The 72,089-nt window shown below is 40.6% G+C and overlaps 2 protein-coding genes, 1 long non-coding RNA gene and 1 other non-coding gene across 4 annotated transcripts; 3 read left to right on the top strand and 1 right to left on the bottom strand.

The window, feature by feature from the left end:
* Positions 1-27,136: 27,136 nt before the first annotated feature.
* On the top strand, positions 27,137-27,243 carry LOC141588962 (small nucleolar RNA R71). Its single transcript, XR_012519927.1, has one exon. It is a non-coding gene; the product is annotated as a small nucleolar RNA R71 (small nucleolar RNA).
* A 4,840-nt stretch (positions 27,244-32,083) lies between these two features.
* LOC141658768 (uncharacterized) lies at positions 32,084-33,446 on the top strand. Its single transcript, XR_012549409.1, has 3 exons — positions 32,084-32,699; positions 32,793-33,012; positions 33,124-33,446. It is a non-coding gene; the product is annotated as an uncharacterized LOC141658768 (long non-coding RNA).
* A 6,905-nt stretch (positions 33,447-40,351) lies between these two features.
* Positions 40,352-41,251, top strand: LOC141588161 (uncharacterized). The gene is made up of 2 exons (XM_074409615.1): positions 40,352-40,486; positions 40,952-41,251. Exons 1-2 carry the CDS (start codon positions 40,352-40,354, stop codon positions 41,249-41,251), a joined length of 435 nt encoding a protein of 144 aa, XP_074265716.1.
* A 2,559-nt stretch (positions 41,252-43,810) lies between these two features.
* On the bottom strand, positions 43,811-48,889 carry LOC141588160 (uncharacterized). The gene is made up of 4 exons (XM_074409614.1): positions 48,692-48,889; positions 47,943-48,539; positions 44,083-44,161; positions 43,811-43,950 (listed from the first exon to the last, which is right to left on the bottom strand). The coding sequence occupies exons 1-4, from the start codon at positions 48,887-48,889 to the stop codon at positions 43,811-43,813; spliced, it is 1,014 nt and encodes a 337-aa protein (XP_074265715.1).
* Between the last annotated feature and the right edge of the window lie 23,200 nt (positions 48,890-72,089).

Here is a 72,089-nt window from a genome sequence, read left to right as displayed (position 1 = left end):
AATAAAAGTAACTTTAGCCACATTTAATATCTTGAACCCACATCATTGTGTAACCTTTTACATATTTTCTATTTTTTTCCGTGAATTACTTTTTGTTTACACTTATTACTCATTTGTCATTTTATCAAAATTTGACTTTTTATTACCCCCAATACTCAAGTTTATTTGATTAGTTTTAAAATCTGCAAAACGTTAATATGTTTTTCATAACACTTCTAATTTTTATTTTATCTGTTACATTCAATTATTTACCTTTTACTTTTCTTTTAAAAGGATTTACACCATCAGTAAAAACCCGACTCAAGTTGCATTTTATATAATCGATGCTTATATGAAACTAAAATAGAACTATTATCTAGTTAAAATAGTTAAATAAAATCATACATCGCAAATTTCCCTTTTGCTAAAGTTTAAAAGTTTTCTCTATCATGTTACTTCCCTTCTTTGGATCCTTTTATCAATATCGTTTTCTTACCTTTTCTTAAAAAAAAAGATATAAGCATAATTTTGAACAAGCCTATAAAAGTAAAACAAAGTGAGTGAATATTAGATAACTCTTTAAAACAACATTTTGTTGTGAAATAAAGACAAGTGAATTGTAGAGAGGATAAAAGAGAGAATAAAAGAGAGACAAAACCGTTCTCTTATTTCATTATGAAGGGTATATATATATATATACAATACAATGGGACAGAGTTTCCATAAGACAATATATTCTAGAGTATTCTAAGATATGGACATTCATATAATAATATTTCATAACACTCCCCCTTGGATGTCCATTACTGAAGAAGATGACTCGTTAAAAACCTTCCTATAAAACCCCGTGGGAAAAACGCTAGTGAAGGAAAAGAGTACACTAATCTTCAAACGCGCATAATAATAGCTGCCCCGTTAAAATCTTTCCATGGAAAACCCAGTGGGACAAAACCATGGATAAGGAAAAAGAGTACATCGCGTGTCTACTCCTCCCCATGATTAAATGATCCATGCTCTGACATTGCTTCTTGATGATCGTTGAAGTAGTACTCATTGTGGTTGATAAACTTGAATCTTCACTCAATAGTAATTATTGACAACTTCAATATCATATTCTTTCGGAGGTGACAATCTGGATATAATCATTTTATAATAGATCTTGGATCTTCATTTCTAATAATACCTTCATAATTATGATAGAATTTCTTCTCAATATATGACATAATATTATATGTCGAAAATAATTATCATTTCAACAATAATGACGTTTATGACTATAGCGTAATAATGCGCTTATAGTGCTACCTCGTTAAAAACCTTGCTAGGAAAAACCCTTGGGACCAAAAACCTAGTCGAAGGGAAAAAGAGTGTAGCTATCATTCCTGAATTCATTCTCTTTAGGAGAATTAATCTGATAATTATTGAATAATCATCCAATACCTTTAAGCTATTTTCTTTGCTAAACCACATATGTATGGATTGACATTCTTATTGTAGACTTTGACTACATTTTTTCCAATCGTTATGGTACTTCTGGACCATAAACTAATTTCACATGTTTAGCATGAAGCTCAATTAAATCATTATTCTCATATGCTCAAACTTCAGGTTAAGACAATAATAATTTCCTTCAAATAAACTCTACATAAATTTAAATATTCCATTTTGAAATAATCACGATAACATTTCAATCGTGTCGTAGAGGTTCATATATAATCATGAGTTCTCAAAACTCAAGAGGCTCCTATGGGGAGTTATCTTCGTTGGAGTATCTCGTAAGATAACATTTCCCCTTTTGTAAACATTTATCCATTTAAAACACTATTATAAAACATGTTCATACATATAATATAAAACTAATTCTAAACAACAGTTATATAACAATGCAATAATTTATATAAAATAAAACTAATTAACATGCAAATGATGAACTTAATCTCTAAATGCACAAGATGATGACTCGATAATGCAAACTGTACAGTTATTTCATTTTCCAATATTCATAACTTCAATTGACTTCAGGTCAATAGTTGGACATTTAGTCCACGAGCTCATTTATAATTATAGATTATATGTCGACAATCAAAATTGGACTTACTTATAAGATCCCCATTTTCTTGTCCATTAATTTCCACGCGCAAATGCATATTGGTTCCTTAAGCATATCGATATAATTTCAATATCTCGTGATATTGTCAGTACTGATCAATGATATTTGAATATATTTGGTACCATTCCTTTTTTATATAGGTCATCTATTATCATTCAGATATTTATGTCACTTTCAGGACATCCAAATTTCTTTACTCCATAGGAGTACCAACTACCCAAACTTGCCATTTTCTTGTTACTAGAAATATGTGAACCGATATGACTCTCACACTATATTTTACGTGTGCTTTTTTTTGTTCAATTTGGCAAGAATCTAATTTTTCATTACATATATTTTCTATGACTAGTATATAGCTCGCTATACCATGTATAAGCACTACTACAAATCCAGGCAACTACAATGCCCCTTTAACAACGATTATTCACGAAAATCACAATAGACGTTGTAGAATGTATGGCGCGAATTTTACTAAAATAAATTACAACGGGTATTGTTATAAACACCGTTGTTATTAGTTTTAACAACGGGTCACACATTCACAACCGTTGTTAATAATTTGGCGCAAAATTGGCGCAAAGTTAGTGAAAAGTAATCACAACGGTTATTTTTGAAACCCGTTGTTAAACCTTATTTAACAAAGGGTGTTTTTTACAACCGTTGTTAAAACTTATTTCACAACGGTTGTTGTTTAATAACCGTTGTCAATACCTTCCATACTATAAACCACACAAACAGAAGTCTGCTGCAGCCACAAAACACAACCCTTAATACACAAACACAAACACAGCAGACAAACAAACACATACACACTCTCTTTCTCTATTTCTCTCTTTCTCATCGTCGCTTTATCTTCTCGCCGTCACTGTGATTTCATCGTCTATTACGTTCTGTATTTATCAGGTAAATCTCGCCGTCACTGTTAGTTTCATCGTCATTATTTTCTTTTTCTATTTATTTCTTTTGCATGTATGTGTTTTTATCGACCATTATGTTATTTGTTTAAGTATTGTTCGCATAATTAGTTAGTAAAACAATGAAGAAGCAAGATGAAGAAGTAAGATAAACATAATTAATATATATATATATATATTTATAAATACATAAATTAAAAAAAAAAAAATTACATATGTAAAAATGCAATTCTTATATTTTCATAGAGGATCTTATTCTGCTCTATCGTATCCGTCCTCTCCTCCTTGGCTATTTGGAGGTTCCGTTCAGCAGTTGCTATATCGTCATATAGCTGCAACTGCTGCTGCTCCGTCAAGCCATCTTCTTTGGCGTGCTTCAGTGCGGATCGAGCATCCGCAAGGTAGCTCCTGAAACTTTCCTCAATATGGAGGAACCGGCGGATGAAGTTGTTGTTGTTCTCGATCATGGTAAGAGTCTTAAGGATGAAATCATTCATTTTGTTGGAGTTTTTTGAGTTTGATTTGAAAGATTAAGTAGAGTTTGTTTTAGCAGTTAGAGTTTGGAGATGAATATATGAGATAATGGAAATGTTAGTTGAGATATGCAATGTATTTATACTAAGCAATGTGTGGGTTGAGTTAATTGCTTTTTAATTAATATATATGTTAGGAAGTTGTGCCATAATCATCATCATATCTCTCAATAATGCTGCTTCAAATCCTATTACTAACCCTTCTCATTCCATATTATCCGTTCATATGTACAGTGATGTCAGTAATAATGCATGCATCGGAATTCTAACAGGCCGTAATTATGCATGCATCTAGTAATATTTAATTTAATTTTTTTTATTTTTTAAGAACAAACAACAACGGTTGTTTTAAAACAACCCGTTGTCTTTAGTTATAACAACGGTTTTGTATATTAAAACCCGTTGTTATAACTTTCCCCCCAAAATTGAGTCACACTTCCACAACGGGTTTTTATACATAAAACCGTGGTTAATAGTTTTAACAACGGTTTCCTTAAGTAAACCAACCGTTGTTAAAACCTTCTACAACGGACGCTTTAACAACGTCCGCTTTTTTATATAACAACGGTTTTTGACCGTTGTTATAGCCTGTATCTGTAGTAGTGAAGGCTAAACTGTCTATAATTAAATCATAGATTTTAATGTAACATATCACATTTTGATAAGGTGATAAAAGTGGTATCATAATACATCTTCATAACCAAATGAATATCATCATTTCTAATTCCATGAACCTCTACTTGATGTATTTCATATTGAAAACAAACCACTGAACTTCAGGTTCAGTTGGGATAATTTACTTGTTTGTTTTTACCAGCTTTTCCTTATCATTCTCCCCCTAAGGTGGTAAAAACTATAACCACCCTAGACCTTAATTTCTCATATCACCGATAAGAATTTATATGGGCATTTTTGTACATTAACAAAATCTTTTGGGGAGTAACATATAATGCAGTTGGATTTTAAATGTGGTGAATCACAATGCTCCTTTTGGAGACTAATGAGTTCATATAATAACCAAACTGTGATTTTCACAAAATAACTACTCAGAAAATCATTATGTGGCTACAAGCCTCTTAATATAATGTCAATCCATACATGAACATTTAAGTTCTTTATTACACTCCGAGTAGTGGTTAGATCTTCAATCTATCTATCTATATAAAAGTATAATAGAAGAACCACTATGACACGTGTCAATCATAGGGCTCTCTATCTACTACCATTTTCCCACTCACCTTTACTATATCTCTAGCTTTATATGTATTGTGATCAAAATATAGAATAATTTTACAGCCAACCTAGAAAGGCAATAAAATAATTAACTATGTAATCAAATAATCAACGTAATCAATAATGAATATGGAAATCCATCAAATCTTTTATGAAGGTTTAAATCTATCTAAAATATCTTTTAGAAAATAAAAAAATGTGGAATATATATTCAGTTAAATATTGTGCAAATATCTTGCAAATATCATCTTCATGTACAGACCAAATCTCTCAAATCCTTCATTCTCAATCTCATTATATCGGGCTTCCAAAACCCTAAAACCCTCTTCACATTTCGCCATAATGTATTTGTTGACAAAGAAACTAACTACAGATTTATCATGTTCAATTGTTAAAAACTCTCAATCAAAGTGTAGGTGAGTTGCTTTCTATAATTTGCTAAGATTAGTAATCATCAATTAATTATAGTGGAGTACGAAGTCATTATTTACCGGCTTAATACTTTCGCATATTTTACAGTTGTAGAATTGTTATATCATGTTTCATTAGGCCTTCTTTGACTATTTTTCATTTTATAATAATGAAATTTTGATTATTTGTCATCATCCTACAAAGTGAGTATTTGGCTAAATGGTTGTATGTATTTTGTGATGTTATACTAACATTTTGATCATTTTACACTTGGTTTTTTTATTGGGTTCTCCTCTTCTTTCGGATAGCAATTCAATATTTTATGGATTCTTTCAGTTAAATCATCAAATAATCTATTTATATTTTCTGATTGTAACTTATAGATCATATGCAGTACACAATGCATTCAATGGAGGGATTCCAAAGAATAAGCTGCAAATGTTTTAATTCATGTACTAATTAAGCTATGCATATGATTTAATCATATAGCTTGACTTCTACCTCTTGAATTAAAATCCAAAATACTTGCTAAGAGCATAAGAGTATTTTGCATTACCCTTGAGCATGTCATGCTTGATCTCGGTATGAATTAAATTTATTTGCTGTTTGCTTTATTTTTCCTTTTTTTCTTAAATTGTCAATTTTTTGTATTATTTGGATAATCCATTTTTCAGCGAGTAATGGATACTTTGACTTTGCAGCGATAAATTTCTCCTTGAGGTGATTATTCTGTCCGTTTTCTTATCAACAAGTCGACTCATATAGAGCTTATTCTGCTGATTCTAGAATAAAGGCCTGAAATTGCAATTTTAGAAGTATGAAAATTTAGTATGTATCTATTGGGTCAATAAAATGATCTGAAAAAACCGTACTAATTTTAAATTTATATGTGAAATTACAATAGCGGTGTGTGATATTTGGAGTAGAAAAAGCTTTTTACAATGGTAAAACTCCACTAACTACTACTCTACGTTGCTAAATTACTCCCTACTACTCAACTAACAATATGATCGGGTCAATAAAATGTCTCATGCAGGCACCCCTATCTATGGTAGTGGAGATTATCTATCCCACTTTTATGTCCCATTCCATTAAGATCTTGACACATCACACTAGAAATAATAAAAATTGTAATATTATATCTCAATATGATAATGTGTCATTACGAGAAGTAATGGGACACGAGATGGGACATAATATGGGATAGAGGATTTGTTCTACAGTTAGTCGTACACCCTATGTAATGTGCATACGACAGAACCTAAGTTATGTATTTTCAAATAACAAGGTTATGCTGATATTGCTTTGTGGCAAGGAACATTTGAGATTAAGTTAGGGCATCTTCCTTTTAGCAAGTCATCATTTGTATTTGAAAAGTAGTGTTGTAACATATTTGATGTAAAATTTCATACAATATTTTTATAGCAAAAACATCTTTATATACTCCTATCAAACTTACTCATACTGTCATACATAGTAATTGTTAGCTTGTATCGTTATATTTTTTCCATTCTATTTTTTTTATCGTTATGTGTAGTTACAACTCACGGGTATGACATGATATTGAACCGGTATAACATTTCCTCATGATTATGGTATGAATTGGTGTGGTCATTCAAGTATATCGATTATTAGAGGAATTAGAGGATATTATATTATATACTCTATATTATAGGTTGTTACCAATATTGTAAGTGCTCTTTTCTTATATGTCGATTTCCAAGTCTATTATTATCCTTTACTATTAACCGTTTGCATAAGATGTGGACACTTAAACTAATATTTTTTTTAAGATTATTTATATATTTTTCCTATTTATGTCTGTGCAACTTTGCACGGGTTCTAAACTAGTATCAAATATACCTAGTCGTTGTGTAATACCTTGCCATTAATAAATTTACATGAGAGAGTTTCAGCACTTATATTTTCTTTATGATAAACTTTAGGTTTATCAAAACGGGTATTGATGCGGTCAAACTCGTCGTCAAAAGCAACCAACCAAAACAATATTTATAACTTCACGAACTACTCTTAGCAAAGAGGCAAGTAAAGGTCGGATCCCAAGGGACGGGTATTGATGTAGTATTTTCAATTGCAAATGGTTCTGTCTAAGGGTGTCACAAAATTGGGTTGAGATGGAATTGGTCTAAGTAATTAACAAGAAGAAAGTAAATCAATAAAAACAAAGCAAGGTAAATAAATGGAGATGTAAACAAATGATTAAAGGCACTAGGGTGTCATGAGTTCATAGGGGATTCATGGGAATTGATCATACAAACATGTTCTCAATTATATGCAAGCACTTATTGTTGTGATGGGATCGAGTTGGTGTATAAGCTTACAATCCCTAGGATGGTTTGGGTCCCGGAGCCGAATCGATTAGATTGTACGACACCTACAAGTCAACTTAATCCTTCCTATTCAACTTTATGCATGGTCTAATGAGGCTCGAGTTGGTTTATATGCTTACAAGCCTCATTGAAAATATAGGTGATGGATAAAAAAATGCAAGGATTCATAGGCTCGCATTTCATCAAACATAACATGTGCATAAGTTGAAATCACAACAAGCAGGCAAATTAATTATGAAAATATATTAGATTAAGCATGAATCATTCCCCATGTTTGTTTTCCCTAATTCCCTATTAACCCTAGCTAAGAGACTACTCACTCATTATCAAATTCAACATCCTAATAAGATTGTCAATCAAACTAACAAGGCTAAACATGATGAACAAATGAAAGTAATTAGCAATAATTAAACAAGGGTAAAGAGAATTATACATATGGAGATGATCCAAATAATAAAGCAAAAGAATAATAGAAGTACTTGATGATTGATGGAAGGATGTCAATCTCCCAAATAAACCCAAATAATCTTCTAATTACCCAAAATAAATGAAGAACAATAGAGAAATTAAGTGGAGATTAATATTGATCAATTGTATTACAACTAATTAGAGAGTATTAAGAACTAATTAAGGATGGATTAAAATGAGATTAAGAGAATATTAAGAGATCATGCTAATCTAGGTAGTACAAAGGGGTATTTATACTAAAGATTAAGTACAAAGATTAGGGTTACTAAGGGTTTAAATGACTATTAAGACCCTAAGAAAAGTTGAGGAAATGCCCCTCTCGAAGGAAATGAGCATATTCTCGTGCTAGTCTTGCCACGATCCGTGCTACTTGAAGTAAGGCACGGGCTGTTCTGCCTTAGGATCCGCTCGGATCCTGGGGAAGACGCTCGAATTAGACTGCTGCAATCCGCTCGTCTATGGCACAAGACGCTCGGATCATGCTGCTGGGAGACGCCCGGATCGTGCTCGATGCGCTCGGATCATGCCGCTGGGAGACGCCCGGATCGTGCTCGATCCGCTCGGATTCCTGGGCAAGCAGCTTTTCTTATTTTCCTCCCTAACAATCCGCAGGGATCATTTCGGGGATGCAAGGATCCTTTCATCATTGCCCATTTCACTTTATTATCTACTTAGGCCTCTAGTATTGGTGTTCTCTTTGATGCTTGGTCATGAGATGCGATCAATTTAGCTCCATTTTACCTTGTAAATGCAAGGTTAGCACTCGTTTCCTACCAAGGATACAAAACCTCAAAGAATATGCAAAAGGGCAATCTAAAGATAGTAAATGACCCAATTATGTGCTATAAAGCATGGGAACGGGGTTAATTCGGGGACTAAATACGCTCAAATATGAGTCACATCAAATATCCCAAACCGAACCTTTGCTCGTCCCGAGTAAAGAGGTGACTAAAACTAGGACCTTTATTTAAACTAACTTACTAATATAACTGATATGAGATAATTAGCGGGTCTCACTCCGCCCCTTCAACTCACAACAAGACAACTATGAGGTAGGAAACCTTCTTACAAGGCAAGGTGGGGATTGCCAAAATGGCGATACATCCAAGCATTAAGCACATAAAAGCAAGTAATGGATGCATCTACAAAAATGAATAGCCACTTTCCTCATCTAAGTGGCGGAAATTTTCTACAAGGGAAACAATCTAAGGGTACACACTCCATTATAGATACGGTTTCTTCAAGCTACTAAGCCTAGGAGGATACCAATAAATCACCTCCAAGTTTTGTCAAGCTAGGGTACCTTTGTCCTCAATCGTTAAATGCTTTCGTCAAGAGTAGACTCCTTATGGTGTTAGAAACACTATAGGATCGCGGAATTCCTCTTCTTGCCTAGACAAGAGGAAGGGTCATCCCTTCTCCACCATGCATAAAAGTGGGTTCAATGGATAAAGGGTTCAATATGTTTTGAGTTTCAAATGGGAGTTTGCTTTTGTTTTTGTTATTCCCCCCAATTTTTTGTGGTATTTGACATTTGAGAACAATTTTTTTTGCCATTTCTTTGATGTTTGGCATTTGATGCTTGACAATTACAACTTTTTACATTTTTTGAATACTTTCAAAGTCACCCCAATTAGTAACGAGGGTGCTTATATTTGAAACATAGGAGTCTATTTTTGCTCCTCTTTTCATTGATGGATTTTGCAAACTTTTTGATTTTTCATTTCAATGCTTGAAATCAAATTTGAACAATTTTTGTGCTCATTCCCTTTTGTTGACAAAATGTGGTAGAATGTGGAAGATGGTGCATGGCTTCAAATGTCACCTTTGAATAAACGGTAGCCAAGGAGTTATCACACCACAAGGTACTCTTGACTAGGCCTTAATCCATGGGTCAAAGGATACTAGCATGACACATCCTATGGTGTTTTAGAAGCATTCTAGTGAGCAAAATCTCAAGAAGAAAAAGTATCTACAAGAGCTTTATATACACTTGTCAAGTTTCCCAAATAGATGTTTTCAAATTTTTTTTCTAAAATACAACTACATGCCATGATGCAACTAACATTTATACAACCTAATGCATATGCTTCTACCAACTAGTATGTCATATAAGCTAAATGCACAATCCCTACAATCACATTGGTGTATACCGCATCAATCAAAATAAAGCCACATAGTCATTAACATAAAGAGGAAAAAGAGATTGGAAAGATCATACCATGCGGTCTTCATAATCGTCATGTCTCGGATGTGGCATAATCGATCAATATGAAATAAGGATAAAAAACAAACAATTCTATACAAGACAAACAATTCTATACTATAAAGGAATGAACATGTTTTTGGTTTTTCTAATTTTTCTAATTTTTATGGTTTTTGTTTTTGAAATAAAAGGACATGTTTTTGGTATTTTCCAAAAATTTTCAATTTTTATGATTTTTAATTTAAAAGTCAAGTTAGAATTTCCCATCACCACACTAGTATGGGCAGTGTCCTCAATGGCCAATTCGATAGAAAATTATGCAAGCTAATATGAGAATGCATGAATTCTACACTAAAATGTAAACTACATGACATTTACACAAGTGATGCATTCTAAACTACACTATATGACGCATGAATTTATTAGTTGGAGAGTACAATTTGAATTGACTCCCAATACTTGTGCTTGAACTTCCCCAAACCAAGTAAGACACTATTTCTTGTGTAAAAGTGGGGGAGTTTATTCACAAAAATGTAATGCATGAAACTAGTTTGTCATTTTGGATTTTCAAAAGTTGGAACAATATAAGACGCCTCAATGGAACTGACACGTCTGTCGCGTACCTGTCAAAAATAAAACCTAACGGTCTCAACTAAAAATGTAGTAGAGGCAGTTGAGTATCGAATCCTCAGGGAGGTAATGTAACTACAGCTATCAATTTCTAATCTTATGGTAACAATTGGGTTTGATTAAATTTTGGTTCTAACTACGGAGTTGAAAGGAAGAGAAATGAGGCGAGAGCAGTAAAGCAAGAAGTGAATTAAACTATCAATAAGAGGGAGACATGTCGGGAATTCGGTTCACTACGGTAGTACAACAATTTAGCAGTAAATGACTCAAACGAACTAATGCGAGACGGATATTAGAAGGTCCTTTCGGTCCACTTCCCACCCTAAAATACCACTAACTCAACTTTCGTCCTCATTAGGGTAGTCTACTGTTTATAGCAGGCCTATATAGTCCAATCTTTCGATCCAGGATTAATTGTAGCCAGATTAATGGGTGACATAGAAGCGTGCACTCAACTAGGTCGAGAATTACAGTTATATTGCTATAGTGACAGAGTCTCTTAGTCAATTCGTCTAATTCATTCACTTACGTCGTCATTATTCTACCGCAGATCCCCTAATCCCAACATGAAAGGGTTTAGCTACTCATATTCGTAAATGAACTAACAGCAAACAAATTCCCAGCAGATGACATAATGAAATAATAATAGAATTCAATAATAGAAATTAGGGCAAGAAAGAATAATAACAATAACAAGAATTGAAAGCAACAGAAGGTTAATTATTATTAAAGAAGAAAGGAGATTACAATCTAAGCGATTCCGGCGTAAAGAACAACCGAGTCCGAGTGAAATAATCCCAAAATGCAAGCAACAGTAAAAGGAGAAGAGTAACGTAGGAAAAAGTAGCAGTAGTTCTAATGTGAATGATAGTCAAAGAGATCGTAAAAAGAAGAATAGTAAAAAGGAATAGTAAGAATGAATGACTAATAACCTCGTAAAACATAGGTTAAATAGCCAAAAATCCCTAAGTGTTTATGCGGAAATAATAAAACACGGACTGATTAAAGCCCAATATGTCGAAAACCTCTCGATCGAGTAGGCAAAACCACTCGATCGACCCATGTCTCAGCAGAAGTCCCTCGATCGACCAACAACCAACTCGATCGAGGACTTAGTCATGTTCAGCTAACTCGATCGAGGAAGGAACCTCTCGATCGAGCCTCAGGGAGCCTTGGAACCACTCGATCGACCTCCAAACAGCTCGATAGACCACTTGGGTCTTCAATTCAGCTCACGTCTTCACCCAAGTGCCTCGTAATGCATGCAGCGACACTTCTAAGTGCAACATCTCACTCCGGGATAATCCCGTCTCCTCTAAATGCATGCAAAAAGGACGAAATGGAGCATGGTTCCGCTACTTCCGCGATTATCCCTACAAAAAGGACAAAATACACCAAAGTAGCCAATTCGGGGCAAAATACTATAAAAACAGTATATAAATGCATAGAAATACGTGCTGAAATAGGCCAAAAAGACTATACATTAGGCACGTATCAAATCTCCCCAAACCAAACCTTTACTCGCCCTCGAGTAAACTCAAAACTAAACTAATGGAACGGACATGATAACTCAGAGCTAGCTTAACTTATCTACTTGAACCACTTTAATGCAACAGAAATCAACAGTTAAAGCTAGGCAGTCAATACGCAAACGAATTATAAGCTGTTCAGAAATAAAGCTGACCTATCGACCTTGCAAGACCAACAAAACCGGACTCTCACGTGGTCACTCTTCTCTCATGAAGCAAGGGCAAATGTTATATGTAAAAGAGAGAAGAAAATACAGTCACTCGCCTAACTGCGACCTACATAGCATGCATGCAACAAAAATGAAAGACAATTCAAGTACTAATGCACACACTCCAACCAATAATGTCCGTCACAGCCGAGGGTTTGCAAGTAATATGGGAATAGTGAGGTTCAGGTGAGAAAAGGTAAAACAAGTTATGGAAATGTGGAGGTAAAAGCGTCAAGCTAGTTCCTAACAGGACCATGATAAACCATCCGAATCTCAACTGTCTGAAAGACTAAACACAGGTGCCCTTCACTTGGCACAAAACTCACTAGACTGGAAGCACAATCTCCTCAAAAAATATAGAATAAGAATGGAGGAGCTAGACGGTCACAAAGTTCCCTTTTTTAAACACCGTCTGAGACAACTAACTGGAACAACCAACCCTCTTGTCGATTGTACGTCTTCAAACATCTTCTCAACTCTGACAAGAGGGTCCAACTTTTTCACAACTTTTTCTTTCTTTTTTTCGTGAATCTCATCATTTTTCATTTTTCTTCTTTTTTTTTTCTTTTTCTTTTCTTTTTCTTTCTTTTTCTTCTTTCACGTTTCTCTTTTTTTTTCTTTTTCAATACTTTTTTTTTCTTTTCCTCCTTCCTTAATACAAACACCAACTCCAAACGGGAATTACGGACCAAACTGCAACGGAAAACATACCACAAAAGGACAGACTAACTAGCTTGACTAGGCAGGCTTAGTTTGGAATGTGGCTAATGGGTCAAAAAGGCAAGTTTTGGTCAATGTGGAGCTAAATGGGTGAAGGATGTAAAGAAAGGGGAATTTGCAAGACCCTCCCTGCATGTGACACCAACCACAAACCCGAATATGTGCATTTGACGAGAAATTGAATGTCATAAATGTGCAAATGAGACGAACATGCTATGCAAGGAGTACTACTCTCAAAATTCCTAATGAACTGGTCATGAATGGCACCAGTTATGGCTCTAAAACTCAGAATTTTTAAGTAGTTTGCCAATTTATCGGTCAAGTCTAAACGATCGGCTATTATTTGAACAGAAATTCGTAGACTATGCGTATGACAAAGCTAAAAACCATCAATAAAGTGCAAGGCTCAAGTGAATTGACAAGTTAAGTGCAATTTCATCACGGGAATCTACCGTTCCGACTCAACCTAAATGCAAAAATAAACGTGAAAATTTTTTGAATTTTTGAATTTTTTGAAAATAAACAACAAATGCAAACTGAAAATTAAACGTGAATGCAAAACAGATGCAGATGCAGACTCAAAAGGATGCAATACCCTCCCCGAACCAAAACGGACAACGCCCTCGTTGTCCTCCAGCATACACCAGCAGAAAAATGGGGGATGGGGGTATACAACCAATAAAATAAAAATAAAAATAAAGGAGACGAAATAAAAAGAGTGAGAGAACATACAAAACACGAACTTCCCCAAACCAGCCAGAAAACTGGGGAAGTGAGTAGACCAGTAGCTACTCGTCGTCGGCAACGCCGTCTCTCAGGTACTCCGACTCAACAAAACGGTCTCCCCAAACCAGCAGCAAACAAGGGGGAGACTCAGTCATCTCCATCCTGATCCTCCGGATCGGGTACGAACGGAGGGTCACTCTCCTCCTCTCTGGCAGCTCGCTGTGCCGCCTGCTCTGCCCGTAACCGCACCTCTTGTGCTACCGCTGTCTCCTCCGGCTCCGACTCTGAGTCAGAAGGTAGTGGAGGGTACCCGTCCGCTGGGTATCGGTAGAAGGAAGGATGCGGCCACCCCTCCGGAATCGGTCACCGGGCTCGGATGTGGAACTCGTAGAGCGGGAATACAGCCAAAGCCATATCCCGTCTCATCTCAGTGATGTACCTGCACAGATCCGAAAGCGCGGCATCACGACGCCCTTGGTCCATGACCTCGGGCGCCTCTAAGACAGGAGGGCAGACAAAATTGGCCGGAAAAACCGAACCAGAAGGAGGGTCAAGTGGAGGTGGAGTATGAGTCTGTGTGTGTGAGGGCTGAGGCGTGGGGGTCGGTCCAGCCTGGGCCTGAGTCTGAGCCTGAGAGCTAGAAGATGCTCCGGCCTCCCGCTTCCTCTTCTTAGAAGAAGAAGGAGGGGTGAAGGTAAGGTGGTAGGTAGGTGGAGGTGGCCTCGCTCCCTCAGCAGCAGATGAGAGCGGTAAAAGTGGGGGAAGGGTAGAGCACGACAAGGTAACAGACGTGGAACCACAGATCTTCCACGTCCTCACACTCCCCTTCGCCTTTGGGAACCAGGTCAAGTCAGCCATGGCCTCCAGGTCAAGATGAGCCATCTGATCAGGTGCAGTGAGTCCGGGCTCACTGGGTAAAGGTGGCGGGCAATCCTAGTCACCAGCCCCGCAGAACAATCGCGGTCTTGACCCGAGTCCCAATTCCGTTCCAATGCTTTGAGCTACCGGATAGGCAATGTTTAGAACAAACGGGGTACCGTAGTCAATGTTGAGGTACCCCGCGAGAATCGCTAGCTCGGTGTTGGTCACGTTATTGGGCTCGGGCGCCCAAAAATAGTCTCTCCTAACGAGGCGCAAGTAGTAATGGGGCGCAGGTAAGTGAACATGAGCTCCCTTCCGTGCCTGGAAGGGGGTGTGAGTAAGCGCAGCCCAAAGTGGCTGAAGGAGGTCTCGAGGTGGGGCGGTGGGACCGTCACTAACTAGTCCCAAAACCTGCCCAAACTTGGCCAAGGTCCAGTGATGCGACTCGTTGCGGAGTCGAAAGTGAATGCGAGAACTGGAGTGGTCGGCTGGTAAGAGTCGGTGTCAAAAGAGTAGGAGCTAAAAAACTCGTAAGTAGAGGTACGAATGGTAGCCTCCTGCATGGTAATCGACCCGACATACCCGTCCCATTTAACAAACTACGACCCTCCTCATAAATGTCTAAGGTCTCTAGGTCGGCTCGTGCAGGAAACGGGTGGGGGAGAGAGGGCAACGAAGTAAAGTGACTAACCGTTTCCGGTGAGCCTCTGAAGTGAAACGTACCGTGGGCATCTTCGGTAGAGGTGTGAGTGCGCTCTCCCCCGTAGCAACAGCCTCAGAAGGGCTGGAAGTGATGGCTAATCGGCTAGCCTCTTTGGTGTGGCCTCGGTGGCGAGATACCAGTGCTGCTGAAACGGGGCTGAATCCATGATCCAAGAGAGAAGGGCCTAGGAGTAGTGGCTGGTGAAGCCTGAACGAGCTCCCTACCGAGCTGGTCGGCGTACACACTCCCCTGCAAACGCAGAGACAAGTAGAATCCGTGCTTTGCGGTGGTGACCAAGGCGAGCTAGTGGCAACAACGGGGACCAGCGGCTCGCTCGAAGAAGGGCTGGAAGATGAACTAGCAGAGGGCAAAGAACTGGCGTCCATCCTGCAAAGTGTCAAAGGGCATGAATAAGGGATGATGTTGCTAACCGTGGTTAAAACAACCCGCCAACCAACATGTGACAACAAATATAAAGCCCTATCAGTCAAGAAAACCGACTTCCAGCATACAAAATCCAACAATCCTCACTAAGTTCGAAAGGTAGCATGTGAGTGGTGATAATATGATGAAATAATGACTGCTAGAGGAGTAACACAGCATGGAAACCACACGAGGGGAACACATAAGACTCCTAGCAGTCGAAGATCGCTACTCACAACACGGGATTTCCCACAATTCACAGCATATAAAGGCGATAGGGGACGGTAACGGCAATTAACAACAGAATAGGTAAGCATTGACTGAAGTTAAGCAAGCAAGGCAACAGAAAACCGTCTGACAGTCGACACATTTCGACTCACAGGAACCCTAGTCGCGGAAATCGCGCAAAATTCGAATTTAACATGTAGAAGCAGTGAGGAATTGCGAAAACATCATCAACAAGCTAATCAAGGGCAAATAAACACAATTTAATCGAATAAATTCGACTAGGCAAGGAATTTTCGAACCCTAAATCAAATCACCTCAAAAAAATCGAATTAAATGAAGAGAAAATGCAAAGAGTGTGATAGAAACACTTACTTGATGATGATTATCCTACAACAAGCAATTAAACTTCAAATAACAAGCAACAAAGGCGGATTTTGATCGAGAAAAACCGCAAACCCTAATTCCTCTTAAAATCCACAAAAACGAGCACGAAAGAGGGGGAATATAAGGGGCTATTGAAGAATTAAGTGCTAGTAGTAGAATGTAGGTGGTGGATTTGATAATTTTGGGCAAAAATTGGGGATTTGGGGAAAATGGGAATCGCAATTAAGGGGGAGTTAGACGGAATTTAGGGGTTAAATGAAATAGAATTAGGAAAGTAAAGAGTTTTAAGAAAGAAAACTCCCGTCTCCTGTTCATTTCACTCGATCGAGTGATTTTAAGTCACTCGATCGAGGAGTTTTTGATGTCCCTCTGCTCGATCGAATACGAAACCTCTCGATCGACCTGTTTCTTTTGGTCTTCCTCGATCGAGTAACCCACCAGCTCGATCGACCCAATCGCCATTCGATCGAGTACAAAAAGTACTCGATCGAGGGCTTCTTCTTGTTGACTCTTGGATTTCCGTCTTTATTTCCTCGAAATGCGTGCATTTCCCCAAACCTGCATAAAACATATCCAAACATATCCCAAATACCAAATACAAAAAACACAGTCTATAGTCTCAGTCTAAGCTAAAGAAATGTCTAAACTAATTGTCCTAATTAAAAACATAAAAATTAAATTCAAAGAAATTCAAACGAATATCTATTACAAGTTGTTACACGGGGCATTTCCCGTTTAATTCCCATTAACCTTCGATAGCCCCTTCGTGGGCTTAGACCGGAGGACGTCACTTCAGCGATACGACCGTCCTCTTTGATTTCCATGAGCTTGAATTATCATTTGCAAGAGGAGGAGGAACATAGTTCCAATATATGTAGGTTCGAACTCGTCTTCGTTCTCGCCCCTGTCATCTTCCTTGGCATCCTTTGCTCCGATTCGATTGATAATGGTCGTACCACGTCCTTTGACAACTCCTTTCTTGCCTTCATCCGCACTGCGGTAAGGAAAACAGACGATTTTTCCTCCTTTTTGCTCTCGATGAAGAGGCGGAGGGTTAGCAATAACGAGAATATTCTCCAAATTTTCATCCGGAGTGTCAATAATAGGGTCAACAGAAGAAAGGGCATTGCAAGGCTGAGCTTGCATGGGAGCCCTCCGGAACTTGGACCGATGAAAAGTCGGCTCCTCGTCCCCTACCGGAAGGTCAAAGTCTTCCCCCCGACGTCTATTACTTGCACGGGCGGTGGACAAAAATGGTCTCCTAAAATGATAGGGTGTGCACATCTTCGGGATATCTAAGACGACAAAATCAACGGGAATAAAGAACTTCCCGATCTGAACAGTACGTCTTCTGCTACACCTAGTGGCCGTGATAAACTACGGTCGGCCATCCGGACATCATGTTGGTGCAACTCAGCTTTGTCACACCAAGTCTCTTAGCTAGAGACAAAGGTAAAACACTTACGCTAGCGCCTAAATCGCATAGCGCATTATCAATCAATTGCATACCTATATGACAAGGGATCGAAAAACTACCCGGGTCTGATTGCTTAAGAGGTAGCTTATTTTGAGACAGGGCTGACCCCATCTCAGTCAAAGCTACGGTCTCATTATCATTAATGGTCCTCTTACGTGCTAAAATCTCTTTCATAAATTTTAAATAAGAGGGTACCTTGGTTAGCAATTCAGTGAACGGCACGGAAACTTCCAAACTCTTCAAAAGCTCAACAAATTTGCTAAACTGTTGATTAATCTTGGTATTCTGCAGCCGCCTCGGGAAGGGAACCGTAATTGGAATCTCGAGTCCCTTATTTCTCGCCTCCAAAGTGTCTTCTGGAGCAAGTTCGGTGTCCTTTGGACGCTTCTTACCTCTCGAACGAGGCCTTTCTGGTGATTCCTCGCTTAAACGAGCACTAGCAGGCTCTCGAATAAGCTTCCCGTCATCAATATCACTCGATCGAGCAATGTGTTTACTCGATCGAGCACCTTCTTCAAGAAACTTCCTCGATCGAGCAACATTCCCACTCGATCGACCATCTTCACTTCCGATTCACTCGATCGGGCGTAAAGACTACTCGATCGACCAGATTCTTCACCATTTCCACTCGATCGAACACCTGATTTCAGTCGATCGAGTAACTGCTTCGTCGTGAGCCCCTTTTTCTTAACAGAGCACTGTTCATCATCAGTTACAGCTATTTCCAGGTCTGATTTCTTCATTTCTGGTCCCTCATAAGAGAGACCGCTTCTCAACTCTATCAGATGCACCGTCTCATTTGGGTTCTTGTCATTTTGAGTTGGCAAATGACCGGGCTTCCTTGAGGATTGATTTTCGGCCAGTTGGGCAACTTGAGTCTCAAGTGCCTTGAATGCCGTGTCCTTCTGTTGTAATTGCTTTGCAATGGACTGCATCATGGACTTTAACTCACCTATCTCACTCACCCCACTAGATGACGAAGCACCTTGGTTAGGAGGGTTGAAAGACGGAGGCTTCTGATAGCCTTGTTGCTTCTGGTGTGGAGGAATATAGGGCTGCTGCTGCTGATTTGGAGGAGCGGTGGGGTTGAGTACGTTGTTCTGGTTACTCCACCTCAAATTGGGGTGGATATTCGGCTCGTAATGAGCGTTGTTTTGCCTGTAATGTTGGAAGGCAGCACATTGCTCATAAGGACTAGGACAATAATCAGCGACATGTCCATCTACCCCGCACCTCGTACAGACGAAAGGACCGTCTGTCATAGCATTAACCTGGTACATCCCTGGCTTGAGAGCTCCCCCTAGCTCATACTTGTCGAACCTAGCAGTAAGGGCTTCTAGTGCGGCCACTGAAGAGGATTCAACGGCTCTCCTTTGGTTTCCCCTTGAATTCCCGTATTCAGCCCTATGAGTGGCTAAATCATCTATGATTTTCCATCCCTTTGTCGGCCCCAAGTTGTCAGAAAATCGACCGTTGGCTGCTGCATCTAGTATAGCCCTCTGATCATCATATAAACCATTGTAAAAATGGTTGCACAGACTCCATTTTTCGAAACCGTGGTGCGGTATGGTCCGCACCAGTTTCTTAAACCGAAGCCATGCCTCGTGGAAATTCTCGTCGGGCCCTTGTTTGAAACTTGTTATCTGAGCTCTAATGGCGATGGTTCTTGAAGCAGAGAAATACTTCTTATAAAACGCTAATGCTAGCGTATTCCAATCTACTATGCCGTGAGCAGCTCGGTCCAAATCCCTATACCACTCCCTTGCAGCATCGCGGAGTGAGAAGATGAACATAGTTTCTTTGATCTGGTCAGCTGTCACGCCCGTGGGAGGAGGTATGGAGCAGTAATCAATGAAGGTCTCTATATGCTGAGCTGCATCTTCCTTCGCAGCTCCCCCGAACTGATTTTTCTCTACCATGCTAATGTAAGAAGGCTTCGGTTCGAACTTCCTAGCATCTCCTGGTAATTCGAACCCTTTATAGAGATTGTCAGCCGTGGGCTCGGAGTGACTAGCAATGGTTGCTTCCTCAGCCATTTCGGGAAATTCTGGGAAAGTAACAGATTCAAGTGATAAATCGGAAGCTGGAGAAGACGGCGGATTGTTTTCGAAAAGCTCGTTCTCGTAAAAACTGCCGCGAGAACTAGGCTCTTCCTCTGCCTGTTGCTCTTGAAATAGTAGTCTCCTTTTTACGTGCAGAGATCTCTCAATCTCGGGATCAAAAGGTAGTAGTGGACCACCTTGCGACCTGCGCATAAGACGAAACTACAGACAAGATATGAGAATAGTCTAAGGAACGATGTTCCTTAAACTAAAAGAAGAATTAAAAATAAAACAGCTAGTAATTAAACAATTGCCTCCCCGGCAACGGCGCCAAAATTTGACACGTCCGTCGCACTGTCAAAAATAAAACCTAACGGTCTCAACTAAAAATGTAGTAGAGGCAGTCGAGTATCGAATCCTCAGGGAGGTAATGTAACTACAGCTATCAATTTCTAATCCTATGGTAACAATTAGGTTTGATTAAATTTTGGTTCTAACTACGGAGTTGAAAGGAAGAGAAATGAGGCGAGAGCAGTAAAGCAAGAAGTGAATTAAACTATCAATAAGAGGGAGACATGTCGGGAATTCGGTTCACTACGGTAGTACAACAACTTAGCAGTAAATGACTCAAACGAACTAATGCGAGACGGATATTAGAAGGTCCTTTCGGTCCACTTCCCACCCTAAAATACCACTAACTCAACTTTCGTCCTCATTAGGGTAGTCTACTGTTTATAGCAGGCCTATATAGTCCAATCTTTCGATCCAGGATTAATTGTAGCCAGATTAATGGGTGACATAGAAGCGTGCACTCAACTAGGTCGAGAATTACAGTTATATTGCTATAGTGACAGAGTCTCTTAGTCAATTCGTCTAATTCATTCACTTACGTCGTCATTATTCTACCGCAGATCCCCTAATCCCAACATGAAAGGGTTTAGCTACTCATATTCGTAAATGAACTAACAGCAAACAAATTCCCAGCAGATGACATAATGAAATAATAATAGAATTCAATAATAGAAATTAGGGCAAGAAAGAATAATAACAATAACAAGAATTGAAAGCAACAGAAGGTTAATTATTATTAAAGAAGAAAGGAGATTACAATCTAAGCGATTCCGGCGTAAAGAACAACCGAGTCCGAGTGAAATAATCCCAAAATGCAAGCAACAGTAAAAGAAGAAGAGTAACGTAGGAAAAAGTAGCAGTAGTTCTAATGTGAATGATAGTCAAAGAGATCGTAAAAAGAAGAATAGTAAAAAGGAATAGTAAGAATGAATGACTAATAACCTCGTAAAACATAGGTTAAATAGCCAAAAATCCCTAAGTGTTTATGCGGAAATAATAAAACACGGACTGATTAAAGCCCAATATGTCGAAAACCTCTCGATCGAGTAGGCAAAACCACTCGATCGACCCATGTCTCAGCAGAAGTCCCTCGATCGACCAACAACCAACTCGATCGAGGACTTAGTCATGTTCAGCTAACTCGATCGAGGAAGGAACCTCTCGATCGAGCCTCAGGGAGCCTTGGAACCACTCGATCGACCTCCAAACAGCTCGATAGACCACTTGGGTCTTCAATTCAGCTCACGTCTTCACCCAAGTGCCTCGTAATGCGTGCAGCGACACTTCTAAGTGCAACATCTCACTCCGGGATAATCCCGTCTCCTCTTAATGCATGCAAAAAGGACGAAATGGAGCATGGTTCCGCTACTTCCGCGATTATCCCTACAAAAAGGACAAAATACACCAAAGTAGCCAATTCGGGGCAAAATACTATAAAAACAGTATATAAATGCATAGAAATACGTGCTGAAATAGGCCAAAAAGACTATACATTAGGCACGTATCAGGAACCGAGGTGGGAGTCCTTTGAATGTTGCTAGGACTCAAAACCAATGATCAAGATTTAAAAATTTGAAATAAGAGAAATAAACAAAGCTAAGAGGAGGTGTAGGAAACTCACAATGGATTGTGGCATCCTCCAAAAGCTTGTCAAACCTCAATTGTTTCTCATTGCGACATCCTCATCACTATCATCATTATCATCATGTTCCTCATTATCATCATCATCATCATCTACCTCCATGGACCCGGAGGCTTCACCACCATCATCATCACTTAAACTTTGTACCTCTTCCTCTTCTTCCTCATGGCAAGAATAGCTACCTTCCCCGCTCTCAACAACAATCTCCTTCCCCTTAGTAACTTCACTATCCAAGTTGGCATCTCTAGGAGCATTTGGGAAGAATACCCCCCTATCCGCCCAACTAGGAAAAGGACATGTAGGATCAAGCAGTCCTTGCCTAGCTAGAGGAAGGAGGGGTGGATATTGAGCTTGATAGGCATTGGCTCGGCCTTCATAAGCTTGCTTATGCATGTGTTGTAATAATTGAGTCAATTAGTCTTTGCCTACCGCTACATTTGTGCCATTTGGTGTGAATTCTTGGTAATCAATTGGATAAGGTGGAGTCACAATAGAGGAGGAGGAGGGCTTGGCATTCGATTCCCTATGTTGCTTCATAATCATCTCGGCTTCATCGGAGACGGGAAGTAGGTAGCTTGGACTTCGAACATTGATGCGGCATATCCTTCTTGGCAAGATGAAGGACTTAGCTTCTTTGGTGAGCCACTCAAATTTGTTGTCAAGATTATCATTCTTGAGCCAATGGAACTTGTTGATCATAGTGGCTAAATCAAGAAGGTTTCCACCTCTAACCGGTTTGTATGTCTTGTCTTTGTTAAAATCTGGGTTGAAGTGTTTTGCTACCCATTTTACTAAGCCTCCGTTGATAATAAAAGCCGCCCCATCTCTACCATTATCAACCTCAAGCCACCGATCAATTAAGAGTTGAAGTATGTTGTATTCCTTAGTGAACTTTTTTGTTGATGTTCATGGTGGATTCTAGGTAGACAAAGTCGAGCTCGGTGAAGTGATTAGTGCCTTTCCTTGCAATTAAAGTGTTGCCTACAACCTTATGCCACACTCTTATGCCCGGATGGTGGACATAAAGAACATGGCACTCATGAAAGGACTCAAATTTTCGTCCGGTGATTGCTTTCCATAGAGGTGCGGGATCATATTTCAAGGGCTTTTTCTCATAGTGAGAATGCTCTACAAGACCAAACACTTTGCCAAACTCTTCTATCGACATTCGTCTATCCTCATTTTCAAGGCGGAATTCAATATTTCTCCGAGTCTCTACCTTAGTTACCTTCAATGAGCTTACAAACTCCATGGTAAGGGAAGGGTAGGTTAATTCTTGCATCTCAAAGAGGTTATTCAACTTCATAGACTCGAAAAAATGCTTAGTCCTTTCAAGCACACCCAACTTGTCTAAGGCATCTTGATAAATGAATTTGGTAGGCAAAATAGTTTTTCTAGCAAGGGACATAAATGCTTTTCTATGAGAATCGTTTGTGAAAGTTACCTCCGGATAGTCTTGCAACTGCTCAATGACCGGAATAGGTGTAGCTTCCACCGTAGAGTAGCAATTACTTGACTTTCCACCCTTACTTGATGCACTACCATAGCTTTTGAAGCTAAAAGAGCTTGTTGCCTTTTGGAAAGATTGGAGGTTGTGGGTGCCTTGCTTCCACCTTTAGTCCTTGCCATGTTCTTCTCCTTGTCAAGAATCTATCAACAAACCAAAGTATTGCTTGAATGCTTATAGTCTCCTCAAGCTTCAATTAATCCCTAATCGATTTTGGGGTTTTCGAATTTGCCTTGAAACCCTAGAAAATCGATTCAATTTTTGAGGATTTTGATGTTTGAATGGTGTTTTGTTGATGAAGGAGTAGTTTGATTGTGATTTGAGGAAGTTTGGGTTTGATTTTGGTGAATTTGGGTGAGGAATTTGTGTTTTGTTGATAAGGGGATTGAGGGTTTTGAGGGAGAAAGGGTGTGTATTATGTTTGAATAAGATAGAAATAATATTGGGAAGGGGGGTTAATCCCGTGTTATATTCGTTCAGCAGTAGGAGATGGGCGGATTTCTCTGAAGACGCTCGGATTCTTAAAAACGAGCTCAGGAATTTCCAACCCGTGCTGAGACGCGCAGATTCGTTAGGAGACGGGCGGATTTCTCTGAAGACGCTCAGATTCTTAAACAGCGAGCTCAGGAATTTCCAACCCGTGCTGAGACGCACGAATTCTTTAAGAGACGGGCGGATTTCTGCAGGAGACGAGCGTCTTCTCTTGGGGACGCTCGGATTTATAGATAGTGGGAACTAATAATTTTTGAAGCAGCCAGGACGCGCAGATTGACCTTGAGACGAGCGGATTCAGACTAAGACGGGCGTCTTGTTTGTAATCTGCTCAGATTCTTAAACAATCCCAATTTTTTCAAATTCAGCACTTACAAGATGAGCGTCTCAGAGCTAGGACACTCGGATTGCTCCCAAGATGAGCGGATTCCCTCTGGGACGCTCAGATCCCTTCCTGTACCCACGAGTTCAATTCCACCCATGGGGATCTTCATTTCCCATATCATTCTTTCTTCTCTTTTGTTCAACATTGTGGGTGCACTATGAAGGCTTGGCTAGCCTAGACAATTGCTATCCCCACACTAAAGCAAACACCACACATCAAAGCACATTAAAATCCCTCCCTCACTTTCTCTCATAATGAAAATATTGATAATAGTATGAAATTGCAAATCCAAAATTGACAAAGAATGCAATAAATGAAATAAAATGATGGTTAAAGGGTTAGAATATTTACAAATGGTGGTTTAGGGAGGACTCGACCAATCTCTCACTCTTGAATGAGATGTCAAGGGGGCATAGCCAAGGTGTTGTTGATGTTGCTCAACACCTTGTAGAATTAATCAAAGGATTGTTCATTTTCATTGTAAAGATCGTCAATAGACCTTTGCACATTTTGTTCTTCATAATGGTGACCCATATCAAAGTGATGACAAGGATCAACATAGCCTTGGTCTAAGGTCATAGCACTGCCAATGTAGGGATTGACTAATCCTTCAAATTCGTCATCCCATAGACCACACACTTCACTAGCTTTCTCCCCAATGGTATCATGACTTGATGAAAACAACTCCTCTTTCTTGTTGTCATGGCCAATGAGGCCTTCTTCTTTGCTTGTCATGGTTGGTGGTGAGCTACTCAAGCTCTCATTGCTTTGAAAAGTTTTTTGCTGTTTGGATGGAATATCTTGAAGGTTATCCACTTTCTTCTTCCATATGGGTGGTGATTCTTTACTCATAGCTTGATCCTTAAATTGAGATGCTAACCTCTTCCTATCACTTTCTCGGCTATAGTGATCAACCTCGAAACATGGCTCATGTAATCGGGGAGCTCTCACTGTCTTGTCAAGATTAAAAGTAATTGTCTCATCCCCCACTTCAAGTGTGAGCTCTCCATGTTTCACATCAATCACCGCTCCCGCAGTATGCAAGAAAGGTCTTCCTAAAATGATAGGAATGTTTGAATCCTCCTCCATTTCTACAATGACAAAGTCTACCGGGATGAAGAATTTACCAATTCTCATGAGCACATCTTCCCATATCCCTAGAGGTATCTTTGTTGATCGATCCACCATTTGAAGCGTAATGTTGGTGCACTTGAGTTCTCCCATTCCTAGCCTCTTGCACACCGAATATGGCATGACACTTACACTTACTCCAAGGTCACATAATGCTTTGTTGATTGTAGTGTCGCCAATGGTGCATGGATTAGAGAAACTTTCCGGATATTTGAGTTTTGGAGGGGAACTTCCTTGTAGAATAGCACTACTCACATTGGTGAAGGCAATAGTCTCTAGATTTCGGATGGACTTCTTCTTGGTAAGGATATCTTTCATGTATTTTGCATAGGCCGGAACATGATTGATCAATTCCGTGAATGGGATTGAGACTTCTAAGTTCTCCACAATTTCCATGAACTTTCCAAGTTGTTCATCAAACTTAGGCTTAGCTTGACGACTTGGGAATGGAAGTCTAATCACAATAAGCTCTCTTTTCTTAGCCTTCTCTTCATTCTTCTTCTTTGAAATTTCATTGGTGGTGGGTTCTTCTTCTTTAGAGTTCTTTACTCTTTGCTTGTCACTAGCATCCACAACTTCTTCATCAATTGGTCTCTTTGGCCATTCATATCTTGTACCACTCCTCAAATGGAAGGCATTCACTGTTTCATGTCTTGGGGGATTACCTTGAGGTGGTAATTGCCTCTTTTGTCTTTGAGAGATAGAAGATGCTAATTGAGACATTTGGGTTTCCAACATCTTGGTGTAGGCTAGTATATTGTTGATGGTGATGTCTTTTCCTTGGCTATCTTTTTGCATTTGAGTGAAAAATGATTGTTAATTCTTTTGCATTTGGAGGACAGCTTTTTGAACATCAAAGCCTTGGTCATTTGTTTGATTGTATGAAGGCTGATTTTGATAACTTTGGTTTTGATTGCAAAAGGTCTTTCAGCTTGGTTTCTCATTGGAGGTGGGGTGTATGTTGGTTGAGGGTTTTGAACATTTTGGCTCTTGTATGAAAGATTGGGATGGAATTTGGAATTCTCATTGTAATAGTTGGAATAAGGGGTGCAACATTTGTATGTTTGGAAAGCATTCACTTGTTCACTTGTTCCCCTACACTCACTTTGCTCATGTCCCAAAGTTCCACAACTCTCACATACTCCACTTGGAATTGAGGATGATGCCACCATAGCATTAACATGTTGTTTAGGTGATTTAGAAGCTTCATCAAGCTTAGCCATGGCCTTCTCAAACTTCAAATTGATGGTATCAATATGAGCACTTAGTTGAGCACCCAATTGTGTGATGGAATCTACCTCATGCTTTCCTCCTCTAGTAGCCTTTCGAGGTCTACTATATTATGAATTATGCACCGCCATTTCTTCAATTTTAGCCCATGTTTGATTGTCATCAACTTCGGTAAACATCCCATTTGATCCCATGTTGAGGATATTGCGGGAATCTTCATATAGACCATTTCAAAATTGTTGCACAAGGAACCATTCACTAAGACCATGGTGTGGACAAGAACGACAAGTGTCCTTAAATCTCTCCCATGCCTCGTACAATGATTCTTCATCTCTTTGCTTAAACCCGGTGATTTGGGCTCTCAACATGTTAGTCTTCTCCGGAGGATATAATTTCTTATAGAAAGCAAGTGCTAACTTCTTCCATGAATCAATACCAAGAGTAGCCTTGTCTAGGCCTTTCAACCATTGTTTCGCGGTACCAATCAAAGAAAAAGGAAATAATACCCATCAGATTTGGTCTTGAGTACCTCCAGTTTGAGAAATTGCATCACAATAGTCACAAAAAGTCTCCATATGTGAATGAGGGTCTTCACTAGACATCCCTCCAAATTGACTTCTCTCGACTAATTGTATGAATGCGGATTTGGCAATGAAATTACCGGTTAGATGTTGTGGTGTAGGAGTACCATTTTGTAAGTTCTCCTCGGTTGGTACGGAATGTGATGAAAACTTAGGCATTGTGGGTTGGTTTTGTGGTGGGTTTTGTATTGGGTTATCCTCTCCTTCTCTTGCAAAAGGGTTGGTAAATTCAATGTTATTTGGTTGAATGTCCACAATCTCACTAATACCTATAACTCTTGAAGTACCTCTAGCAACTCTTCTATTGATTGTTAAGGTCCTTTCAATTTCGAAATCAATAGGCAATGGATTACCTTGTGATCTCCTAGTCATGCAAAATATCAAACAACTTGAAAACAATTAGAACAACCTTGAGGAGTTTTACTTCCCCAAGGTAAAGAAAGACACAACTAAAAACAATTAATTAAAATCAAATCAATTTAACACCGTCCCCGGCAAGGGTGCTATTTTTGGTGCGGTCAAACACGTCGTCAAAAGCTACCAACCAAAACAATATTTATAACTTCACGAACTACTCTTAGCAAAGAGGCAAGTAAAGGTCGGATCCCAAGGGACGGGTATTGATGTAGGATTTTTAATTGCAAATGGTTGTGTCTAAGGGTGTCACAAAATTGGGTTGAGATGGAATTGGTCTAACTAATTAACAAGAAGAAAGTAAATCAATAAAAACAAAGCAAGGTAAAGAAATGGAGATTTAAACAAATGATTAAAGGCTAGGGTGTCATGGGTTCATAGGGGATTCATGGGAATTGATCATACAAACATGTTCTCAATTATATGCAAGCACTTATTGTTGTGATGGGATCGAGTTGGTGTATAAGCTTACAATCCCTAGGAAGGTTTGGGTCCCGGAGTAGAATCGATTAGATTGTACAACACCTACAAGTTGACTTAATCCTTCCTATTCAACTTTATGCATGGTCTAATGAGGCTCGAGTTGGTTTATATGCTTACAAGCCTCATTGAAAAGATAGGTGATGGATCAAAAAATGCAATGATTCATAGGCTCGCATTTCATCAAACATAACATGTGCATAAGTTGAAATCACAATAAGCAAGCAAATTAATTATGAAAACATATTAGATTAAGCATGAATCATTCCCCATGTTTGATTGCCCTAATTCCCAACTAACCCTATCTAAGCGACTACTTACTCATTACCAAATTCAACATGCTAATAAGATTTTCAATCAAACTAACAAGGCTAAACATGATGAACAAATGAAAGTAATTAGCAATAATTAAACAAGGGTAAAGATAATTATACCTATGCAGATGATCCAAATAATAAAGCAAAATAATAATAGAAGTACTTGATGATTGATGGAAGGTTGTCAATCTCCCAAATAAACCCAAATAATCTTCTAATTACCCAAAATAAATGAAGAACAATAGAGAAATTAAGTAGAGATTAATATTGATCAATCGTGTTACAACTAATTTGAGAGTATTAAGAACTAATTAAGGATGGATTAAAATGAGATTAAGAGAATATTAAGAGATCATGCTAATCTAGGTAGTACAAAGGGGTATTTATACTAAAGATTAAGTACAAACATTAGGGTTACTAATGGATTAAATGACTATTAAGACCCTAAGAAAAGTTGAGGAAATGCTCCTCTCGAAAGAAATGAGCATATTCTCGTGCTAGTCTTGCCACGATCCGTGCGTCTTGAAGTAAGGCACGGGCTGTTTTGTCTTAGGATCCACTCGGATCCTGGGGAAGACGCTCGGATCAGACTGCTGCAATTCGCTCATCTCTGGCACAAGACGCTCGGATCATGCTACTGGGAGACACCCGGATTGTGCTCGATCCGCTCGGAGTTCTGGGCAGACAACTTTTCTTCTTTTCCTCCCTAACAATCCGCAAGGATCATTTCGGGGATGCAAGGATCCTTTCATCATTGCCCATTTCACTTTATTATCTATTTAGGCCTCTAGTATTGGTCTTCTCTTTGATGCTTGGTCATTAGATGCGATCAATTTAGCTCCATTTTGCCTTGTAACTGCAAGGTTAGCACTCCTTTCCTATCAAGGATACAAAACCTCAAAGAATATGCAAAAGGGAAAGCTAAAGATAGTAAATGACCCAATTATGTGCTATAAAGCATGGGAACGGGGTTAATTCGGGGACTAAATATGCTCAAATATGAGTCACATCAGGTATAATAAGAACCCGGCCGGATGACATCTATTGTCACATTTGAATCATTGCCTGTCAACTTTCTTAGTTGCCCACAATCCAGGGCAATGTTTCTTAACATATCCGATCAGATAAATGATGTGACATAGGACACAACAGGTGTCTCGTATATATAGGCAAGACTCAACAAAATTCCAATAAGGACCGCTTTATTCCTTTATGTCAAACGCGGGGTATCTGTGAACTTCTGGCCACTAGCATTTACATGTGGATTTCCGACCACTTATACTTGAACAATATAAATATATTGCACTGATTACATATCCCAAAAATAAAATGGAATATAAGCCAATATTTTTTTTATATGTTTGATGTCGAGTAAGTGTTCTTTAATACAATGGTTGTGATCAACTAGCTTTTAAAAAAATATGGTACACATAATACGGTATTGTCCTTATAAAATAATGTTAAATAATAAAGTAAAGTCCATGTGAACACCGCTACAACAATTCTCAACTTAATGTAATATAGGATTTTGTTAATTATTTGCGGCCAACGTAAAAATAATAACCTGACCCATGAATTGTAAAATTACGTGTTACGTGAATTTTTGTTTTAGTGAATGAGCAAGTAAATTTTAATGGGGTTTTCTTATGATGAATTGATCTTTACCCACTAGTCTAATACCCATTAATATATTTAATAAACATGCGTAGTCTAATACCCACTAATTAAGGTATTTCATGCATCTCTGTTCCAACACATATCCAAATTATTTTTATTATGCTGTAACATAAAAGTAAGGTAATTAGTAAGTTTTACATGATGCATATATCTCTTATTGTGTACGTATGATGTGATGATTATAACATATCTAAAAGAATTATTTAATAAGAATACTCTAAACTATGATGGACCTTCTCAAATTACTCCAACCTTTGTTTTAACTACCAACATAATATACTATTACCCACTTTAACTTTGAATAGAATTAGGTGACTAGTTACCTGATAAACATGTAACCTTTATTTTTAAAACTGTTTAGTCCTCCTTAGCGGGCTTATAGAAGTAGGTGCATGAGACCGACCCATAAGCAAGTGAGGTTCCATCCTATAACCAATTGGTGATAGGAGGAGTAGCCCACTAACTTATAAGCTAGCCTCTTCACTATTATTCTACCGATGTGGGACAATGCCCCTCACACACATATGGGAAGAGACCTCAACAATATCCCTCTTTCACATGTGTGTGTGCTGAAACTCCTCCTCACTTGGCACTACTCCGCACCCGACACAACCCCGCGTCGGGCCGACCAGGCTACTCCGCATGATGCTACTCCGCATCTCTTGTCAACCAAGGGAGAGAGTCCAACGGTGGTGCTACTCCGCAACCACGACGCTACTCCGCGTCATCTCGAGCACCGTCACCACATCGCACCTTGCGATCCCAAGCCGAACCATCGGCTCTGATACCACTTGTTGAGTCCTCCGCAGCGGACTTATAGAAGTAGGTGCATGAGGCCGACCCATAAGCAAGTGAGGTTCCATCCAAAACCAATTGCTGATAGGAGGAGTAGCCCACTAACTTATAAGCTAGCCTCTTAACTATTATTCTACCTATGTGGGACAATGCCCCTCACACACATATAGGAAGAGACCTCAACAACCTTGGTAGGCAACTCAAAGTTATACAAGTTCCAACTATAACCTTGAGCCATAAATCTCAGGGTTACGTTAGTTTCAGCAATAACCTTAACTCGTATCCAATGTTATAGTAGATTCAGCTATAACCTGGATTTATATTTCCAAGGTTATACCTGTTTCAGCCATAACTAGAGTAACAACCCAAAGTTGTACTAACTTCAGCTATAACACTTGAATCATCATCAAGGTTATACTAGCTTTAACTATAACTTTGGAGAGAACTCTTGGCCGCATATCATGCCGCCACTAGGGTTTGATTCGTAAACCCTAATTGCGCTCATGAAACCCATAATAAACATGTAAACAACATATCAGATATAATTAAATCATTAAATCATATACAAACATGCGAAAACATAATTAATCATGATAATAAACAATCAAACATGTACCAATCATACAAACAAATGATTAAATCATATTAATTACATCAATTGGCATAAACACAATTAAAGGAAAACACCTAGTTACCTTATTAAGCAAATAATCCTAAAGATCGTCTTCCACGATATAAACGTCTTCTTCAGATGCGGTCTCCACGCCTTTATTGAATCATCCACGTGCTTAAGATAACGAGTCTAATAAATATACTAATATATATATATATATATATATATATATATATATATATATATATATATATATATATATATATATATATATATATATATATATATATATATCGGGGTCCCGTTTAACTATTGTTCGGTGCGAACTGTACGAACTTAGCTGTACAACCGTTAGATTATCAAATCCCCAAAGTCCCCATTTAATCTCGTCTTCTCTTAAATTATCAAAATACCATCAACTCATCCGACCTTTCATCCCCGCTGAACCTACCACCACCTTCGTCCACTTAGAAACCACCGTGGGAAACGCCCGAGACCTCAAAAACGCCCCGGTGGTAACCATTCCACCACCGTCGCTTCACATTACACCCGGAAGAAGTTGCAGCGTAACAACTTTTGTCAGAACAACGGCGGAGCAACATTGAGAACGGCTGATTCCCACCCAACCCGCCACCTTCCCCGACTCCACCTAAATCGTCGCTACGGTATATGGTCTGGGTAGCTGATTGTCAGAGAAAATAAAGCGATTTTGGCTCTAATGTGTGCTCGAGGGTGGTGGTCGCCCATGGTGGCGCGAAGGTACAACGAGTCCGGGTTGTTGCTTAAACGGCGAGCTGAGATTGGTGAGAAAGGACATGGTGATAGATTGATGATGGGAATGACGAGATCGGAACACAAAGAAGGTGATTGAGTTGTGCCGCCGTGGGTGGGTGCCGGTGCAGTGGAGCTGAGATTTGAGAATCGATCGACGATGACGAAATAGGATGGTTAGCGCGGTCTTTGAAATTAATGTGCATTTTTTAATGTAGTGCTGCAACAGTTATACACCTTCGTGTTTTCCCTTTTTTCTGTTTTTGCAGGGATATGTTGATTTCGGCCGCTTCGATGGATTCAACAACTTTGTTACTGGTTCCGAAAAAGTTAATTAAACTGACTATGAATTACTGAATTAGTATAAACTGAATTACCTACGAAATGGATGCTCACTCTCTAAGCTCATTCCGCATCGGCGATGGCTCTAAAATCATGCTCATGGCTTCTCAAGGGCGTGTTAGTATCACCTCTTTGATATCCATCCAGGTCACCACTTCTTCTACTAACTGTCTGATTGATGAATTCAATTCAATTAATGATTTGTGGTGGGTTTGTGTTTGTAGAAATTGATAAGTATAAGATTTCTGAGCAATGTAGGGTGCCTATGACCGAGCAGGATATTAAGACGAGGAAGGATTTGCTGGAGGAGGATTTTGTCAAGAATAATCCTGGGTGCGTTCAGGAGTTGGAGTTGATGGTTAAGAGTAAGCAAAAGGCGGAAATTCAGGCGCTTAGTTCTTTTGGGTTTCAGTACTTGTCTGATGTTTATTTGCCTCTTAAGTTGCAGCAGCGCGATTGGCTCTGACTCTGCGGGTGGTTGTTGTTGGTTTGTTTTATAGCCTTAGAAGAGTTGGTTCAGGAAAATGGTTTTTATGTGTCTTGTTTGTACTTATACCTTTCATAATCGAATGTTAAATTGCATTTGTTACAATGGTTTTCTTGTTGCATTTCTTTTGTTTGTGGTTATTTTCTTGTATGGTCTGCCTTTCTGTTTTCTGATTGAAAACTCCTACATCAGGTGTAACAGAAACCATTTTCGCAAAACCAAGACTGATACGGAATAGATTTTAATTATAAGAGATGTCTTATAAAGCGAAACTTAGCAAACATCACTACACTACAAGGCTGGAACAATTTAGCGACTAAAATTTCCATAGCAAATTAAGCATAGAAAAAGAATGAGGATCAAGCGTACCTCTGTTTATAGAGCAATAATAATGCTCTAGTTGTTGCAATGCTGCATTATCATTTTATTACGTCTGCTGATCTGGTACTGATCAATTAAGAGACTTCTAGTCAACTTAAGAGAATGATCAATAGCCTCAATCTATTTGTACCTCATCCTGTAGACAATGGATGACTCAAATTAGCTCGCATTTAAAAAAAACGGAAAACAAAGAGAGAATTTGATCAAGGGGTATACTAGGCAATTTGCATGCAGGAGAAGCATGTGTGTCAACGGCCATGCTTACGAAGTGATAAGAGTTGGAATTGAATAAGTTACGCAAAGTCTTACCTTGTATGTGATCTTTGAGAATTAAATGAAAAAACAATGGTTTTCTTGTTGCATTTCTTTTGTTTGTGGTTATTTTCTTGTATGGTCTGCCTTTCTGTTTTCTGATTGAGCCAATGAACATTACTGAGTGTGATCTTTAGCAACTTAAAGTTATGCATTAAGTTAAAGTAGCGTATCTAGCTATTTAAAGAAAAATATCTAGTAACTTAAAGGAGTGTATCTAGCTAGTTTAAGGTATGTATCTAGACATTTAAAAGAGTGTATCTAACAACTTGAAGTTATGCATTAAGTTAAAGGAGTGTATCTAGCTATTTAAAGAAATGTATCTAGTTACTGAAAGGAGTGTATCTAGCTAGTTTAAGGTGTGTATCTAGTCATTTAAAGGAGTGTATCTAGCTACTTAAAGTTATGCATTAAGTTAAAAGAGTGTATCTAGCTATTTAAAGAAATGTATCTAGTTACTTAAATGAGTGTATCTTGCAATTTAAAGAAATGTATCTAGTAACTTAAAGGAGCGTATCTAATACTTTAAAGGTATGCATTATAAGTTAAAGGAGCGTATCTAGCTATTTAAAGAAATGTATCTAGTTACTTAAAGGAGTGTATCTAGCAATTTAAAGGAGTGTATCTAGCAATTTAAAGAAATGTATCTAGTTACTTAAAAGAGTGTATCTAGCAATTTAAAGAAATGTATCTAGTTATTTAAAGGAGTGTATCTAGGAAGTTAACGGAGCGTATCTAGCAACTTAAAGAAATGTATCTAGTAACTTAAAAGAGGTATCTAGCAACTTAAAGAAATGTATCTAGTAACTAGGTAGAGGTATGATCCTATTCCTCTTCAGAAAATGAAATCGTTAAAACTAGTTAGAGGTATGTTAGTTACCGATAATGCCATATTTTACCCGTTTTTAACCTACATTTTGTCTCCTATTTAGTCAAATTAGTAGCTCGACTTTGTTATTATTAATTCATATTGGAATAAAATGAAATATTATTACTTTTAAGTTAATTAGTGTCAATTTATATTATTTGTTGGAATGTTGGTACTCCTCTCATATTTTTGTATTTGTAGGTATCGAGTTAGTGAGAACGGATGAATAAGATGAACTCAAATTGGAAATCCAAGTAGCCATATGGAAACAAATCAAATAAAAGAAAGCAAGGAGTTGACCAATGACTTTTATAAAGTCAGAAAGCCCCTGCTTCCTTCCTTTTGCTACACAACTCCACCAACAATTTCATTTAACAATTCAATGGCCAAGTTTTTGTGAATTCACCATTGTGAACCAGTAACCCACCAAAATCAACCCCAGCTCATCTCGACATCGAAACCAAGCCGTGACCACCATCTCCATCTTCAACACTAAACTCGGAATCAAAACCCGAGTCCGGTTCACCACTTCCACCAATTGAAGCCACGATGAGCTGCTCCTACACTTCCATTTCGCACCATCCATCATCATCACCACCGGAGCAGTAACACTCCGTCGCAATATTCAACCTTCGCCGGATCTACAAATAAAACGATGCTCGGATTTAAAAATTACCGTCAGAGCTTCGCCGGAGTATAAGTGGTCATTCTTGTGCCGGCAGGTGATTGTCGATTTTCGAGCTTAGATTTACTTAACTTGAAAACGAATTTTGTAGATGAAACATGTGTAAGTGATTGGAAAAATGTCCTCGGCGTCGTCATTGTTGTCACGAGTTGTTGCCGGTGGTGTTCGATGGTGGCAGTGAAGCTTGCACAATGGTTGGAGTGAAGACAGGGAAGATAAAGAGAAGGGGAGAGTCTGAAACATGTCGCGGAGAAACTAGATGCGTCGTCGATGCCCTTGCCGCAGATGGCCGACTAAATCTGGTACTCCGGCGCCGGCGATTTGACATCGTGTCTGGTGTAGAGGTGAAAGAAAAAAGGAGTCCTAGAATATTTGGTTGGGTTTTGAGAAGTTTGGGCTTTGGTTATTTATGAGGGGTTTGGGCCTTGTGCGGTTACATGAATATCACTGTTAGAGTATTAGTTCGCATAGTTCGCACCGAACTTGAAGTTCGCACGAGATCCTATTTATATATATATATATATATATATATATATATATATATATATATAAACTATAAAATTATAAAACTATAAAACTATAAAACTATAAAACTATAAAACTATAAAACTATAAAATTATGCGAAAGCATAAAACTTACGAAGAAGATAGATAGATCCAAGGAGTAAGATCAATCTAAGCACGTAGGATGATGATGGAAGGATGAAGAAGGCACGACACGAAATCCTAGGGAGGGTGGAGGCACACGGTACGAGGGGAGAGTAGAGAGGAGAGACTTAGGGTTAGGGTTTTGAGAGAAATAAGAGAAAAGAATTGCAAGGGTTTGGTTTCTCTTGTTATTTATAGAGAAGCTTATGGGTTTATTCTAAGCTTAGGCCCAAAACTTACCCATCTACACCAAGAATCACGTGAGACCCAAGGAAAGAGCGGGTCTTCACAGTTTTCGAACCCAACGGGCTAAAAAGACAAGAGACGTATATTTTCCCCGAAAATAAAATATGAAATATGGGAAAATAAAATTAAAGAATTATATTACGAAAATTAGGGGTGTTATAATCCAACCCCCTAAAAAGAAGTTTCGTCCTCGAAACTTGATAAGAGAACTACCTTACTAAAAAAGATGCAGATGCTTCTCTAGCATAGACGCTTGAATTTCCCAAGTCTCTTGCTCGAACTTCTGACTCTTCCACAGAACCCGAACTAAAGGTACAACCTTATTCCTTAACCTCTTCTCCTGACATTCCAAAATACAAACAGGTCGTTCCTCATAAGTCAGGTTAGGCTCAACGTCGATAACATCAGCCTGTAGAACACGAGAAGGATCACTGCGATAATGACGCAATTGCGACACATGGAAAACATCGTGAACCTCCGACAGATTCGGAGGTAAATCGAACCTATAGGCTACCTCGCCAACTCTCTCGAGCACCTCATAATGTCCAATATACTTAGGACTAAGCTTGCCCTTAAGCCCAAATCTCTTGACACCTTTCATCGGTGAAACCTTAAGAAAAACCTTATCGCCAACCTCAAACTCAATCGGCCTACGCCGCAATTGTGCATACATCTTCTGTCGATCTTGGGTTGCGTTAAGCTTCTCACGAATCAACCTTACTTGCTCAATCGATTCCTGAACCAACTCTGCACCAAGAACGATAGCCTCACAAGAATCGTCCCAACACAAAGGACTACGACACTTCCTTCCATAAAGTGCCTCAAACGGAGCCATCTGAATACTCGCTTGGTAACTGTTGTTGTATGAGAACTCCATAAGCGGTAAACTCTTCTACCAACTAACTAGGAACTCCAAAGCACAAGCTCGCAATATATCCTTAAGCGTCTGAATCGTACGCTCAGTCTGACCATCAGTTGCAGCATGAAAAGCCGTACTCATCTTAAGCTCACTGCCCAAAGCTAACTGCAGCTTCTTCCACAACTGAGAACAAAACCTCGGATTACGGTCAGAGATGATATCCTTAGGAATCCCATGAAGATGAATGATCTCTCGCTGATAAGCATTCGCTAGTTCCTCGAGACTCCAAGTCTCCTTCATTGGAATGAAATGCGCGACCTTAGTCAAACGATCAACCACGACCTAAATCGCATTCATTCCTCTCAACAACCTCGACAAACCCATGACGAAGTCCATTGAAATCGAATCCCATTTCCAAGTGGGAATCTCCGAAGGTTGCAGTAGACCACCAGGTCTCTAATGTTCGAACTTGACCTTCTGACAAACCTAGCAACAGCTCACAAACTCAGCGATCTCCTTCTTTATACCCGGCCACCAAAACTGTAACTTCAGATCCTTTTACATCTTATCACCCCCAGGATGAACCGAATAGAGAGTACTATGAGTCTCCTTGAGAATCTTACATTTTAAGACCTCACAGCTAGGTACACACCAACGACCTTGGAATCGCAGCCCATCATCAGGTCCAACGTCGAAGTCTCTGGCGCGTCCTTCACTTATAGCGACTCGAACTCCTTCTAAGTATTCATCCTCTCTTTGCTTAACTCGGATCTCATGAAGAATCTCGGGTTCACCAACCACCGCACTCAAATCTAAAGTACCGGGAAGAACTACCTCAAGGCTCATCTTCTGGAACACTCGACTCAAGTCATCAGGTAACACCATCACCAATATCATAGCATGACACACCTTGCGACTCAAAGCATCGGCAACTACGTTTGCCTTACCCTCATTATACTGCATCTCAATCTTGTAGTCGTTAAGCAGCTCTAACCAACGTCTCTGCCTCATGTTAGGATCTCTCTGAGTGAAGATATACTTCATGCTCTTATGATCCGTATAAATGTTGCAAGAGACTCTATACAAATAGTGTCGCCAAAGCTTTAACCCAGATTTAAAAGTCAAATTCAAGGGCCTTGGGTAATCTGTGGTGATTATAATACTGTGTTGGTGCCTGCTGAAAGATTAGGGGGAACTAGCACCAATGAGGAAATGGAGGACTTCAAGAGGTGTGTTGATGAGTGTGAGGTCTCCGACTGTCCTGCTAGTGGGTCCTTGTACACCTTGTGTAATAAACAAGTGCCTGAGACAAGGGTGTATAGTAGGCTTGATAAGGTCTTGGTGAATCATAGGTGGCTTAGTGATAGTGGGAGTGTATATGCTCAGTTTTATTGTGAAGGAACTTTTGACCATACCCCCTGTGTTGTTCAGAGTATGACTGATGATGGTAAGAATAGAAGGCATTTCAAGTATTTTAATATGTGGAGTACTTCTGATGAGTTTAAGTCTTGTGTTCAACAAACCTGGAACACCTCACTTTATCGTACTCACATGTTTGAGCTTGTGAAGAGATTGAAGTTACTAAAGATGCCCTTGAAACAGTTGAATAAGAGTGAGTTTAATGATGTTGTGAATAATGCTTCTAGGGCCAGAATGAACTTGGAGTACATTCAGGAAAAGCTTAGGACTAATCCTTTTGATCCTGAGATTATCCAGAATGAGCTTATGGCTGCTAGTAGTGTTAGATTTCTTGAGCAGGCCTCTCATGAATACTTTCTTCAAAAGTCTAAGGCAACTTGGATGGAGAAAGGTGACAATAATACTAAGTATTTCCATAGTCTGATTAAGGCTAGACATGTGCAAAATAAGGTTTTGAAAATTGCTGATATGAAAGGTAGACTGTGTAAGGATGCTACTAGTATTCAGAATGCATTCTTGGATTTTTACAAGGAGTTATTGGGTTCCTCTGTTGAAACTATGCATGTGTCTCAGAATGTTATTCAGTTAGGGAATCTCTGCACTAGTGAGCATCATGATTTGTTGCTTGCCTCTATATCTAATGATGAGATTAAGGAAGTTCTTTTTTCCATTCCAAGTCATAAAGTTGCTGGCCCTGATGGGTACTCTAGTGCATTTTTCAAAGATGCATGGGATATTATGGGTGGTAGTCTCTGTGATGCAGTCCATGATTTCTTCCTTAATGGTCAGTTATTAAAATAGGTTAATCATACCCTCATTTCTTTAGTACCTAAGATTGCTCTCCCTCAGAATGTCACAGAATTTAGACCTATTTCTTATTGTAATGTTGTTTATAAGTGTATTTCAAAGTTGATGTGCAACAGACTGGCTAGAGTTTTGCCTGATATTATGAGTGACAATCAAGGGGGGTTCATTAGGGGTAGAAGCATTGTTGAGAATATCCTGGTTTGTCAGGACCTTATTAAATGCTACAATAGGCAGTCTGCTTCACCCAGATTTATGCTTAAGGTGGACCTCAAAAAGGCCTATGACTCTTTGAATTGGGAGTTCCTGGAACAGATGTTGACCTCTCTTAATTCCCCTCAGCAATTTATTGGCAAGATTATGGAGTGTGTGAGGTCTGCTTCTTACTCTCTCTCTCTCTCTTTGAATGGTGAAATTTTTGGCTATTTTAAAGGAAGGAAGGAGTTGAGGTAGGGTGGCCCATTATCACCTATACTTTTCACTATTGCTATGGAGTATTTGAGCAGGGTCTTAAGGTTCACTACTACTACCATGCCTTTTAAATTTCATCCTTTATGTGGTAGTTTGCAGCTTTTCCATCTGATGTTTGCTGACGACCTGCTGCTTTTCAGTAAGGGTGACATTGCTTCTATCATGGTTCTGCTTCGTTCTTTTGTCACCTTTTCATGTGCCTCAGGTTTGCAGCTGAACCCTACTAAAACTAATGACTATTTTAATGGGGTGCCTAGTTGGGTTAAAAAAGATATTCTCCAAGTTTCTGGGTGCAAGTAAGGACAGATGGCTTTTAGGTATCTGGTTATACCCATCACTTGTGGGAGAATGAAGAAGGCAGATTGTACTATTTTAGTTGAAAAACTGATTGATAGAGTTAGAAGTTTTGGTTCAAGGAAGCTCTCCTATGCTGGCAAGCTGGTACTGGTCAATTCAGTCATATCCTCCATTTATAGTTATTGGGCCAATATCTTCATTATTCCTAAGGGTGTGCTCAATAAGATAAATGCCATATGTAGAAATTAATTATGGGATGGAAATGTTGAGTATATTTGAGTTCCCATGGTGAGTTGGGATAAGAGTTGCTCTCCAAAAACTGAAGGTGGTTTGGGTATTAGGGAGAGCTATGCCTGGAATTAAGCTACTATAGGGAAGCTTGTTTGGTGGATTTACTGTTGTCCTGATAAACTTTGGGTAAGGTGGATCAGTAATGTTTATTTAAAAGGGTGTAACTGGTCTGATTATACCCCTGTGGGAGATATTAGCTGGGGTTGGAAAACTGTATGTAAGGTCAGGGACAAGTTAGCTGCTGGTTTTACTAATGGACAATGGGTGTTTGGTAACAAAGCTTACACTGTGAACTCTGGTTATGAGATGTTGAGATAGAAATATCAGGAAGTTCAGTGGCACAAGTGTGTCTGGAATAACAGGGTAATCCCTAAACATCCGTTTGTTGGCTGGCTGATTGCTAGGGAGGCACTACAGCTTAAAGACAGATTATATACTCTAGGCATTGCATCTGATGATATCTGTTTACTTTGTGGAGCTGCTGTTGAGAATTTTGAGCATCTTTTTCGGACTTGTATGTATAGCAGCAGGATTATGGTTGAGGTTGCCAGATTATGTGAGTTCTCTATCCCTTCCAAGTGGTGCAATGGGTTGGGGACTGCAAGCTTTCACAATTGAAGGAAGGTATGATTATGTGCCTCATTCATGCTGCACACTATCATATCTGGTTGCAAAGAAATAAGGCAAGAGTGGACTGTTGCCTTCGTAGGCCTGAAACTGTTCTGAAACTCTTCAAAAAGGACAGTTTGTTATGGTCGAAGTCAAAAATTGGACCCTGTATTGATAGGCGTGACCAATCTTGGGTCAATAGATATTGAAAATGGTTGTATTAAAACCGTAGCTTGTAATAGTTGTTTGTGCTTAATGGAAATTTTCACATTTCACCAAAAAAAAAAAAAGTGTCGCCAAAGCTTAAGTGCAAACACCACTGCTGCTAACTCAAGATCGTGAGTCGGGTAGTTCATCTCGTGAACTTTCAACTGGCGAGAAGCATAAGCCACAACCTTACCCTTCTACATCAAGACATAACCCAAACCAGACTTAGACGCATCGCAGAAGACATCGAACTCAATGCCCTCTTTTGGTAGAGTCAACACAGGAGCGGTAGTCAACCTCTTCTTCAACTCCTGGAAAGCGGATTCACAAGCTTTCATCCAAATGAACTTGGATTCTTTCTTCATTAACTGAGTCATCGGTCTCGCGATCTTAGAGAAATCATGCACAAACCGACGATAATACCCAGCTAGTCCCAGGAAACTCCGAATCTCGTTCACATTCTTTGGACTCTCCCACTCGACCACAGCTCGAATATTCGATGGATCAAACATAACTCCATCGCCAGATATCATATGACCCAAGAAGGTGACTTCCCTTAGCCAAAACTCGCACTTTGAGAACTTAGCATACCACTTCTGCTTACGCAGTCTCTCCAAGATAACACGAAGATGACTCTTGTGCTCAGCCTCATCTCTCGAGTAAATCAGTATGTCGTCTATGAACACCATGACACACTTATCCAAATACTCGCTGAAAGTGCGATTCATATGATCCATGAAAACGGAAAGTGCATTCATCAACCCAAACGGCATCACCACGAACTCATAGTGGTCATACCTCGAACGAAACGCAGTCTTAGGAATATCCTCTTTCCTAACTAGAATCTGATGGTAACTAGACCTCAGATCGATCTTTGAGAACACACTTGCACCACGGAGCTGACCAAACAAATCCTCGATCCTTGGCAAAGGATACTTATTCTTGACAGTAACCTTATTCAGCTCACGGTAGTCGATGCATGACCGCATACTACCATCCTTCTTCTTGACGAACAAAACTAGAGCACCCCACGACGAAACACTCGGTCGGCTAAAACCCTTATCGATCATCTCCTCAATTTGCTTATTACGTTCCTGTAACTCAGCTGGTGCCATACGATATGGAGCTTTCGAAATGGGACCAGTTCCAGGGAGCAACTCAATCGAGAACTTCACATCTCGCTTAGGAGGAATACCAGGTAGATTCTCAGGAGAGGCATCAGGAAAGTCCCTAACCACAAGGATATCCTCTAACTTCGGCTCATATGAAACATCCTGAACACTGCACAGATAGATCTAATGACCCTTTCTACCGAAGCTAACCATCTTCAAAGTAGAAACCCACTTGACGGTAGGTGTAACCCTAACACTCTGATAAGAAACCCTCGAACCTGAAGGAATCTTAAGCTCAGGCTTCTGATCACGACACAGGAACCTAGTCTCATAGCGAGATAACCAATCCATGCCTAAAATCACATCAAACTCTCCTAGTTTGAATTGGACAAAATCGGCAGGAAGGATCGCCCCTGCAATACTGATAGGCACGTCCTTAAACAGTACGGAGCAAGAAAAAATCTCACCCGTAGGAAAGGATATAGAGGTATGAACGGATGATGAGGAAGAGAGTCCAGCACGGATGGAAAAGGATTCGGATACGAAAGACATCGACGCACCCGTATAAAAAAGAACAAAAGCAGATAAAGAGTGAATGAGAAAGGTACCCGTAACCACATCTGGATTATAATCTGCCTCGGCACGATTCATCAAAAACACACGTCCAATATTTGGAGCATCAGCCTTAGGAGCATCAAAATTTGGCTTTTGAGGGCAATCGATCGACTTGTGTCCCGGAGCCTTGTAGGTATAACATGTAAGCGAGTATCAGATAAGCAGTTTGTACCCGGATGGTACGCCTTTCCACACTTGAAGCAGCCCAATCCTTCTTAGATTGATCTTGATCACACGGAGTGTACGGACGAGCCTCATACTTCTTTTTCTTCTAGGAAGTACTGGGAGCAATATATGGCCTCTTTACAAACTTACTCTTCGCACTCTACTCAGCCTCGGTAGCAAGTACATAATCATAGATACTAAGAGCACGATCATAAGCCTGCTGGAATGAAGTCGAAGGAATACCAGACATAGCAGTCTGGACCTTGGGAGCTAGATTCTTCTCATAACGACAAGTCCTCGACACCTCGTCCATAGCAACAAAAGTAATAAATCGGGACAACTTTACGAACTTGTTAGTGTACTCCTCAACGGTCATGGAACCTTGCTGTAGACGAAGGAACTCCTGCTCCTTCTGCCAACGCATCTTCTCGGGATAGAGCCTTTTCTTCAGAGCCTCGGAGAAGACAGTCTAACCATATCCTGGCTGAACTTCCAGACCAGCTCTAGCAAGAGCCCACAAGTTGTCGTCCTCATCCTTTAGATAATAGGTGGCAATATCCACCTTCTGATCCTTAGGATAACCAGTAGCAAGGAACAGCTTCTCGATCTCTCGAATCCAAGCCTCCAAAGCAGTAGGATCATTCACACCATCATAAGTAGGAGGATGGTGACGAGCAAAGCGATCAAACACAATCGGTTGCGGATGGTTGTTGTTGTTGTTGTTGAGGTGATTAGTGAAACCTTCAGCCATAGATGCCATGCCAGCCTCAAGTCTCCTGATGAGATCAGCATCACTCTCACCATTCGCGTTAAGCACCATCTGCAAGATAAAAATTTCGTTATAAGTGGTAGAACCTAAGTACCACTCCAAACAACTACTCATACACTTTACAAACATAACAAAACCAACCAATCCTATTGGTTTCTACCCCATTTACTCTCACTCATTAACTAGGTCATTTATTTTAGTCACTTACTAAGCGAGAGTTGGGAGCGTGTTCGCTCTGATACCAACTGTAATAACCCGGATTATATAACAAAGGAAAAACATTTGATATAAAGATATTATCAGAGCATGTGATAACAAATGGGTCTAGGTGGCGGAAACACCTGACCAATCCGGTTCGCTACTAAATCTAAAACCAATCTAATACATTATTCAAAGGTTCTCAAAACATGAAAACAAACTCCTACTTTATTATTCGGCTCGCCCCTCGATGCATCCCAAACAACATCATCCAAACAGCGACGCGCATTCAACCTGAGAATGGGGGTCGACAATCATTCGGGAGTAACTAGATCCTCTCCCAGTCATGTTTACAACAATTGAATATAATCAACAATCATTAACAATTGAAATGTAAAACCAGCAAACATGTGAGATCATCTATACTCATGAAACCCAACACAAACTTACCATAACTTCATCTACCTTAGACGGATGCAAACATGCAAACCTAGACCATATGCAACCACAAGACCATGAACACTTACAAGACTAGTAGCGACAAACGACCCACATCAACAAAAGGCACAAAGCTAGCATTAAAGCATAGCAAACATGGTGACACATGATCCACAGCAACAGAAGGCACAAACCGATCATCAAAGCATAAACGAATAGAGCGAACGTCGTTAGAGCGTATAACGCACTACCTCTAACTGCTATAACATATAACGCACTGCCTCTAGTTGATAGAGCGTATAACGCACTGCCTCTAAGGTACTATATATAGCGTATAACCACTGTCTACATGTCTAAGACCTGGTCAGACTCTCGGTGCAATAACTGTACACCGAACGACACTCGGGGAACAGAGCGTTTAACGCACTGCCTCTATTACCCCCCGACCATAGACCATTCACAAGTCCCCGAAGGGTAGCGTTTGTTCATTCCGATAGTATAAAACTAATACTACCGTCATCTATTCAAACCAACCGACAAATAAATGCATAGTATAACTGACTGTACCAACACGTGTGAACAACATCACGACTCAACTCATAAGATAGTATAACTTACCATCCTACTTATCATATGAACAAGAGTAACCAACGACTCATGCACACATAGTCATATAATATAACTGAACACCACAAAACATGTAAAACAAGTATTAACTATCAATGTTATAGTAACCTTAACCATAACATGAACTCTGGATGCGAGGTTATAGTAACCTCTTCTATAACTTCAATATATATAACTTGGAAGTTATACTTACCTCAACCATAACCTTGGTACGCAACTCAAAGTTATACTAGTTCCAACTATAACCTTGAGTCATAAATCTCAGGGTTACGTTAGTTTCAGGTATAACCTTAACTCGTATCCAATGTTATAGTAGATTCAGCTATAACCTGGATTCATATTTCCAAGGTTATACCTGTTTCAGCCATAACTAGAGTAACAACCCAAAGTTGCACTAACTTCAGCTATAACACTTAAATCATAATCAAGGTTATACTAGCTTTAACTATAACTTTGGAGAGCACTTTTGGCCGCCTATCATGCCGCCACTATGGTTTGATTCAAAAACCATAATTGCGCTCATAACACCCATAATAAATAGGTAAACAAGATACGAGATATAATTAAATCATTAAATCATATACAAACATGCAAAAACATAATTAATCATGATAATAAACAATCAAACATGTACCAATCATAAAACCCAATCATTAAATCATATTAATTACATCAATTGGCATAAACACAATTAAAGGAAAACACCTAGTTACCTTATTAAGCAAATAATCCTAAAGATCGTCTTCAATGATATAAACGTCTTCTCCAGGTGCGGTCTCCACGCCTTTATTGAATCATCCGCGTGCCAAAGATAACGAGTCTAATAAATATACTAATATATATATATATATATATATATATATATATATATATATATATATATATATATATATATATATATATATATATATATATATATATAGATAAACTATAAAACTACGCGAAAACATAAAACTTACGAAGAAGATAGATAGATCCAAGGAGTAGGATCGATCTAAGCACGAAGGATGATGAAGGAAGGAGGAAGAAGGCACGACACGAAACCCTAGGGAGGGTGGAGGTACACGGCACGAGGGGAGATATGAGAGGCGAGAATTAGGTTTAGGGTTTTGAGATAAATAAGAGAAAAGAATTGCAAGGGTTTGGTTTCCCTCTTATTTATAAAGAAGCTCATGGGTTTATTCTAAGCTTAGGCCCAAAACTTACCCATCTACACCAAGAATCATGTGAGACCCAAGGAAAGAGCGGGTCTTCACCGTTTTCGAACCCAACGGGCTAAAAAGACAAGAGACGGATATTTTCCCAGAAAATAAAATGTGAAATATGGGAAAATAAAATTAAAGAATTATATTATGGAAATTAGGGGTGTTACATAAGTGGTGCCTGTAATACCCGCTCTTTTAGGGACGCTTTGACCGATATTGACTGATCTTAGACACCGATCTTGAACTTGGGAAACTTTACGAGTGAAGACTTGTGACGTAGTGAGCTTTAGTTTGGGTTTTACTCGATCTAGCTAAGGCTACTCAATCGAGTAACTTGGGAGCTCGATCGAGTAGAGGTCACTCGATCGAGTAAGTTGGTTACTCATTCGAGTAACGGGTTTGCAACGGGGAATTATAAATCGTGTATCGTGAAATCCCAAATCAAATTCGCACTTTCTTCCTAAACCTAAATGTCGTCACCTCCTTTCTCCTTCACCAAAGTCCCTTTACTTGAGGCCTTTGAGGATGCTTACACCATGGGGATGGGATGCTTGAGTCAGGTAGCGATCTTGATGCCGAATTGATTTGTATAGGTATGTTATCATCATCATCATCGTCATCATTGTTTTCAATTTGGTTTGTAGTGATAGTAATAGATGGTTTTAATGATTGTATAGGTGGTTTGCTTAGTTGATTGGTATCTTGTGGTTGGACATGGGATCGCTGCGAGTTGCTAAAGGTGGGTTCGCCTACTCAGTACTGTTGATTGTCTAAAGTGTCTGTTGATGTTGTTTGGCTGGTGTAGAGTTAGTATTGCTGATTGGTTGTGGTAGTTGTTAATGTTGTGTTGGTATAGTAGTTGGTGTTTGTTTTTAGTACATATGATTGTGATTGTTTGTCTGTGGTTCTCGAGGTGTGCCCTCGGCTGAGCTGAGTCACTTGCGGGAGTGGCTTCACGCCCTTAGTTCGCCCTCCGTGGAACCCGCCACGGGAGGGGATGTGCACATTAAGGAACATGGGTTTATCGCTCGGATAGTTGAGCGGGGCTTAGGTAGGAACGACTGCGGTCCCCCACTGGCAGGACTGGACCTTCGGGCAGTCAGAGATGGTGGTTGGTTGAAGGTTTGGTGTGTGTTGTTGTACTTGTATTGTCTCTAATTTTCTGGGTTTGATACCTCAGTTGCTGACCTTGTGTCGTTTTGTTTTGTTTTTTTTTTGGTAAAATGTGAGCATTTTGTATTACTTAAAACTGATTAACTTACATGTAGTCCTTACAAACACATGATCAATACAAACAATTACCAACTTCCTTACATTAAAATTTCTAGTTTATGCAACCAATTTTTATCTTTTGATGAAACTACCCCATCAACCTCCAGCTTAATGCGAGCGTGTATCATCCTCTTAAGCTCCTGTACAATCCTCTCAGGGTATGTTAGTTGTTGATCAATCCTGCAAGAGTTCCTCTCAAGCCATAAACGATACCAGAATCCTACAATGACCATCTTGCATACCTTCACTTGTAGTTCAGACAGTTCCATACAATGAGTGTTGAATTTAAATTGTAGCCACTGATCCAGTTGTATCTTAATCTGCTCACCATAATTGCATCCATGAAAAAGGTGCTGATGGGTTTCAACCCCATTTTCACATAAGACACATTGATTCCTGTCACAAATCTTCAATCTGAACAATTTCTCACGCGTATTTAAAGCATCATCATGAACCAACCAGCTTATAATAGAATGTTTAGGAACACAACATATATCCCAAACATCTTTATGCCAACCTATAGAGGGGCGTCCTCCTTGAAACATACCATAACCTGATTTAAGACTGTAAAACTTAGGATCATGATCCCAATGGTTATTCACATACCCAGTGGACATCAGACCCTTAACCTTGCAAATGTTTCTCCAATTCCAGTTGGAATCAGAAGGAGGAACATTAAAATGCCGGTCCTGACCTTTCAAATAGATATGATGAACCCATTGAACCCATAACCTATCATCTTTAGTGTATACCTATTTAACTAGTTTGCCTACACTTGCAATGTTCCAACTCTATGCCTTCTTGACACCCAAACCTCCTTCTTTTTTTTGCGTCATCACACCTTATCCCAGGCAACCAAAGGGACCCTCTGATATTCAGACCCACCTTCCCAAAAACAATTCCTGCAGATAGCCTCAATTTTCCTTACCACAGCTTTTGGAATCAGGAAAATGGATCCCCAATAATTGTGTAAAGTATTCAAGACAGAATTGACAAGAGTTAATCTGCCAGCATAGCTCAACTTCTTAGCCCAATGCATCTAAATTTAGTCACAGTTCTCTCTACCAAGACATTCCAATCCATCTTTGTTAATCTCCCAGCCTGGATTGGTATTCCCAGATATTTAAAAGGTAGATCCCCTTCTTTAAAGCTTAAAATCTAGATAATCTCTGCTTTCAGACTCTCAGGCACACCCCTAAAAACAACCTTAGACTTAGAAGCATTCACCTTCAATCCAGAAGTGGCAGAAAAGGTGAAAAATGCTCTAAGCAGCAGCATTATAGACTTAACATCCCCTTTGCAAAACAACAATAAGTCATCTGCAAAACGAATATGGTTCAGCTTTAGAGCCCCACACAAAGGGTGAAACGTAAAAGACCATCTATGAGTAGCATAGTCCAATATTCTAGTCAGGTATTCTATACAAATAGTGAACAACAAGGGAGAAATAGGATCTCCTTGCCTTAACCCTCTCTTCCCTCTAAAATACCCAAACATAGCTCCATTGAGATTAAAATAAAAACTAGTAGAGGACACACAAGTCATAATAAGCTGCCTAGTTTTCTTAGGGAACTTCAGAGCTTTCAACATTTGATGCAGAAACCCCCATTCAATTGTATCATAAGCTTTATAAAGATCAAGCTTAAACATACATCTTAGGGAGACATTTCTCCTACTATAAAGTCTAACCAGATCTTGACAGACCAAAATATTCTCAAAAATGCTCCTGCCTTGAATAAAGGCACCCTGGTTTCTGCTGATAATATCAGGTAAGATCACAGCCAATCTAGAGCAAATAATTTTAGAGATAGTTTTGTAAATCACATTACAGCAAGCTATAGGCCTGAAGTGTTTCACACACACAGGCCTATCAACTTTAGGAATCAATGTAATGAGAGTTGCATTAATCTGATTTAACATCTTCCCAATCTCAAAGAAATTTAGAATAGCATCAGTCATTTCACCTCCAATGACATTCCAGGCATCCATGAAAAATTGGCTTATATAGCCATCAGGTCCATGGGATTTATCCTTTGTAATACTAAATAAAGCCTGTTTCACCTCTTATGCTGTCACATGTCTATTCAACTCCTCCCAATACACCTCAGTACAATAATTACCCCTTCTAACCACATGTAAATTTACAGGTTCAGATGCAGCTTGGGAACCCAGCAGATCCATATAGTACCCCAGGAAAGCATTTTGAATATGATCACCATTAGTACAAACAACCCCATTCTAATCTTCAATACTCGAAACCTTGTTTTGCAACATTCTCTTTCTGATAGAGTTATGGAAGTAGGCAGTATTAATGTCTCCCTCCAGAGACCATTGAACTTTAGCCTTTTAAACTAGGAAATTGTCCCTTGCAGTGAGTAACTTCTTCAGTTCTTGTGCCACATCATGTTCTTGCTGCATTAGATCAGTATTACCAGGATTGAGAACCAAATCTTTTTGAATGTTCTACAGCAGTAGAATAGTAAGATTATAACTAGTTTCAATGTCAGGGAAACATGATTTTTTCAGACTTTTGAGAACTGGCTTGAGGTCCTTCAGTTTTTTAATCACCTGAAACATCTTTGTACCCCTATACTGTCTCTGCCACACATTAGCCACACGCTCTCTAAAAATGTCAGATTGCCCCCACATATTAAACTACTTAAAATATTTCTTGCCACTCATACCGCTCTTCCTGTCAGAAAGTGTACAAGGAGAGTGATCAAACAGACGAGGGGGTGGAAATGAGCCAAATAATCACCAAACCCTTCCATCTATTCTAGGTTCCCCATAGCTCTATCAAGTCTACTATAAACCTTATCCACTGGCTCTTATTTGTTTGACCACGTGAATAAAGCCCCAGTAGCCTGGATATCTTCCATACAGCAAATAGACACACAGTCTTGGAACTGTTCCATCTCCATTTCAGTAGAATTCCCTCTCAATATTTCAACTAGGGTTAACACAGTGTTGAAATGCCCAAGCCAAAGCCAAGGGACAGAACAATGCACAACCTCGGCCTTAAGGAAATCCCATAATTTTTACCTTTCATGGACTCCATTATGAGCATATATTATGGACGAAAGAAACATCCTATCATTATTACAAGATTTAACTCTCATATGAATATATTGAGCTCCATAAGCAAGGAACTGAATAGAGAAGCATTCAGGTTTCCAAAAACCCAAATTCTCCCCCCTTTATGCCAGCTACAGTTAGTTGAAATACTCCACCCATCACATAAAGTAGTATTCCTCTTTAACAAATTACTAGGTTTTATTTTAGTTTCAAGTAAACCAAATAAGCCCACACCATTATTCTGCATAAACCACTGAACTAACTTTTGCTTATTAATGTCATTAAGGCCCCTAACATTCCAAAAACCAATGCTATGCATTTATAATGATAGGGGGAGGGGGATCCTTACCACTCTGATCTACACTCTTCTTTGGTGTAGCCAGTCTCTTCAAAGCCTCAATGAAAGTATATGGCCCCGCACTACTAGAAACCCTAGCACCAACAGGACCACCCTGCTTATTCATTCTCAAAATATACCTTACAGGTGTACTTCTGACAGTACGAGCTAAAGGAGGGAACACTTCAGGTGTAGTTTTGTTTTATTGTTTGTTTCTGTTGTGTCTGTCATGATCCATTATGGTGAGCAGTCAGTCTTAGCAGGTGGTTGTTTGGATCATAGCTGGGTGCTTGGAGGGACGAGTCTATCACGAGTCACGATAGAAGTAGTTCACATAGTAGATAGTGGGTTTGAGTTGTATCTTTCATATCGTCGGTTGGTTGTAAATCACTTGTAATATAACTTAACCGTTCTTTTATCGACATTTGATTATTACTGTCCTCGGGCAACCGAGATGGTAACGCCCTTATATTCTAGAGAAGGTCTTGTTAAGGCTCCTTGTTATATGGGGGTGCTACAAAGTGGTATCAGAGCGACGATTTTGGAACCTGTAACAAATGAGCCTAATGAACGTAGTGAGTCTAATAAAATAAACCTGGTGTATATGTGTTGGGAGCTCCAGTTGATGCTTGATATTGGGTGAGTAGGCGCCCTCATTTCAAAATCATGGCCCCATTAAGCTTAAGCGAGTCACCGGCTATGGGAATATTGAGTCAGGATTTATGTGCTTAGAGTGTATGATGGTTAAGTTAGAAATATCTGTGATGGAATCTCTGGTAATATCTAGCATGTATAATTGTGATGATGAACTGCGTAGTATTATGGTTGAATAGAAGTGTGGGTGAATGTAGTATAAGTGGTGAAGTGTTAATAGTACCTGGCAAAGTTGAGTGATGTGGTGGTTATGATGCGTTAATAAAACTTTCTATTAGTATTAGTTATAAAGGAATTGTGAGTCTTGCATGTGGTGATGATAGTAAGTAGTAAGTTTTGAATTAGTTGTAATATTTATCAAGTAGTGACTGGAAAGTATGATGGATGAATTGTTGAGTACTTTTATAATATGGCATAGTTAGGTTGAATAATTTAGTTGAAAATTTGCTGTGACATGATTGAATTGTTAACAAATTCGGATGATAAATGATGGTTTAGTTTTAGATGAATGCTTAGAGTAATGTGAGTATAAGTTGGATTGTTGAATTTACAAAAAGCATATTAGATGTGAGATAATGTGTTGAGTGTATCTATGAATAAGTTAATGATATGATAAATTGTTTTGCGTAGTAATTGTTATAGAATGAAATAATATGTATCATGTTTGGATGAAATCGTCGAGTTACATTTGAGTAGTAATAGTGTGTTGTGAATGAATATAATAATATGTAACGATTTCCAAATACCTTTTGGAATCGACACGAGTTGCTGTTTTGCAGGAATCGTTAACTAAACTCTTAACTGTTAACCGTATACCAAACCTTGCTTAAGCGACTATGAGTGCCTACTCGACCGAGTAGACCTTATTCGATCTAGTTAGGAAGCTATAAGATCGAAAAAGTTGGATCTGCCAGCGGAAACTCGATCGAGTAGCTCCAACTCAATCGAGTAGAGGCCACTCGATAGAGTAACCTACTTACTCGAGTAAACAGTACACGGGATTTTACGGGATTCTTATACCCTTTTCTATCTTCTTTTCTTGTTATTTCCTTTCTCATCTAAACCCTAATTCCTCTATATCTCTCTTCTTGCTCTCAAATCTTGTGTTTTGGTGATTGATTTCCTTGGTGTTCATCTTGTTTAATTCATTCTTTTGCTTACTAATCGTTCAAGGTAAGAATGTTCATCCTTTTTCTATGCTTTTAATTGATTAGAAACATGTAGGTTATTGGAATTTTTCTGAAAAATTCGGTTTATATGCATAAAATCTTGCTTGTAATTGTTGTAACATGATTTATTTGCCGTAATTTGTTGATTATTGTTGCTAAAAGTAGGGAAATCGAATCAATTTGGGGGTTTGTAAGTACAGAATTTTCTAGGACTGGGGAATTCAAATTGATTTTTGATTGTCTTTAGCATATGAAAGGGGGGAAATTGAGTAATGTATGTTATGGGTATCATGTTTAGTGTTGATTTTGATGAATTTTGATCAAAACTTTGCCTTAAAACTCCGTCTTAAAAGTGTCCCAAACTGAAATTCGTCCCACATTCTTGGTGAAACTTGTCTAATTGTGGAACTATTTTGAAAAAATTGATCCTTAAGAGTTGTGGTTGGATTGTTAATTGATGTTATATTTAGGATAAATTGCAAAATACTACCTATTAAAGTAAAAAATTTTCAACATACTACATATTATACTCTTTTGTTCAAAGTACTACCTACAAAGTTACTAATTTTCCTAAATTGCTATCTTATACCTTAATTAGGTCTTAATTGAGGTAAAATAATCAAAAACTCAAATTGCAAAATTATAATAATTTGATTTACCCAAATTTTCCCTCTTTAAACACCCACTTAACACTATCTTCCTCACTTTTTATAGCCACCACAAGAATCATCCTCCACCACTACCACAAAGTCACAACAATCCCACTATTTTTGATGTTTGCCATACCTACTGTAATACTCCGTATTTATGTCTTGGGGGGGTACTCTATCGAGTAGCCCTTACTCTGTCGAGTAAGGGCAAGTTGCGAAGATAAATAGTTTCTGACCTGTTGGGCACTCGATCGAGTAGCTGGGGCACTCGATCGAGTAGGGGAGTACTCGATCGAGTACCTTGGGTACTCGATCGAGTGTCCCCATTTTTAAGGGGTTTTTCTCGGGTTTTGTTAATTACGCGATTAAGGTATTTAAACATATTCGTATTTGTTCTAAATCACTTTTTACAAAACCTAAAACCTGTTTAAGAGAGAAAGCAACTAGTTCTTCTTCCTAATCGCGTTCTTGACAATTCCCGGAGTTCAGACGGTCATTTTGTATCGTACTTCGCGTCGTTGGATTCCTTGCGTCGAGGGTAAGCTTCTAGCATAATTTTTATAATGTTTTGCTAGGTTTGGTCAAACCCTAATTTAGGGTTTGGGGGTTTTATGAGTAGTAAGTAATTGGTAGTCTTTATGTGTTATGTATGATAGGAGGAGAATTCGTAGAGGAGCCGTTTTGATACAAATTGTAGATACCGTCTGCGTGTTGTGCTTTCCAGGTAGGATTTCCTACTCAGTATTAGTCCCATAATGGGATATTGGTGATGTGCTGTAGTTAGTTGTTTGATATGATGATTGTGTTTGTGATTGTGATTGTGTTTGGTTTCTTTGGCTCTCGAGATGCGTTCTCGGCTGAGTGGGGTCACTTGCGGGAGTGATCTCACGCCCTAGTTTCGCCCTTCGTGGAACCCGCCACGAAAGGGGATGTGCACATTAATGGACAGGGTTATCGCTCGTACGATGAGCGGGGCTTAGGTGGGAACGGCTGCGGTCCCCCATCGCGTGGCTGGTCCAAAGTGGACGATCGATTGAGATGATGGGAGTGGTGGTGTGTGCGTGTGTGTGTGGCGGTTCAAATTGCTGTTTGTCTTATTATTGTTATCTATATTGATTGTGTGATTAGTATCGACCCGGTGTTGTTTTGTAAAACTGCGGTGATCCATTCGGGGATGGTGAGCGGATATTGAGCGGTATAGAGATGAGTACGGGGATAGGCGGGATGGACACGACATGACGATAGAGTCTTCCATTGTAGTTTAGCTTTTATTTACATTTCATTGAGAAATGTATAGTTTGGAATAATGTATTGTACTTTCAGTTTGGTTTCGAGGATTGTATTTATCATTAAACTATTTATAATAAATGTTGTTTCCGTTTTTCTATTTGATTATCATACCTCGGGCGTAGAGAGATGGTGATGTCTTCATACCTGAGTGGTCCTGGTAAGGCACTTGGAGTATGGGGGTGTTACAAATGGTATCAGAGCGACGATCCTGAAACCTGTAACCAATGAACTTAATGAACATAGGGAGTCAATTAAAATGAACCCGGGGTAAAAGTCGTAGGAGCTAGTGCAAAGGCTTGGGAGACGTCCTAAAGTCGCAAGGGGTCGCCCTACAACTTTGAACCGGTCACATGGGGAAAGTGTTTGTCGAGTCATCTGTGTGATTGATTAACTTGTGCAACAAAGTGATGAAGTGAGATGATTGTTTGGTGTTGAAATAGGAAGTTGAGCATGTGAAAGAAAATGATATGTGGAACATGTTAGTGTGATGATAACATGTTGAATGATTTACAATGTGGCTTTAATAACATGATGAATGGACCTTGTTGATAGTAGAGTAGATACGTAGCTTATTTATTACGATATCATGTAATTTTATGGAAGTTGGCATGTTAGTGTATGGCGTAATATGCGGGTAGCTTTTACGTATTGGTGGTACTTGATCGAGTAAGACTGACTCGATCGGATAGGTTTTTGACGATTTTGAGTCCAGAATCGCGTTTTAGGGCACTCGATCGAGTAACTAGGGGTACTCGATCGAGTATAGTCACTCGATCGAGTAGCCTAGATACTCGATCGAGTGGGTTAGAGATCGAAGGTCCGTTTAGTTCGGAGTTTGGGTACTCGATCGAGTACATGGGGGCACTCGATCGAGTAGCCTTTTACTCGATCGAGTGGGTTTGGATACTCGATCGAGTAGGTTCTGGGCAGCGCGTTTTCGTGTTTTGAGGTTTAGTACGTGTGTTCATGTTTACCCTTTCTTATATAGCTTCAAGATGCCGCCCAAGAGAAATGCTTTGTATGCGAGAGCTGAGCTTATGACTACGGACGACATCGTCAAGATGTTAGAACACCAGGATGCTCTTCTTTGCGAGACCCCGAAGAGAGTGAATGAGGACAAGGATAAGAGTAAGGAGAAGGAGGTTGACCATGCTAAAGTCAGCCTCTATATTGCGAGGTTTAATCCGAAGGAGTATAAGGGAATTGAGGAGCCTAATCTTCTAGATAGTTGGGTGAGGGAGATGGAGAACATACTAGATTTAGTTCGTTGTCCCGATGAGATGAGAGTGGATCAGCCGCATTTTATCCGAGGGAGGCAGGGCAAGTGGTGGGACTCGGTGAAAGTGAGTGCCAAGGAGATATATACCAACCAGGGGTTACCTGCTATACCTTAGGAGGAGTTTCGTAGGGCGGTGAGGAAGGAGTTCGTGCGAACATGTGAGGAGTAAGTTGAGAGAGGAGTTCGACAAGTTTAAGATGACTCTTTGAGATGTCTGTGGGCTGAGTACTACAGGCAGTTCAATGAGAAATCTAGATATGTTGAGGATATGGGTTTGAGTGAGGAGAATCTGGCTTTGAGGTTTGAGAGAGGGCTAACCACGAAAATTATGGATAAGTTACCCGTGGGAGTCCTTACGATGTAAAGGAAGCATATGAGAGGGTGGGAGAGCCGAGAGGCTAGTGGAGATGGCTCAGGAGAGGTCGGGTGGAGAGAAGAGGAAGTCCGAGAGCGAGGGTGGTGGCCAATCTAATTTCAAGAAAGGCAACCACAATCAATCTAAGGGGTTTTCTTACGGGTCCGGGTTTAGTCTTTGGAACTTCCTTTGGGAGAGGCCGTGGGAGTGTGAGCAATAGGCCGGGAGTGACCTGCTTTCGTTGTGGTGGCGTAGGCCACAAGAGACATGAGTGCACAAGTGCACCGGATCTTTCCGGAGACTGCGCAGCTTCGCGAGCAACGGGCCGGCGGGATCATGGCCAAACCGGGAGGTCGAGCTACCGAGTGGAGGCAACCGCAACGGCGGTAATTCTTATCGAAGACACCGACGAACAACAACAACAACAATCGGGGGTCGAGTGCTAAGCCGACCGCATCACCAAGATCTTGTCCGGGGAGGTGGGCGGAAGACCGAGTGTTGTTCATGATGGACAAGAAGACAGCTGAGGAAGATGCGCACGTTATCACCGGTACATTCCTTGTTAATGGTGTTCCTACGTTTGTTTTGTTTGATTCGGGGCTTCTCGATCGTTTGTGTCTTCGAGTCATGTAAAACGATTGGGTTTGAGAGTATATGAGTCGTTAGGGAACAAGTTTTCATACCCTCGGAGAGTCCGTATCGTGTGGGAGGTTGTTTAGAGATGTATCTTTGATAGTTGGGCAAGTCGATTTCCCTGTAGACTTGCTAGAGTTTCCTTTTAATGGTTTTGAGATGATAGTTGGGATGGATTGGTTAGGAAAGTATAAAGCTAAGATAGACTGTCATCAAAAGAAAGTGTCCCTAAGAGGCCCTAAGGGTGTTAGTGTGTCTTACCGTGGGTTTCTAGTCAAACCCAAAGTTAAGTTGATTGCAGCTGTCACCTTGAAGTCGTATATGAGGAAGGGATGTCCTCTGATTTTGTGCCATGTGAGAGATGACCGGATAGAGAGCCCGACAGTTGACGAGATACCAGTGGTGGGAGAGTTTGCAGATGTTTTTCCAGAGGAGATTCCGGGGTTGCCACCGAAGAGGGAGATAGATTTCACCGTTGAGTTGAAGCCAGGGACGGGGCCAATCTCTAAGGCACCGTATCGTATGGGTCCTAAGGAGATGGAGGAGCTTAGGAAGCAGTTGGATGATTTGATAGAGAAGGGATACATTAGACCAAGTGTATCGCCTTGGGGAGCACCAGTTCTTTTCGTGAAGAAGAAAGATGGGAGTTTGAGGCTGTGCATAGATTACAGAGAGTTGAACCATGTGACGATAAAGAACAAGTATCCTTTGCCAAGGATAGATGACCTGTTTGATCAGTAGAGTGGTGCAACTGTCTTTTCTAAGATTGATTTGAGGTCGGGGTACCATCAGGTGAAGATTAGAGATGTGGACATACCGAAGACAGCTTTCACGTCGAGGTATGGCCATTATGAGTATGTGGTGATGCCGTTTGGGTTGTCTAATGCGCGGCAAGTGTTTATGGATCGATGAATAGGATCTTGATATAGTTCTTGGACCAGTTCGTGGTGGTGTTTATCGATGATATCTTAGTCTACTCTAAGACTAAGGAGGAGCATGAGGAGCATCTGAGGATCGTGTTGCATACTTTGAGGGATCATGAGTTGTATGCTAAGTTGTCCAAGTGTGAGTTTTGGTTGGAGAAAGTTGCTTTTAAAGGGGCATGTAATCTCTAAAGATGGGGTAGCTGTGGATCCGGCAAAGATAGAGGCAGTGACAAAGTGGGAAGCACCAAAGAATGTTGCTGAGGTTAGGAGTTTCTTGGGTTTAGCTGGATACTACAGACGGTTCGTGAAAGATTTCTCCAATATAGCTAGACCGATGACAGCGTTGATGAGGAAAGAGAACAGGTTTCGTTGGGATGAGAGTTGTGAGACGGCGTTCCAAACATTAAAGGAGCATTTGACCACAGCTCCTGTCCTCGCATTACCTGAGGGGAGCGAGAATTTCGAGGTTTATACGGATGCCTCGAAGAATGGGTTGGGGTGTGTGTTGATGCAGAATGGTAAAGTAATTGCCTATGCTTCTAGGCAGTTGAAGCCTTATGAGGAGAACTACCCTACTCATGATCTGGTGTTGGGTGCAGTGGTGTTTGCTCTCAAGATTTGGAGACATTACCTTTATGGAGCAATCTTTAAGGTACTTTCTGATCACAAGAGTCTCAAGTACATCTTCACGCAGAAGGAGTTGAACATGAGACAGAGGAGGTGGATGGAGTTGATTGGCGACTATGACATGGAAATCATCTACCATGAAGGGAAGGCCAATGTTGTTGCTGATGCTTTGAGTAGAAAGAGTGTACATTCTTTGTGTACAGCTCTATCTTTGATGAGGCTGAGAGATGAGGTAGCGAGGTTCTGGATACATATGATGCAGAAAGGAGATGCCATGGGTGATATGACAGTACATATGGAGTTTTATGGTGATATTCGGGATAAGCAGGCTTTGGATCCTAAGATAGTGGAGTGGAGAGCTGGAGTAGAGAAAGGGACAGTGTCCCGCTTTTCCATTCATACAGATGGTAGCTTGAGGTTTGATGGTAGATGGTGTGTTCCTAATGATGAGGAGTTGAAAAAGACAATCATGACAGAAGCGCATTGCACACCATATTCAGTTCATCCGGGTGGAGACAAGCTTTACAAAGATTTGAAGAAGACGTTTTAGTGGCCTGGGATGAAGAAAGAGACAGCTGAGTTTGTGTCCCGTTGTTTGACATGCCAAAGAGTTAAAGGGGAACAGAGAAGACCACAAGGTAAGGTTCAGTCCTTAGAGGTGCCTGAGTGGAAGTGGGAATCCATTTCCATGGATTTCATTGTGGGTTTGCCGAAGAGTCAACAAGGTAACAATATGATTTGGGTGATAGTAGATCGTCTGACCAAGTCAGCTCACTTTGTTCCAATGAAAGATACATGGACTAAGGCACAATTGGCTATGGCCTATCGAAAGAACGTGCTGAAGTTACATGGAGTCCCTAAGGACATAGTGTCTGACAGAGATGCGAGGTTTATATCGAGGTTTTGGAAGGAGTTGCAGGAATCGTTGGGAACGACTTTGAAGATGAGTACGACATTTCATCCTGCGACGAGATGGGCGACGAGAGAACAATCAAGACCCTTGGGGATATGTTGCGAGCTTGTGTGATGGATTTTGGTGGTAGCTGGGAGCAGAGGTTGGACCTGATAGAATTTTCTTACAACAACAGCTATCACACCAGTATAGGTATGGCACCGTTTGAGGCTTTGTATGGGAGGAGATGTAGGAGTCCAATCTGTTGGGACGATAGTGCTGAGGCAGTGGTTTTAGGACCAGAGATGGTACATGAGATGGTGGAACAGATTAAGATGATCAGGGAACGGATGAGAGCAGCCCAGGATCGACAAAAGAGTTATGCAGATCTACATCGTCGGGACATAGAGTTTCAGGTTGGGGACAAGGTTCTTTTGAAAGTGTCTCCTATGCGCGGAGTTATGAGATTTGGGAAGAAAGGCAAGCTAAGTCAGAAGTTCATAGGGCCTTATGAGATCTTAGAGCGAGTTGGGGAAGTTGCTTATCGTCTGGCTTTACCAGCTGCGTTGGAGAGAGTACATAATGTGTTTCACGTATCGCAGCTGCGGAAGTATGTGAGTGACCCGTCACATGTGTTGGAGGCAGAGAGCTTAGAGCTGGATGAGTCTTTATCATACCTTGAGGTGCCTAAGCAGATCCTAGACCGAAAGGTTAGAAAGACCAGGAGTGGTGAGACAGTTTTGCTTAAGATCCTTTGGTCTAACCACGAGACCGAGGAAGCTACATGGGAGGCAGAGGATATCATGAAAGAGCGTTACCCCTTTCTTTTGATCGGTATGTGTGGTTACGGGGACGTAACCTTGTTTCTTTAGGGGGTAGGAGATGATCGCGAGCGCTTTTTAAGAGTTTTATGCACCTTTTTGTATGTTGCGTCGGTAGGTTGTCGGGATGAGTTGGGTAAGTAGCGTGTTTTATGTTGAGTTTTGTTTTGGTTGTTGAGTCGGTAATGTTTTGGAGTACCTTTGTTTTAGTAGTGGTTTGAACTTCGGGGACGAAGTTCCTTTTAAGGAGGGAAGACTGTAATACTCCGTATTTATGTGTTGGGGGGGTACTCTATCGAGTAGCCCTTACTCTGTCGAGTAAGGGCAAGTTGCGAAGATAAATAGTTTCTGACTGTTGGGCACTCGATCGAGTAGTCAGCACTCGATCGAGTAGGGGGGTACTCGATCGAGTACCTTGGGTACTCGATCGAGTGTCCGGTTTTGCGGGGGTTTTTCTCGGGTTTTGTTAATTACGCGATTAAGGTATTTAAACATATTCGTATTTGTTCTAAATCACTTTTTACAAAACCTAAAACCTGTTTAAGAGAGAAAGCAACTGGTTCTTCTTCCTAATCGCGTTCTTGACAATTCCCGGAGTTCAGACGGTCAGTTTGTATCGTACTTCGCGTCGTTGGATTCCTTGCGTCGAGGGTAAGCTTCTAGCATAATTTTTATAATGTTTTGCTAGGTTTGGTCAAACCCTAATTTAGGGTTTGGGGGTTTTATGAGTAGTAAGTAATTGGTAGTCTTTATGTGTTATGTATGATAGGAGGAGAATTCGTAGAGGAGCCGTTTTGATACAGCTGTAGATACCGTCTGCGTGTTGTGCTTTCCAGGTAGGATTTCCTACTCAGTATTAGTCCCATAATGGGATATTGGTGATGTGCTGTAGTTAGTTGTTTGATATGATGATTGTGTTTGTGATTGTGATTGTGTTTGGTTTCTTTGGCTCTCGAGATGCGTTCTCGGGCTAGTGGGGTCACTTGCGGGAGTGATCTCACGCTCTAGTTTCGCCCTTCGTGGAACCCGCCACGAAAGGGGATGTGCACATTAATGGACGGGGTTATCGCTCGTACGATGAGCGGGGCTTAGGTGGGAACGGCCGCGGTCCCCCATCGGGCGGTGGTCCGGTGGGACGATCGAAGATTGAGATGATGGGAGTGGTGGTGTGTGCGTGTGTGTGTGGCGATTCAAATGTCTGTTTGTCTTATTATTGTTATCTATATTGATTGTGTGATTAGTCACCGACCCGGTGTTGTTTTGTAAAACTGCGGTGATCCATTCGGGGATGGTGAGCGATATTGAGCGGTATAGAGATGAGTACGGGGATAGGCCGGGATGGCCACGACATGACGATAGAGTCTTCCGCTGTAGTTTAGCTTTTATTTACATTTCAGTTGAGAACAGATAGTTTGGAATAATGTATTGTACTTTCAGTTTGGTTTCGAGGATTGTATTTATCATTAAACTATTTATAATAAATGTTGTTTCCGTTTTGTCTATTTGATTATCATACCTCGGGCGACCGAGATGGTGATGTCTTCATACCTGAGTGGTCCTGGTAAGGCGCTTGGAGTATGGGGGTGTTACAAATGGTATCAGAGCGACGATCCTGAAACCTGTAACCAATGAACTTAATGAACATAGGGAGTCAATTAAAATGAACCCGGGGTAAAAGTCGTAGGAGCTAGTGCAAAGGCTTGGGAGACGTCCTAAAGTCGCAAGGGGTCGCCCTACAACTTTGAACCGGTCACATGGGGAAAGTGTTTGTCGAGTCATCTGTGTGATTGATTAACTTGTGCAACAAAGTGATGAAGTGAGATGATTGTTTGGTGTTGAAATAGGAAGTTGAGCATGTGAAAGAAAATGATATGTGGAACATGTTAGTGTGATGATAACATGTTGAATGATTTACAATGTGGCTTTAATAACATGATGAATGGACCTTGTTGATAGTAGAGTAGATACGTAGCTTATTTATTACGATATCATGTAACTTTATGGAAGTTGGCATGTTAGTGTATGGCGTAATATGCGGGTAGCTTTTACGTATTGGTGGTACTTGATCGAGTAAGACTGACTCGATCGGATAGGTTTTTGACGATTTTGAGTCCAGAATCGCGTTTTGGGGCACTCGATCGAGTAACTAGGGGTACTCGATCGAGTAGGGGGTCACTCGATCGAGTAGCCTAGATACTCGATCGAGTGGGTTAGAGATCAGAAGGTCTGTTTGGTTCTGGAGTTTGGGTACTCGATCGAGTACATGGGGGCACTCGATCGAGTAGCCCGTTACTCGATCGAGTGGGTTTGGATACTCGATCGAGTAGGTTCTGGGCAGCGCGTTTTCGTGTTTTGAGGTTTAGTACGTGTGTTCATGTTTACCCTTTCTTATATAGCTTCAAGATGTCGCCCAAGAGAAATGCTTTGTATGCGAGAGCTGAGCTTATGACTACGGACGACATCGTCAAGATGTTAGAACACCAGGATGCTCTTAGTGAGACCCTGAAGAGAGTGAATGAGGACAAGGATAAGAGTAAGGAGAAGGAGGTTGACCATGCTAAAGTCAGCCTCTATATTGCGAGGTTTAATCCGAAGGAGTATAAGGGAATTGAGGAGCCTAATCTTCTAGATAGTTGGCTGAGGGAGATGGAGAACATACTAGATTTAGTTCGTTGTCCTGATGAGATGAGAGTGGATCAGCCGCATTTTATCCGAGGGAGGCAAATGGCAAGTGGTGGGACTCGGTGAAAGTGAGTGCCAAGGAGATATATACCAACCAGGGGTTACCTGCTATACCTTGGGAGGAGTTTCGTAGGGCGGTGAGGAAGGAGTTCGTGCCAGAACATGTGAGGAGTAAGTTGAGAGAGGAGTTCGACAAGTTTAAGATGACTGCTGAGATGTCTGTGGCTGAGTACTACAGGCGAGTTCAATGAGAAATCTAGATATCTTTGAGGATATGGGTTTGAGTGAGGAGAATCTGGCTTTGAGGTTTGAGAGAGGGCTAACCACGAAAATTATGGATAAGTTACCCGTGGGAGTCCTTACTGATGTAAAGGAAGCATATGAGAGGGCTGGGAGAGCTGAGAGGCTAGTGGAGATGGCTCAGGAGAGGTCAGGTGGAGAGAAGAGGAAGTCTGAGAGCGAGGGTGGTGGCCAATCTAATTTCAAGAAAGGCAACCACAATCAATCTAAGGGGTTTTCTTCTGGTCCGGGTTTAGTCTTTGGAACTTCCTTTGGGAGAGGCCGTGGGAGTGTGAGCAATAGGCGGGGAGTGACCGGCTTTCGTTGTGGTGGCGTAGGCCACAAGAGACATGAGTGCACAAGTGCACCGGATCTTTCCGGAGACTGCGCGAGCTTCGCGAGCAACGAGACCGGCGGGATCATGGCCAAACCGGGAGGTCGAGCTACCAGAGTGGAGGCAACCGCAACGGCGGTAATTCTTATCGAAGACACCGACGAACAACAACAACAACAATCGGGGTCGAGTGCTAAGCCGACCGCATCAGCCAAGATCTTGTCCGGGGAGGTGGGCGGAAGACCGATGAAGTTGTTCATGATGGACAAGAAGACAACTGAGGAAGATGCGCACGTTATCACCGGTACATTCCTTGTTAATGGTGTTCCTACGTTTGTTTTGTTTGATTCGGGGCTTCTCGATCGTTTGTGTCTTCGAGTCATGTAAAACAGTTGGGTTTGAGAGTATATGAGTCCGTTAGGGAGCAAGTTTTCATACCTTCGGGAGAGTCCGTATCGTGTGGGAGGTTGTTTAGAGATGTATCTTTGATAGTTGGGCAAGTCGATTTCCCTGTAGACTTGCTAGAGTTTCCTTTTAATGGTTTTGAGATGATAGTTGGGATGGATTGGTTAGGAAAGTATAAAGCTAAGATAGACTGTCATCAAAAGAAAGTGTCCCTAAGAGGCCCTAAGGGTGTTAGTGTGTCTTACCGTGGGTTTCTAGTCAAACCCAAAGTTAAGTTGATTGCAAATTGTCACCTTGAAGTCGTATATGAGGTAGGGATGTCCTCTGATTTTGTGCCATGTGAGAGATGACCGGATAGAGAGCCCTATAGTTGACGAGATACCAAAGTGGTGGGAGAGTTTGCGAGATGTTTTTCCGAGGAGATTCCGGGGTTGCCACCGAAGAGGGAGATAGATTTCAGCGTTGAGTTGAAACCGGGGACGGGGCCAATCTCTAAGGCACCGTATCGTATGGGTCCTAAGGAGATGGAGGAGCTTAGGAAGCAGTTGGATGATTTGATAGAGAAGGGATACATTAGACCAAGTGTATCGCCTTGGGGAGCACCAGTTCTTTTCGTGAAGAAGAAAGATGGGAGTTTGAGGCTGTGCATAGATTACAGAGAGTTGAACCGTGTGACGATAAAGAACAAGTATCCTTTGCCAAGGATAGATGACCTGTTTGATCAGTTGAGTGGTGCAACAGTCTTTTCTAAGATTGATTTGAGGTCGGGGTACCATCAGGTGAAGATTAGAGATGTGGACATACCGAAGACAGCTTTCACGTCGAGGTATGGCCATTATGAGTATGTGGTGATGCCGTTTGGGTTGTCTAATGCGCCGGCAGTGTTTATGGATCTGATGAATAGGATCTTCAGACAGTTCTTGGACCAGTTCGTGGTGGTGTTTATCGATGATATCTTAGTCTACTCTAAGACTAAGGAGGAGCATGAGGAGCATCTGAGGATCGTGTTGCAGACTTTGAGGGATCATGAGTTGTATGCTAAGTTGTCCAAGTGTGAGTTTTGGTTGGAGAAAGTTGCTTTTCTGGGGCATGTAATCTCTAAAGATGGGGTAGCTGTGGATCCGGCGAAGATAGAGGCAGTGACAAAGTGGGAAGCACCAAAGAATGTTGCTGAGGTTAGGAGTTTCTTGGGTTTAGCTGGATACTACAGACGGTTCGTGAAAGATTTCTCCAAGATAGCTAGACCGATGACAGCGTTGATGAGGAAAGAGAACAGGTTTCGTTGAGATGAGAGTTGTGAGACGGCGTTCCAAACATTAAAGGAGCATTTGACCACAGCTCCTGTCCTCGCATTACCTGAGGGGAGCGAGAATTTCGAGGTTTATACGGATGCCTCGAAGAATGGGTTGGGGTGTGTGTTGATGCAGAATGGTAAAGTAATTGCCTATGCTTCTAGGCAGTTGAAGCCTTATGAGGAGAACTACCCTACTCATGATCTGGAGTTGGGTGCAGTGGTGTTTGCTCTCAAGATTTGGAGACATTACCTTTATGGAGCAATCTTTAAGGTACTTTCTGATCACAAGAGTCTCAAGTACATCTTCACGCAGAAGGAGTTGAACATGAGACAGAGGAGGTGGATGGAGTTGATTGGCGACTATGACATGGAAATCATCTACCATGAAGGGAAGGCCAATGTTGTTGCTGATGCTTTGAGTAGAAAGAGTGTACATTCTTTGTGTACAGCTCTATCTTTGATGAGGCTGAGAGATGAGGTAGCGAGGTTCGGGATACATATGATGCAGAAAGGAGATGCCATGGGTGATATGACAGTACATATGGAGTTTTATGGTGATATTCGGGATAAGCAGGCTTTGGATCCTAAGATAGTGGAGTGGAGAGTCGGAGTAGAGAAAGGGACAGAGTCCCGCTTTTCCATTCATACAGATGGTAGCTTGAGGTTTGATGGTAGATGGTGTGTTCCTAATGATGAGGAGTTGAAAAAGACAATCATGACAGAAGCGCATTGCACACCATATTCAGTTCATCCGGGTGGAGACAAGCTTTACAAAGATTTAAAGAAGACGTTTTGGTGGCCTGGGATGAAGAAAGAGACAGCTGAGTTTGTGTCCCGTTGTTTGACATGCCAAAGAGTTAAAGGGGAACAGAGAAGACCACAAGGTAAGGTTCAGTCCTTAGAGGTGCCTGAGTGGAAGTGGGAATCCATTTCCATGGATTTCATTGTGGGTTTGCCGAAGAGTCAACAAGGTAACAACATGATTTGGGTGATAGTGGATCGTCTGACCAAGTCAGCTCACTTTGTTCCAATGAAAGATACATGGACTAAGGCACAATTGGCTATGGCCTATCGAAAGAACATGCTGAAGTTACATGGAGTCCCTAAGGACATAGTGTCTGACAGAGATGCGAGGTTTATATCGAGGTTTTGGAAGGAGTTGCAGGAATCGTTGGGAACAGCTTTGAAGATGAGTACAGCATTTCATCCTGCGACAGATGGGCAGACTGAGAGAACAATCAAGACCCTTGGGGATATGTTGCGAGCTTGTGTGATGGATTTTGGTGGTAGCTGGGAGCAGAGGTTGGACCTGATAGAATTTTCTTACAACAACAGCTATCACACCAGTATAGGTATGGCACCGTTTGAGGCTTTGTATGGGAGGAGATGTAGGAGTCCAATCTGTTGGGACGATAGTGCTGAGGCAGTGGATTTAGGACCAGAGATGGTACATGAGATGGTGGAACAGATTAAGATGATCAGGGAACGGATGAGAGCAGCCCAGGATCGACAAAAGAGTTATGCAGATCTACATCGTCGGGACATAGAGTTTCAGGTTGGGTACAAGGTTCTTTTGAAAGTGTCTCCTATGCGAGGAGTATGAGATTTGGGAAGAAAGGCAAGCTAAGTCAGAAGTTCATAGGGCCTTATGAGATCTTAGAGCGAGTTGGGGAAGTTTCTTATCGTCTGGCTTTACCAGCTGCGTTGGAGAGAGTACATAATGTGTTTCACGTATCGCAGCTGCGGAAGTATGTGAGTGACCCGTCACATGTGTTGGAGGCAGAGAGCTTAGAGCTGGATGAGTCTTTATCATACCTTGAGGTGCCTAAGCAGATCCTAGACCGAAAGGTTAGAAAGACCAGGAGTGGTGAGACAGTTTTGCTTAAGATCCTTTGGTCTAACCACGAGACCGAGGAAGCTACATGGGAGGCAGAGGATATCATGAAAGAGCGTTACCCCTTTCTTTTTGATCAGGTATGTGTGGTTACGGGGACGTAACCTTGTTTCTTTTAGGGGGGTAGGAGATGATCGCGAGCAGTTTTTAAGAGTTTTATGCACCTTTTTGTATGTTGCGTCGGTAGGTTGTCGGGATGAGTTGGGTAAGTAGCGTGTTTTATGTTGAGTTTTGTTTTGGTTGTTGAGTCGGTAATGTTTTGGAGTACCTTTGTTTTAGTAGTGGTTTGAACTTCGGGGACGAAGTTCCTTTTAAGGAGGGAAGACTGTAATACTCCGTATTTATGTCTTGGGGGGTACTCTATCGAGTAGCCCTTACTCTGTCGAGTAAGGGCAAGTTGCGAAGATAAATAGTTTCTGACCTGTTGGGCACTCGATCGAGTAGTCAGGGGCACTCGATCGAGTAGGGGGTACTCGATCGAGTACCTTGGGTACTCGATCGAGTGTCCTATTTTGCGGGGTTTTTCTCGGGTTTTGTTAATTACGCGATTAAGGTATTTAAACATATTCGTATTTGTTCTAAATCACTTTTTACAAAACCTAAAACCTGTTTAAGAGAGAAAGAAACTGGTTCTTCTTCCTAATCGCGTTCTTGACAATTCCCGGAGTTCAGACGGTCAGTTTGTATCGTACTTCGCGTCGTTGGATTCCTTGCGTCGAGGGTAAGCTTCTAGCATAATTTTTATAATGTTTTGCTAGGTTTGGTCAAACCCTAATTTAGGGTTTGGGGGTTTTATGAGTAGTAAGTAATTGGTAGTCTTTATGTGTTATGTATGATAGGAGGAGAATTCGTAGAGGAGCCGTTTTGATACAGCTGTAGATACCGTCTGCGTGTTGTGCTTTCCAGGTAGGATTTCCTACTCAGTATTAGTCCCATAATGGGATATTGGTGATGTGCTGTAGTTAGTTGTTTGATATGATGATTGTGTTTGTGATTGTGATTGTGTTTGGTTTCTTTGGCTCTCGAGATGCGTTCTCGGCTGAGTGGGGTCACTTGCGGGAGTGATCTCACGCCCTAGTTTCGCCCTTCATGGAACCCGCCACGAAAGGGGATGTGCACATTAATGGACAGGGTTATCGCTCGTACGATGAGCGGGGCTTAGGTGGGAACGGCTGCGGTCCCCCATCGGCGAGGGTCGGTCCAAAGGGACGGTCGATTTGAGATGATGGGAGTGGTGGTGTGTGCGTGTGTGTGCGGCAGTTCAGCTGTCTGTTTGTCTTATTATTGTTATCTATATTGATTGTGTGATTAGTACTGACCCCGGTGTTGTTTTGTAAAACCTGCGGTGATCCATTCGGGGATGGTGAGCAGATATTGAGCAGGTATAGAGATGAGTACGGGGATAGCTGGGATGGCCTCGACATGACGATAGAGTCTTCCGCTGTAGTTTAGCTTTTATTTACATTTCAGTTGAGAACAGATAGTTTGGAATAATGTATTGTACTTTCAGTTTGGTTTCGAGGATTGTATTTATCATTAAACTATTTATAATAAATGTTGTTTCCATTTTGTCTATTTGATTATCATACCTCGGGCGACCGAGATGGTGATGTCTTCATACCTGAGTGGTCCTGGTAAGGCGCTTGGAGTATGGGGGTGTTACACCTACCACCACTACCACCACCACCTAATCCAGCCACGCACTAATCCGTATCAGCCACCCGTATAATGCCGCCCAAGTCCCACCTTTAACCGACCACAACCACCTTAAGTCCCCATCAATTGAAAACCCGAGATCTAAGGAGGACAATTCTGCAATGATAGTAGGACTTTGTAGTGTAATAGTGGTCACCTAGAGTGAGATAAATAGTGGTGGGTGTTGAAGGTGGTTATTATTAGTGGTGGTTGTTGATGAGAGTGGTGGATGTTGATGGTGCTGTCGTGCTGGTGGTGGTGGATGGATGAAGATGATGAATAAGGAAGAGTAAAAATGGATTAGGATTAGTATAAAGGTAGTATGAGTAGATTATTTAGGATTAAATTTAAAAAGGGGATTACTTAATGAAATTCACTTAATAACGATCAATTAGATTCTTAATCCAGTAAATAAGTAGTAACTTTGGAAAAGTTGTAACTTTGTAGGTAGTAATTTGAATAAAAAAATATAATATGTAGTATTTTGAAAAATTCTGAATATAATAGGTAGTAGTTTGCAAATCGGCCTTATATTTATTATAATTTGATAGCTGTAGAGATCGTCTGATGAGAATTTGAGAGTTGTATACTTGAATTTTTGTATTGTTTGGTGAAATGTGTACTTAAAACTTCTTTTTCCATGGCTATACATGAAAGTTTATATGTTTTCAAGTAAGTGTTGTTTGTGTATCTAAGATATGTGTTGAAAATAGATGCCGAGACCAACTGTTGGAACCCGCCAAAGTAAGAGGGGGAGGGCCTCTGAGCCTAAAGTAGGTGAGGGGAGTGGGGGATCTACGGTCCCAGCTCTACCTGAGTACCCTTCTGTTGTCTTTGCTGAATTCACGCAGAGGGGTGCTTTCGTTGCTTTACAGAGACATCGTGTGAGACCTACTCGTTGCATTGATACCACCCTCTTGACCGACCTAGGAGTTGAGACTGATGTGAGACACATCTTTGAGACCTTGGGTATGACCGGGTTTTACCGTCTTAGGAAACACTCCTATGTTGTTCTGACTTTGGAGTTCATTAGTTTTTTCAAGTATGATGCGGTAGAACAGACAGTCGAGTTCTATCTCATGAACACCAGTTTCTTTCTGACCATGGACATGTTTGCCACCCACCTCGGCCTTGCTAGACCTGTGAAGGGAGCTCTTAGGAATATCCCGACCAAGTGTGGAGCCAGTAGTCTTATGCCTTGCTTTACCGGCAAATCCGACCCTACCTACAGTAACATGTTGATAAATGATGTTCAACATGTCACCTTGAAGATCTTTCTTCGTGCTATGACCTGTTTACTCAATGAGCGGAAAGATGTGAGTAAGCTTAACTCACACGAGGTGATGTTGCTTACGACGTACCTTTACCCCACCCGAGCTTCGAGAGTCACCTTCGGTGCCCCGAAAATAGTGTGTGCTAGCTTAGCCTTGATGGCCTCTTCTGACACCCGTTTCCTGACTTGTGATGCCATTGCCACTCGGTTGGCGAAGAGGGTGACCACTTTTGAGGCCTCCTCAGCCTATACACCTTTGACCCCGGCGGTGCCTACCTTGGACCGGCAGTGCTTTCTCGACATGAAGTGGTTCAAGACTTTGGAGGGTGGTGGGTTAGCATGAAGAGTTTGGGGGATGAGTTGGATGAGGATACCTGCTCTTGAGCACCTTCCCGTGACCAAGCCTTTATCGGCGGCAGTGGTGGCTATCGATTCTGATGATGATGAGGAGGTTCCAGATAGGCAGTTCTACCTGATAGACCCGGCTATTTTGGAGGTGATGCCTGAGCCAACTAAGGGGGATAAGGCTAGACCCTAGGATAGACAGCCTGGGATGGGGAAGGGACCACGACGAGTAAGAGAGAGGATGGCTGAGACCCAGCCAGAGCAGCCTGTGCCGTCACAGTTTCAGTCGCCCGGTTACCCTTCCTTCTTCGGCCCTGAGATGAAAGTAAGTGAGCTCACGGAGAGGGTGTCTGCTACCTTGACACTTCGGAACCTTCATGAGATGGCGTATGTTCAGGGCATCGGGACCGAGGCAGCTCAGTCGGTGTGGTGGAGAGGCGTTAGGGATGACAGCAAAGTCTTTCATTCCTTTGGCATGGAGCGGGCTACCTGGGGAGAGCTTGTGAGTTACCCCTATGGTTGCTTGGCACCATGGCGGGTGGGAGCCGATACTAGCATTGGTGGAGTTACAGGTGAGGATGCAGCTAGAGCAGGCACATCTGGAGGTGGTGGTGGAGATAAGATGATGGATGAGCAGGCTATGGAGTGATGATACTCCTTTTTATTTCCATCTTGTTACATGGATTTGTAGTTCTTGACACTTGGTTGGTAGTACTTTGTTAGACTTTGGTTTGTATTTTGGCCATAAGGCCGTATTTTGGATTGCTTCTCAGACTTTTTATGCATGATATTGACGTCGGGAACACGATTCCGACTCGTGTATTTGTTGATTTAGACCTACAAACTAGCGAGTTGGGGGAAAACGGACCTGTGGCTACTCGATCGAGTGCCCCTCACTCGATTGAGTAACTACATAGGTGACCTTCTGATTACGTTCTAATCTCGACATACTCGATCGAGTGCCTGATAAGCTCGATCGAGTGACTTACGAGCTCGATCGAGTGCCGCTGTTTGATGCCTGTTTCGTTTAAACATTTGGTTATGTCTTCAAGTTAATGGTTTTTGCGATAGTGTTTCGTGCTATGGGTGAATTCTATCATTGTTCTGTCTCAGAGGTAGTTAAACTGTGTGCATATTGGTATGATTTATACAATTTTCGGTGATGTTTATATAATTTTGGCATGCTAAATCAAATTGCTTCAGATAACGTAGTGTACAATGATTATAATTCTTGTTGCATATTTGGTATGGTTGTCTAAGGAAATAATTCATGCCATGTCTGATAGTTTATGATGAAATGTTCATTTGTGTTGTTCACTTTGCTAATAGT

This window comes from Silene latifolia, chromosome 6, assembly GCF_048544455.1.
Source record: "Silene latifolia isolate original U9 population chromosome 6, ASM4854445v1, whole genome shotgun sequence".
NCBI lineage: Eukaryota > Viridiplantae > Streptophyta > Magnoliopsida > Caryophyllales > Caryophyllaceae > Silene > Silene latifolia.
The sequence above is the reverse complement of the archived record's forward strand: the minus strand, read 5'-3'. Positions and strand labels throughout refer to the sequence as shown.

Bases quoted from the DNA above. Each gene is read 5' to 3' on its own strand.
- LOC141588160 (XM_074409614.1), bottom strand. From the start codon at position 48,889: ATGCATTGGGCTAAGAAGTTGAGCTATGCTGGCAGATTAACTCTTGTC. The intron at 44,162-47,942 runs GTAGTTTCATCA...TTTATCTTGCAG, and splicing joins TTAAGCTGGAGGTTGATGGG to ATGGTGCTTAACGCGAATGG. The intron at 43,951-44,082 runs GTTTCACTAATC...CTTGGATTCGAG, and splicing joins CATGGCATCTATGGCTGAAG to AGATCGAGAAGCTGTTCCTT.
- LOC141588161 (XM_074409615.1), top strand. From the start codon at position 40,352: ATGGCTTTTAGGTATCTGGTTATACCCATCACTTGTGGGAGAATGAAG. The intron at 40,487-40,951 runs GTACTGGTCAAT...ATGTTGAGATAG, and splicing joins TCTCCTATGCTGGCAAGCTG to AAATATCAGGAAGTTCAGTG.